Source organism: Quercus suber, unplaced genomic scaffold (genome assembly GCF_002906115.3).
Source record: "Quercus suber isolate HL8 unplaced genomic scaffold, Cork oak 2.0 scaffold_330, whole genome shotgun sequence".
Classification (NCBI taxonomy): domain Eukaryota; kingdom Viridiplantae; phylum Streptophyta; class Magnoliopsida; order Fagales; family Fagaceae; genus Quercus; species Quercus suber.
This window is the reverse complement of record NW_027069783.1, coordinates 271,523-343,611: the sequence shown is the minus strand read 5'-3', so window position 1 is coordinate 343,611 and position 72,089 is coordinate 271,523. Positions and strand designations below refer to the sequence as shown.

Below are 72,089 nucleotides of genomic sequence, written 5' to 3'. Positions count from 1 at the left end.
CTTGTAGCACCAAAGAGAAGGCTTTGTCAATTGAAGGACTTGGTTCCATCATTAGAATCTGAGTTCTGACTTGTGAGAAAGCTTCATTCAAGCCATTGAGGAATTGCATCAATGCATCTTGATGATTGAAGAGTGTGATTTTGTCATTCACTCCACAAATGCATCGGCCACATGAACAAGATGGTGAAGGCCTGAGATTGAGTAACTGATCCCATGATGCTTGAAGATTAGTGAAGTAGGTAGTCACAGTTGCATCTCCTTGCATAATTGTTGAGATCATCTTTTGAAGCTGGGAAATTCTTGGACCATTGGCTTGAGAAAAACGGTTTCTGAGTGAATTCCAAACCTCCATTGCAGTGTTTCTGTAGATCACACTTGCAGTGATATGAGGTGAAACGGAATTCAAAATCCATGAGGAAATCATGGAGTTGTTCTTCGACCAAGCAATTTTCTCCAGGGGCGTAATAGCCATAGAAATTGTGACAGAGCCATCAATGAAACAGAGCTTGCTCTTCGCATCTAGTGCCATAAGCATAGCCCTAGCCCAATTGGGATAATTGTCCTCAGTCAAGAGCTGAGTAACAAGAATCGCACCTGGTGACTCTCCATGGTGCAAAAAGAAAGGGCTTCTCGGATCCTCCATTGGAGAAAGCTCACGATGAGCATTAGATAGAGAAGCAGTGGAAGAAGGAGCTTGATCTTGATTCTGATTCGCCATTAATGGAAGCAAAAGAGCTCTGATACCATATAAGAAAACAGAGTGTAACAAACACAGTGAAACTAGAAAGAGAAAGAGAGAAAGAAAGAGAATCAAGAACTGAAGCTCTGTGAGAAAATATCTGAATTGATTGATTAAAAACAAAGTCATTACAGAAAGATTATATATATATATATATAGTCTAAAGAACAAAGAAAATAATCTAACCACCTCTAACCAATTCCAAGTTACACGGATCAACTTGCCACCATCTAATCATGACAACACTCAAATGATCATCACATTACACGTATCAATACAAATAAACTAACTACATTACAACAGAAAACTACAATATAAATTGATTACACTACTGCAGAAAGCTACAGGTCGTTTGGGCAAACCTCATCAATACATGTATACTCTGCCCCAATACTCTGCCTCTTTGCCTAATCTGAAACCTCATCTTGAAATGCTCTCATTTTCCTTCAAGCTTTGACAGACTATCTGGTCTCTACAGGTACCGAACAAAATCAAGAACTTGGTGTGGCGAGCTTGTAGGAACTCGTTGCCAACTAAAGAAAATATGGTGAGGCAAACTATCGTCAAAAATCCAACATGTGACCGTTGTAAACATGACCCCAAATCAGCACTCCATGCTCTCTAGAATTGCAGTGAACTGGATGTGGTGTGGGAAGAAGAACCATTTAAAATTGCTGAAGATGACATACCTTTGTGGACTTCAAGGAATTGCTCTCATGGCTTATCACAAAGGATCACATCTTGGAGCTGTTTGCAACATTGGTGTGGCTTATTTGGACCCAAAGGAATCAGGTGCGTGTGAGCCAACCAAGCTTATATGTCCATCAAATTCCGTCAGCAGCAAATGAACGTGTAGCTGAGTTTGCAGCCACCCAACTCGAGCCTTCCATCACTCGACCTGCTCTCTCTGGTTTTCGGGTTAAGTGGCGTCCTCCAAGTCCTGAACTGGTGAAGATAAATTGTGACGAAGCTGTCTTCAAGGAGCAGAAAAAATCAGGTTGTGGAGCAGTGATCCGAGACAGCAATGGTTTAGTCTTGGCTTCTATGTCTAAACTCTTGCCACAACACTACACACCTATGGAGATTGAAGCTTTGGCTGCCTCATCAGCTCTGGAGTTTGTAGCTGAGTTGGGTTTTAACCGAGCTATTTTGGAAACAAACTCACAGGTGTTGTCAAATGCTTTGAGAAATAAAAGCACTTATTTGTCTTCCTTTGGTTTATTAATTGAGGATATCAAATGTAATGGTTTATTAATTGAGGATATCAAATGTAATGCTAGTTTTTTTAATCAATTACTCTACTCTCATGTAAGGAGAGAGGGTAATATAGTAGCACATCACTTAGCGAGACATTCCATTAGTATTTCTGATTTTTCGGTGTGGTTGGAGACTGTTCTACCACCATTTATTTCTCTTGTACTAGCTGATATTGCTGGATTTCCCTAATAAAAGTTGACTGTATTCCTTCTAAAAAAAAACATAGCAGAAGATTGTGCAATAGTTAATTGTTTTTATAAATTAGTTATATAGCGAATTTATTAGAGAGGAAAATGTCTCTCTCTCTCTCACTCACACACACACATAATAAATATATATATATATATATGCAAGTTAATAATTCTACAACTCAAACCATTACTACCCAGTATGCAATATCTATATTTACTAAATACCAGTTTGAATTGCCTTATTCCTCATCACTAGAGAATCCTTTGAAGAATGTTGATTAGATAACAAATGAGGACTCATGCCATACTATAACACATGAATTGAAAATCTAGATATACATTCTGGTAATTCACTGATTTGATTACATTAATATTTATTATTAGCTCAATAAGTATTTACTTCTTGTTGTTCTTCTTTTCCTCCTCATCTTCCTCTACTAACTGTAATTGTGTTTCTTATCTAAAAAACCATTAAAGGTACAATCATACAGTTTAAAGGCTTGGTAGTTGAAGCCTCTTCAAGTGCACATGATGAAAAGAAACTTGAAGATGAGAATATGTGATTTCATGCTTAGTTTGCAATAACATGCAATCACATATTGAGAAGCTAGCTGTAGGTAAAATCACATGTTCAACCTGAAGCTGAAGATTCGACTCACATGTTCCCCTTAAGCAGGAATCCACCAAGAGAGCATCCAATTTTACACAAATGATGGCCTGTTTAGAACACCATGATTTTTTGTGCTATGAGGAGTTCTGAGAAATCAGAACTAAGATTTTTCCAATGTGTACGAACTGCTTTTGATCCTACTTCCTGAAAAGTATGTCTTGTATGCTTGCTTTTTTTTCCCCCCCTTTTTTTTTTTTTTTTTTTTTGAAGTATGTGTGTTCATTTACCCAAGATTTTCCTTATAGTGAATAAGAATTGAAAATACATGTTACAGCAATACAACGAAATTTTGAACTTAAGAAGCAAAAATATATCCCCATATTTGGACAGCCCTGCTATCTTTGAGCATATTTTCTTCTGCAAACAACTCTATGATCCAGAAAATGGAGCTATCAAAAAGGTGGATAAGTTTCCTCTCGTTTATTCGAACTTGTTTATTAATTCCACAGGTTAATGTCTAGAAAGAGTTATAGCTACTAACAATTTTACAACAACGTGTTTACAAACTATGACAATGAATTGATTAGTGTCACATCAACAACATGATAAATAAATTAAAAAAAGAAATTACATTTTATTACTTTAAACTATGTACTAAGTTACACTTTGGACCTTAAACTATTCATACACAAACTTTGCACCCTAAACTATCATACTTTTCACTCTCGGTGTTACTTTTGCTATTATGTTTAACAGAATGTTACTGCACATGCATCTTGCTTAGGTGGAACAAATTTAAAAGACTAAAAACAACCTACTTCAAAATCAATTAAAACAAAACCCAATTTTTTTCAAATCCTTTTTAGTTGTTCTAAATATTTAGGCAAAAGAGTGCTTGTTTCCACTCATTAAACAAACAACTCTAGCAAGAAATTCATCCAGAGTAGAGTCAGGGTTACCTCTAGAAGATCTTGACAGCCTTTTATAGACTTCCACACAAGCATGGGCCTTTTCAAAGAAATCATCATAAAATTTCTTGTAGCTACTGGCAGGTCTAAGGCAATGATAATCAGCAATATTAGTAGAAAGCCATATCACTGGGGAACCATCTTCATAGCCAGAGATGTCCCATGATTCTAACCGTCTAATGCCCTCACATCTGATTACCTTTTCCTTTTCTTTGCCTGAACTTTCCTCAAGAGGCAATATAAGCCCCGAGATAAACATGTCATCAAATTCCAATATCTCAAGGGGCTGCAGCACACCATTTTCATCATGCAAAACAAAATCAGTTAGAAACTCTTCATTAACTAACTTATCCTTCTTTGTTTCAACAAGACAAGACTTCTTAGATATGCAAACAGATTGCTGTTTGAAATTTGTTGAAAGCAAAAGCAATTTTCAAATAAGGGATTTAGGGTTTATAAAAATCTAGATTTGGGGAAGAGGCTACATGCATGAGAGAGGGGGAGAGAGATGTGAAAAAGATTGGGCTTTTGTTTTAATTGGTTTTGAAGTAGGGTGTTTTAGTCTTTTAAGTTTGTTTCACCTAAGCAAGATGCATGTGCTTGTCATGTGCAGTAGTATTCTGTTAAACATAACAGCAAAAATAAAACTAGGGTGCAAAGTGTTATAAGTGTAATAGTTTAGGGTGCAAAGTGTGCACTCGAATAGTTTAATGTGAAAAGTGTAATCTGGTGCATAGTTTAGGGTGGTAAAGTGTAATTTCCCCAAATTAAAATAAATATTTACTTTTTATTTTTATTTTATTATTATTATTATTTTTTTTTTCAGTTTTAACATCGAATGAGGTTTTTCAATTTTCTCCTCTTCTTCATCTGACCCAACAAACTCAACAATCCGAACACTTTAATCTATGGAGACAACTTAACTTTCAACTAACGATACTCATACTAATTAAAAATGATAGGATTGACGTATGTATCAGTGATAGAAAGTTAAAAATTTGTCCAACTAAAGCCAACTAATCAATTATGTTATGTATACTAATTTTGGAATAAAATTGAAGTTTGAAAAGATAATCCAAAAGGAGAAAAAAAAGAAATGCAAGAAAAAGTTTTTGAATAATAATTACATGGATGTGTATAAATATACAAGCCTATGTACATCTAAATTCTAAATAGTGTTGCAAGGCTACTATATATGGTCCAATTGTATGGCATGAGATGCTTTCACATTTCACCCACTCCATCTTTCTTTTTATTTTGCATCGTTCAAAAACTTTGTTAAAGAAGATGGAAGAATGGAGATGAGGATAGATAAACAAGGAGAAAGGCACAAACTGGAGAGAAGAAAAAAAAGAAAGTGGGAGAAGAAGAGTAGTTTCTGTATAGTGAATTAGAAGGTTTACAGTGCAAAACACAATCATTTAGAAATAATGAAAAGATAGCATAACCACATGTTAGATCATTAACCATTTTAGGGATTTAAGGTTCAACTTCCTCGTTTGCATATTTATATTAATTAATGACTTGAAAGGGCCAAGGAGCTTTGGCTCAAATGGCACTTCCTCTCACAAGTTTGGGTAAATGGTGGGGCCATCAGTTCAAAACCCACCGAGGTGTGTGTGTTAACAATACAGAAAAAAAAAATAGATGACTTGAAATATTTATTGTTTAGATATACCTCAACTTCAAATGATTTTGGTAATTCATTGATCCGATCACATCAACACGCATCAACTTCAGAGGTATTTTCTTCTTCTTGTCTTCTTTGACTCTTGAATATTTTGCTCCTTCGTCTAGCCCTCCTCTTACTCCTCTGCATCTACTAACAATAATTGTGTTTCTCATCTCAAAAATCACTAAGGCTATCATAATACAATTTCAAGGTTTGCTAGTTGTAGCCTCTTCCAATGCATATTTTCAAATGAAACTTTTATAGGATATTTATAGGAAGATATATTTTCAAAAAAATTAGAATTCCATAAAAGCACCAAAAATCTAAATCCCGGAAAATCCGGCATAAATCTGAAATTTTTTGGAAGTAAAGATAATGGTAGTGTTTACTAGCCTAGTCACGCGCACCATGCATGTGTATTCATAGCCTTTTCTTTTTTCTTTTCTTTTTTTAATAAAACATATGACATTTTAAATTCGTAACTACAAATAGTTATAGCTAAAAATAAAATGTTTGTCCTAATTTATAGATTTAAATTTTTATTTTTATTTTTCAATTTTCAATTTTCAATTTACCTTACTGTCTTAATGGGTAACAACTTATTTTATGAACATTATTGAATATTATAATATATCATTTTTATATCATATACAATTATATTATTATTATATAGTGAGTCCACTTTTGAAATTCATACAAAGTTACTGGGATATAGTTTTCACAAACTTGTTTCGTTGTATGTGTGAATAAACATAAGTACATAGCGTTCAACGCTCCCCATAATATTTTTGCATTTTCTCATTATCTAAAGCTATGCTTTTTGCCATATACATACATAGTGCTTTTATAAATCTCAACTTCATTTTGTGCAGGACATCATATGAGTTCAATAAACTTTCAATTTATATATAAAAGATGTATATAATACAACCACACCATCTATATTTTGAATTCACTTAGACATTAGCAATTGGTGAATTTGTAGCTCTCTGTGATCTCAAAAAAAATTGATGTTGGTGGTTTGCAACATACCAAATAGTATTATGAAAATATTGGATCTCTAAGGCTTGGTTTTTCAAAAACAAAAGGAATGCTTGTTTGATATTTATGTCAGAGAAATTAGTTTTAAGCTTCAAATGAAGTGGACGTTTTTAATGCAATTTATATAGACAGTCTACAAATGTTCTTTTCAAATAAGAATCTGCATAATACATACATCCATATCATACACTTCGTATTTATAATTAATTACTTGGCAAGACTGTAGCTACATTCCTATAATGCAAAAAAAAAAAGAAAAAATGTGAAGAAGAAGCATTTTGCATTTGCATCACCAAAAATTTAGTATTTTATTTACATTAATACTTCAACAATCCACTTTACATCGCATTTTTTATTTTACACTACACCATATTACAATAATCTAAAAAAAGAAGAGAGAGAATGATGAAGTGAGTAAGAGGGGGTAATTTTGGACGCAGAAGTAGATGTGGTTTAAAATTTTTAATGGAAGAGAGGGTAATTTTGCCCTTTTTTGTGTTATTTGGAAATGAATATGACAGAGCTCCTACTATTGTTCTAAAAACAAATATGGTTGTTGTTCCAAACATAGGAGGATTGGGTTTGTTGAGGCATACGACACTATGGTAGTCTAAAATAAAAATAAAAAATTCAACCATTTGTGAAGCATAAGAATAGATCGGTTTGTCTTCTAGTGAAAATAATGGGACTAATTGAGAAATCAATGAAGGGAAAAAATAAAATCAATGGAGATGCAAAGTATCAATTCTTGTACCTTCAAACTGCAAGTTAGCTATTGTATAGACTATAGAGAAAACTCATTAAATTTTACCTGTACTGGTCAATTTTGGCCACAAAGAAAAAAAATAATAAAAAAGATATTTAGAAAATGTCCAACTAATCAAGATAAGCCCTTTTTTTAAAGAAAAAAAACTGAAAAAAAAAAAAAGAATTGAGATGAAAAATATTGAACCTCATACCTTTAAATAGCATGTTCACTACTCTACATCTGAGCTACATCCCCTTTAATATTTTGTAAATATCCAATTAATAAATATCCAATTTGGGCTACCGAAAAATAAAATAAAAAGTAGATAACTATAAAATATTTAGCAAATATTCAGTTAACAAAAATTAGACAATTTTTTATTATAAAAACTAAAATCAAAAGAAAAAAAATAAAGGGAAAAATTAATGTAGATGAATGGTGTCGGATCGTCGTATCATCGAGTAAGGTGTTTGCTGCTCTACTATTTAAGCTACATCCACTTCAGTGTTGGAACTTTAAAAGTAAAACTCTTAAGTAAGGTTTAAGTTCAAAACATTTGGTAGATAACTTCTTCTATGAAATTTTGAATTTATAACCTTTCAAAATCTATATCCCAATATTTTTTTATTCATTGTTAAAATAAAATATTAAGTGCATAGAGAAAACACTAAAATTTGTATATATAGATTATTCAATGTAGGCTACGAAAAAAATGGAAACGAAAATAACTAAAAAAAATTAAGGAATAGTTCCAATTATTAAATATCATGAATTATAACTTCCATCCTTACTTCACAAAGGAGTTTGAACTCACCCCTGCTTTACCTAGTGGGTCAAGGAGGACAAAGAGAAGTGTCCCTCCTATGTTACAGTCTTGTCCCACAATTTTTCAAAAAAATAAGAAAGGAAAGGATTGGACACGCATCCAAAAATTTTCCAGACGTATCCCACGTCTAATATGGATCCAGTACCCTACATGAAGTGTTTGTGCTTCTTAGATAGTGATCAAATAAAGGGATATAGGGATGATTTGCAGGCTACCAAAAGAGTAGAACAATTCACTTGCATTAATTCTAGTAAAAAAGAGCAAGCATCATACAAGGAATTCTAACCTCTTATACAACACACACACACACACACACACACACACACAAAAGCCTCAAAGAAAGAAAATTTTTCAAAAACTTAAATAAATTGGGACAAGATAATCCCTACAGAAAATCACATTCAATTACTTTTTTTTTCATCCTCAGTTAAATTGGAAACTCTGTCTCTCTTTAGTCTTCTCTTCAGATCCAAATCATATGTATTCGACCTGAACGAGCATACTTAATTAAACCCAATTACCACAAAAGATTCAATAGCACATTCGGGTTTAGCCCAAAAAAAAAAAAAAAAAAACAGTGAAAGAAATTTGGTTACAACAATAATAATTTTGTCATTAGACGTGGCAGAAAATCAAGACCTAAGAGACCTTGGTATGCTACTTGTCGTTTAATAAAAAATAAAAAATAGTCACGGATATGGTAATTTTTGCCATTTTTATATTTAATTTTATTAAACAAAAAGAAGTTCCAAGTGAGTCAATCCTCCTATTCTCCATTCTTTGTATTAATTAATCAATATTATATATATTAACATATGTATTATCTCTTTGTAGTCTATTTAAAGAGAGGTGCTAAATTCCACAACATTTTAAAATTTCACAACAAATCATATGTGGTAAGTTATTTTTAATTTTAATTTGAACGCTACATTAAATTATTTTTTATCAATAGTAGTACAACCAGAAACAACCACTTAAAATTTATTGTGAAAATATTGTGGTAGCATTTCTCAATTTTAATTTCTTATTCTTTATTTTTTTCCCTTATCTTTTTTTTTTTTTTTTTTTTTTCATCCACACTTTTCTTTTTCTTTTTTTCCTCTTTTTTTCTCTCCACACAGTATTCTTTCCCTTATCTCTATCTTACTTTTCTTTTTGCTTTTCTTCTCTACCACTTTGTCTACTCCAAAACATTCAAGAAGCTTTCTCTCTTTCTTTCTCTCTCTCAACACAAAGATCTAGCTAGATGACAAAGGCTAGAGGGACAACCTTTTAAATGCGTTTAGCATGCCTATCCTCATTTGTCCTCCTCCCACCACCGCTTGTCCTCTCCCACCGACGCTTAGAGGGTCAGCTTTGCTCTTTTTTTTTTTTTTTTTTTTTTTTTTCTAATTTGATTAGTTTTAAAATTGTGATTTGAGTTTGTATTTTGATTGAGACTGAATTTAGAGATGTTTGAGAGAAAAGATCTAGAATAGTTTTGCTGATACCATTGTGATTATTGAGAAAAATTCAATATTTTAATTGATAGTTGAATATCTTATTCAAATTAATTCTTTTGCTCATGAACAGTAGGTCATCAGACTTAGAGAGCTACTTTTTATTAGCGACCAATTTTTTTGCTAATAAACAGTGAATTAGAGAGACTGTTGGAGTACGTTTTTATGGGTTTGCTCTCCAAATTCTGGGTTTAGAGAGCCTGTTAGAGATGCTCTACTAAAAGAAGAATATATATTGGGAATATTCTACTACCAGACACGTGAAAAGCATGCATCATCTACGGTTGCTCCAGTAGATGTCCGCAATCCAACACAAAATAAATAAAAATCTTGTAGAGAGATTCACATGTTATTAGTAAAGGGATAATAAAAATTGAATTAGATTCTAATATAATATCTATATTATACTAAAATAAATTTATATAAATGCTTCGAGATCATATGTGAAACATTCATATTATTTGTTTTGAACTTATTAGATTATTGTGAATTGTTAAATTATTTCTAAAAGAATCGACAATATAAAGTGATGGGGATTTTTTTTTTTTTTTTTAAAAGAAAGGTTGACTGCTGATAGAATGTAGTGTGGTTGCCAACATATAAGGATGTTGATGGTAAAAATAAATGTAGTAATATAAGTTAATCTTTGTTATTTATTCTAAAGAATAATACTAGAGATACAAATTATTTTACAAAAAATTTTACAAACGGCTAATGTGGTGAGTGATTATTGGTAAGTAAAAAAGTGATATTAATATAAGCCTAGATGAAAACCAATAAGAGATTAGTTACATCAACATTTTGTAAAAATGTTATAAAATTGTTTATGACTGTAGCATTACTCTTAGTCCAAAATCCATCATTCATTAGCCACTATTACACATTTACCTAACTCAAACACAAATGGATTGTAATAAATTATTGATTATCCCAAAAGTCATACACAAATAGATTGTAATAAATTATTGATTTTCCAAAAAGTTTAAGCAATGAATTTAAACACTTTTAATTTTTAACATTTCAAATAGAAGGTCAAGCAGAGACAAATCGAATTCAAGACTTCTTGCTCTGGTTTTATGATAAATTACTAATTATCCTAAAAGTTTATGTTGGCATAAAATAATGAATTTCATCATTTATTTAATTTTTTGTATTTTAGAAAAATTATTTACTTAATCATTAATTCTAATATATTGAGTCCAATCACTCAGAGTCACAACCCTAGGTGTCTACATTATCAATTTTTTCCTTTTCTTCAAAAAACTTATCTTTAGCACCAATCTTCATAATCAAATTCGATTTTCTTAATAGATATTGAATAGGGTAATGGAAAATGGTATGCACAAATATTCTAAAATTTCAGCATCCTCCTTTTTTTTGTTTGTTAAGATCGAGACAATAAAGAAAATATTTTTGTTGTAAGCATCCAAACTTGTAACATTTATGAACTCCTATTAAGAATATGACTTAGGAAAAAAAAACTATTTAGAAAATGGAAGGCTAAGCCTGCTAAGTTGATCTTAAAAATCTTACTTATTTAGTAAATTTTTTTGAGACAAAATTTGTATACAAACTTCGTTGTAGCCTAAGAATATGACATCCACTAAAAGTTTTAACATTACTACATATATATATATATATATAATCTAACAGTTGGATCGAATTTTCTTTATATTCTTAACACACATGTCATGTTTTGTGCCAATCGGATTTATTTATCATTCGATTTATAAACTTATTTTTTACACATAATTTTAAACTACAAAATCTTAAAATTTAAACATTTGATTGATGAGATAGCTATTGAACTTTAATCTTCTAGAATTTTGCCAGGATGAAGAATATAAGAAGAAAATATAATCCAATGGTGGATTTGTTAAAATTCACATCCAATAAAACAATTTTGAGTGAAATTCTATTATTAGACTACAATCAAGTTTGTTTCTAAATTTTATCCATGCTTTTGAACTAGATTTTTTTCCTCTTCACGAATATAATTACTTCAGTATTACATTATTTCCCCTCTTTGTGTGTGTATATAAATACATACATACATACACACATACATACATACATATATATATATATCTGTATGTATATAAAGAGAGAGAGAGAGAGAGAGAGAGAGAGAGAGAGAGAGAGAACCCATTAGTATCCACTTTTCCATACTTCCAAAAGTAATCCTATTACTTGATTGAGACTTAAGAGTAATTTATCAATAAAAAAAATAAAAAACATCATGTAAATTCAAATTTCATTTCCACAAATGGATACATTTTATGTTTAACTATAATTATTTGCAATTATGAGTTATGACTTTAAAACGTTGTATTTAAAAAATATACAAATTTAAAAAAAAAAAAATTAAACTCACACACATAAGGACTAAGTATGGCCTCCTAACATATTTATAGCCTTGGGCTCCAACTACCAATAATAATATGACATTTGTTCTTGTCATATGTAATGCGTGCATATGCCAATTATATTTACTTCCAAAAAATTTCAGATTCTACACCGTATTTTTTGAGATTTAGTTTTTTTTTGTGCCTTTATAGAGTTTAGTTTCCTTAAAAACTATATCATCCTCCTATAAATCCAACAAAAGTCTCTTTTGATCATGTGCATTTGAAGGCTTCAATTACCAAAACTTGGAATTGTATGATTATAATCTCAATGATTTTTTAGATGAGAAACACTTATAGTTAGAACTAGCAGAAGAGGAGGACAAGGGGGGGTCAAAAGAAGTAGCAGAATCTTCAAGAGACATGGAAGAAAAAGAAAGAGAAAGTACTTATGTAGCTCATACATGTTGATCTAATCGGATCAATGAATTACCAGAATATTTTGAAGGTATTTTTAGAGATTTAACATCTTTTTTTTTTTTCCCCAATTTTAACAAAGACACACACACACTAGTGGGTTTTGAATAGGGTTGTCCATAGACCCACTCCACTTACAACTAATCCAACAATTCTGGTGGTTGACAACAGGTGTTCACCTTCAAAACAGGTGAATCGAGTGGTGGTTCTCCTCTACCAAAATCCAACTTACCTGATTCAACAAAAAAATAGTCAAATCTAGTGGAGATCGACCAACTTTGATCAAATCTTTGCTAGATCTAGCTAGATCTCCAATAGATCTAGCGAGATCTTACTAAATTTGGTGAGATCTTCGCAAAATCTAGCAAGATCTTATCATATTTGGCAAGATCTCCACTGAATCTTTGCTGTTTTAAGCACTTCTCTGCCTCTCTCCATCATTAGCCTGAATTGACTAAACCGCCCACAACCCATGAAGTTCCCGATCCACCAATCCTTATTGGTCAATAGCAGGTTAAGTTTTCCTCCACCCAATCTAATCAAGTCGAGTGCGGGTTGAACACAAACCTGACTTGATCCAACTCGTAGACACCTCTAATTTTGAACATATGGTCTCTCCATCAATCCACCCTTGTGAGAATAGGAAGTGCCATTTGGGGCAAGGCTCGACCTTTTAAATTCATCTATATAATTTTAAAAGATGGGAATTAAGTTGAGAGAAAGTGACCTTTAAAACCCTAACAAGATTCATAATCTACCATGTGCATATGCTATCTTTGCATTATTTTTAGTGATAGATTTTTATATTGTGGAACAAGGACATTTTGCACTAGAAACAGCATTTAACTCTTAAACCTTTTGATTTACACATATTTGTGTAAATTTTCATAAATAAAAATATGCCACTTATATGAGATAAGTATTAATTTGTGTTGATTGATAATATATTAGATATATGCATTTTCTCTCTTACAATAGTTAAATCTCTTGTAAAACTAGGTAATAGATATTGATTCTTTTTTTGATAGGTATACCATGGTCAAACTAGGAGAATGAGGCAGGTTCCCGGCCAAAATTCACTCATGCTGGTAGATTACTCTTTATTGAAGGAGATGAGGCCCCATGCTTGTTGAGGGGCATTCGCTTGTCTTTAGTAATTAACATTGTTAACATTAAAAGAAACTAAAGCCAAACCTCAAGTACAACAAAGCCATCACCATCGAGCTTTCCCTTTATTATCTTTAATTACCAAAATGGTTGAAGACAATTTGGTAATAGCTATCGGTGATGTTCGTTGCTAAAGGGCTAATATCTGATTTTGGCTGAGCCTTATGGGTTCAAATTGTGCATGTCTAAAGGAACCCAAAATAATGACAAGAGTTAGATATGAATTGACTTCTCACAAGGTATTACCTCCGCAATAGTGACACCAAAAATACAATCCTTTTTTTACCCCAAGGATTTTCTTTTGCATTTTGATGCCATATAATTGTCAACCATCCATGAAATTTCTAGTTAAACATGGGAGCGCAATCACATGAGCAAGAATGAATGATTCTCAAGAATGGGTTCAAGTCACATGAACAACAATGAATACACATTAAAGCACCAATTTCTCCCAAATGTGAACAACTTAAAGCAAAAGCATTATATCAGTAACTAAATTCGTAAACTAACAAAATGTGATGATCAAGTCAAGAGTTGGATATGTAGGGAATTCAACCCGAAATTCCCAACCTGTGAGAAACAAAAATAGAGAAAACACACGTCAAAGGAAAATAATCAAACGCACAAGACAGTATTTACGTGGTTTGGTAATTTGCCTACGTCCACAAAGTTGCAGGGATTTCACTATTATCAGGGAAAAAGATGAAGTGCAGCTACATTTTTCTCTTTCTCAAAAACAACAACAAGAAGACAAAATTCTAATCACCAAAAACAGTTTCTATATCCTATGCACAGGATTCACAATGGGCTACAAAATGAGCATGAGCGCTCTAGCTTGGGCTTGTCGGCCCAAGCCTCCGCTCCATGAACTAAGCCTCAAAAAATCTCCCATTAAAAACCACACAACATTATTTCGTTTCAGGTCGGGTCATCAACCAGATCGAACACAATAAGCTCCCCAAAGCCCAACAAGATAGCTAAAATCTCCTAGTGTTTTAAATTGAGATATTTAAGTTTCAAATCTCCCTCCATTATTGTAACTATCGAATTATCAAAAAAGAATTATGATGATCAAAGCATGATCTGTAATTTCAAACCTTTCTCTATTGCGCGTTGAGATTAACTTTTAGGTAAATTGGATCACAAATCCAAGGATCTTTAAACAGAAAAAATTAAAAAAAAAAAAAAAAAAAATTACTTGGCGAATGAATAAAACAAAACATTGAAATGATAACCTGCCATATGGTAGGGTAGGCCAACCTCAGCTATATAATAATCTTTTGATAAAAGCATTTCATGATTACGACTATATATTGCTGCAATGGATAAAAACACAAAAAAGGCAAGTGTACCCATGAATGATGTCTACGTACTTTTTTAGACCTAATGCATAAAACAATTGAGATTTTCCAAGTAAGAAAATGAAATATCCTAAGATGATAGTGAACAATTAATAGGATCATTCCTAATGAAGCCCTATTGAACCTATATGCTTTTCCCCCTTGCTTCTCCATTCCATTCTTTTCTGATTTGAAAGCAGCTTTTACCACTTTATCTTTTTGGTCTTTCATTTTTGTTCCTAAGAGTGTAAATTTTTTGTCTAACATTGTTGCCCATTGGGTGGCCTGTTGTAATTGGGATAGGTTTATCTCCATCTCCTCTCTTCCTTCTTGGGTGTTTATCTCTCAAGTTGGAGATGACTTGAGGCCCTCTCTTGCTTCTCTTTGATATATTATTTTTCATTTAAAAAAAAAAAAAGGATCATTCCTGATAGAAGATGAAGATGAACATGTTAGGCAGGGCAAAATTATGTTTAACAGAGATTTTTGTAGTGAAGAGATCTGTCAATTTCAAGACTGCCATTATCCCCCTAAGTTCCAAATTAATCTAAATTATACTCCATAGTGTTCTGGCATGTAATCAACAAAAGTCTTGTTTCCAATTGCAATGGTTTTTTAATTGAACTTTGATTACTATAAGGCAAAGGCTTCTTTGGCATTGCTTCAATGTAGGTTTAATGTAACCCCACAAGTTGATATAATCATATAACATTAGTAGTCTAAGTGAAAGCTTGTACATGCCCTGCTAAACTACCGGAGACATATAAGATACGTACATTGAACAAGGAATAAATGTAATTCTAGAAAGGTTTATTACTCTTCTTGATGGGGGGTTTATAACTCTTTGTGCATCTACAAATCATCTTTTGTCTACAAAATTTCTACAGTGCTAAGTAATCTACACTTGCTGTATTGGTGAGTTAAAGTGTTCAAATCCATATGGCTATATTACTTAACACTCGGAAAAACTTGGCTAGCCTAGTATCAAGCTTATTATTAAACTAAACATGTTCGAAATCCAAGTCTCACTAATCAAGGATGTTTTCTATCCATGTTGAGTTTCTCAAAGTGCAAAGCTCAACTTTGTGGGGGTGGAAAAAGGACTAGTCTTGAAATAGAGAACAAGATTCTTAGACACAAAAATAATGACAAAATCAAGAACAACCCTTTTGTTTATAAGCATTTCCAAAGATAGTGGATGCACTTTTTAGATCTAGACATATTGAATCCCAATTTTAGCACTCAACTCAAAGGTCAATACTAACACTCATCTGTGTAGGTACAAATTAGGCTTCATTAGACCTAACTGATTAGTGGGTTTTTTTTTTTTTTTTTTTTTTTTTGGGGGGGTNCAGCCCAACATGGCACTATGGGCTGAACCCAACGGGACCATTATTTTCCTTTAAACCAACATTTTGTTAAAGTTTTGTTTAGACTTTAAATTGATGATGCTTGGATTTGATAATAGGAATATTACCCTTTAGATAAGTAATTTAAATTGTTCATAAAAATGCCTAATAGTCATCTAATTGAGAATATTCAATTAACTTTGTCAATTCAATTTGCATACAGTTCAATTTATCCAATTTCACATAAAGGCAGGGATTGTTGTTCTTATTTGATAATATTTTTTAATTGTCCCTTTTTTTTCTTTTTTCTTTTAATAAAGTTTTGTTACAAAACTTGGTTGTAGCCTAACTCTGTCCTTCTTTTATTATAATAATAATTATTATTATTTATTTTTTTATGCAAAGAGTGTATCTTTTTATTGACAAAATGAAAATTGTTCTACATCAAAAGCTAATTCAGAAATAATAAAACTTTGTTGATATGCTGGATTAACTATGCACGAGTGATTAGTACTGTCACTATGCCATAAAAATGTACCTTATCTATTAAAAAGAAATACAAGAATAAATAAATATTGGCAAGAAATAAACACGTTGTTGCCTATATGACTAACGTGACACAAGGGGTCTGGCTACAACCAGGAGAGAGATTAGTAACTCCCGTGTCATGGCCAAATAAATAAATAAATAAATAAAAACTGAGATACATGTGTAGCCATGTCGCATGCATGTCCCATGTCCAAAATATGTCGGACACATGCAGCAATCAAAATGTTGTGTCCGTGCTTTCCATTAAGAACCCACAAGAAAAGTATGCTCTTTGTCGAATCCTTAGTGGTTTATTATTAATTTGAAGTTTATTAGTACAAATGAATAAATTCCGACTAATAAATGTCATAAACATCAAATTGCAAGTAATCTAATAATCAAAGTGCAAGTAATCTAATAATCTAAACTATTTATTCCATAATTTAGCATCCCAAAAAAAAAAAAAAAAAAAAAACTATTTATTCCATAATCAGAATACATACTTATCAGAAAAGACAAGAAAAGAATTTAGTATATAAATAACATTTTAAAACTCATTAAAAAATTCACCTTTTAACTTCTCTTCTATAACCTTCGCTCAGGTATAGAGCCCGAACTTGGAATTTGAGAGGCAACTTTGTTGTTAGCTGCGTGCGGTGGCTTTAGCCTAAACCTCTACTGTTTAGCTACTTAGGATTTTTTATTTTATTATTTTGAGTTGTTTTCGATGTGTATTGCTGGGTAAGGAAAAAATATTTTGTTTAAAATTTTTTAAAATGTCAAGTTGTTTCTTTTGGGTAAAATTAGTTGATTGGACTTAATTTTTTTTTTTTTTTTTGTTGATATTAATAACTTTTATAGATAGGCTAATTTTTCTGGGCTTATATATTTTGTTTTAAATTTAGAGTTATAAATTATTTATAGCCTTTAAAAGGAGGAAAGTGCTAGAATTGCAAACATTTTTATAAATTGTTAATGTGGTTAGTAGTTATTGTTATGTAAAAAAGTGATGTAAGTGGGTTCAGATGAAAACCAATAAAAATTTGTTGTCTCTACATTTTGTAAAAATATTATAGAAAATAATTAAAGATATTGTTAAGAGGAGTAAATGTAATTTTATAAAACAAAATTGCTAAAATTATTATCTATATATATAGTAATAATTTTTTTAAACAAATTTTGGGTGGGAGGCCATTGCCCCCTATTGTCCAAGGGTGGCTCTGTACAGCCCCTGCCTTCACTGTAATTGATTCATTCACTCAATTTAGGAAGACAAATACAAACCAATATTAAAGCATGAGAGAATTGTCTGACAAACAAATTTGGAGAGTATAAAATATAAGAAATAGCAATGGAAGAAAGCAAACAACTCTAGAGGAAGCAGGTGTTTAGGCCCAATTCAAACCGTAACATCATAATGCCCAATGCAGAGAATAACATCAAATGATCTTTACTTTTTGGGGAAATTATATTAAACCCAGTAAACATTATAATTTAACAACCTTCCACAGTTCCAATTCAAGACAATGACATCTAACTATAATATAGAAAAACATGATAACATCTTACCAGAAAAGAGGATGATAAAATTTGATGGATTGAATTAGTTAGAGCTGACTTCTGAACTTCAGGAATTCCAACTTTCTTTGTTAAGATTAACAAGCGTGGGTTAATGAAATTTTTCTTTTGTTTCATGGGATCAAATTTCAATTGCTAACTTGATTCCAAACCCATAATCATTATGTTATAATCAATGAAGCAAGGCTAGACGTGTTTTTCACCATGACATTGCCATGTACCTAGTGTGAGACGAAGTGGGAGTCTTGCTCTGCTTTGGAAAAATGATGCGGTGGTTAATACCTAGACCTACTCTCTTAACCACATTGACGTTGTTGTTTCTTTGCCGTTGCAGGCTCTCTGGCGGTTGACAGGGGTGTATGGCCATCTTGAGGAAAGGTTAAAAAGTGTTGAAGCATCCAGTGAACTAGGTGATGATGAAGTCTCGGGTAGCAGAAACAGAACATGTCAAGAATTACATGGAGATGAAAACGACATTGTTTTGATAAAAAGGAAAAGAACTAGATTGAAGAAACAGAGCCGTTAGATTAAATGTACAGCTGTCAATTTTTAGGTTTGCCTTTATGTAAAGTTAATAGGTGTTGATGTGTGTTTTGTAAGCTTTGCTAGTTTGTTAGTTTTTCTTCCCTCTGTCTCTGCTACGTGTATATAAAGCAGAGTAGAACTTGTAAATCATTTGACGAGTTTCTAGATATTTCTCAAATCAATAAAATTCCCATTTCTATTTAGAAAACTCTTTTTTTACATGGTATCAGAGCTTCCAAGGCTCATCAATGGCGTCCAACTTTGCTGCAGATTCTGAAACTCCACCAACAGATCCTTTGTAAATACCCACACCCTTAATTATCGATTTAAAAAAAAAAAAAAAAGTAATGCTAAAGGTACTGGTACAAATTTTTCTACACATGCAATATTTATTAATTATTTTGCAAAAAGCCCCAAATCAAAATGAGTATTGTTAACATATGATATGCAGCATTTGTTTATCAAAATGAGTATTGCTAACATATGATATGCAACATTTGTTTATTATGTCGTTGACACTGCTTGTGCAGAAGTGCTTGACACTACTTGTGGATTAGTACTTGCGGCAAAGATGAATGCTTGTGGCAGCTTGGGGACTTTGAATAGAGGGAGAGGCGATCTGACCATGAGGGAGAGAGGGAGAGGTGAACTGAGCAAAGAAGAAGAAGAAGCAATAGGAGCGGCAATAGAGAGAGAAGAAAGAGGTTGTGGCTTTGGGATGAGAGAGGGGTGAGAGATTAGATTTGAAAGGGTATGTGAGTGTTTACTATTTTACTGTGTTTTTAGATGTGATAGGAGAGAGTGGGATATTGAATGAAAATAATAATAATAAAAATGAATAAAAATGATTATCTGATTATATATCAATTGGAAAAGTTCCAAAAAAAGTCAAATTAGAATTCTAAATTAGAGTTAAATTTTGTGACATGTGTTTAGATTCATGTGAGTATCACACTATAATTATCCTTCTAGGTGTTCAATTCAAATATGAAATTGGAGTCCAATTTTGCTCTATCTGTCTAAATTTAAATGGGATCACGTTATAATTATCCTTGTGTTGAAGCATCCAGTGAACTAGGTGATGATGAAGTCTCGGGTAGCAGAAACAGAACATGTCAAGAATTACAGGGAGATGAAAACGACACTGTTTTGATAAAAAGGAAAAGAACTAGATTGAAGAAACAGAGCCGTTAGATTAAATGTACAGCTGTCAATTTTTAGGTTTGCCTTTATGTAAAGTTAATAGGTGTTGATGTGTGTTTTGTAAGCTTTGCTAGTTTGTTAGTTTTTCTTCCCTCTCTCTCTGCTACGTGTATATAAAGCAAAGTAGAACTTGTAAATCATTTTGATGAGCTTCTAGATATTTCTCAAATCAATAAAATTCTCATTTCTATTTAGAAAACTCTCTTTTTACATGGTATCAAAGCTTCCAAGGCTCATCAATGGCGTCCAACTTTGCTGCAGATTCTGAAACTCCACCAACAGATCCTTTGCATTCCGCAAATCCTTCAATCGCTACAGATCACATATCAAATTCGATTCCTTCAATGGATGATCAAAATTCCAATCCTTCAAGCCCTTACTACCTTCCACCTTCTGACAATTCTGTGGTTCTTGTTTCACAACCACTCACTGGTCCTGAGAATTACCTGAGTTGGTCGAGAGCTGTGTTTCTCTCTTTAAGTGGTAGGAACAAATTTGGCTTTCTCAATGGCCAAATCTCCATGCCTGATCCATCTTCATCTCTGTACAATAGTTGGTACAGGTCAAACACCACGATTCTCTCTTGGCTGGTGAATTCCTTGAGCAAAGAGCTTCAATCTAGTGTGATGTACATTCACACTGCAAGGGATTTATGGATCGACATGCATGACAGGTTCTCTCAGCCAACAAATTCTAATAACTGAGCCTCTCCCTGGCATCAACAAAGTTTACTCCTTGATTTTGCAAGAAGAGAAACGTAGGCAGATTGGACAAGCAGATATGGTTCTTGAACCAACTGCTTTGTATGCTAATAATAGCTCAAATGCTAAGGGTTATCAAGGACAAACCTATCATGGTGGGAATCAGCAAGTGCATCAAGGTAGTAATCATGGAGCATATGGTGGAAAAGGAGGGAATTCAAAGAAAGAAAGGCCTATCTGTGCTTATTGTGGAGTTGTTGGCCATATTGCAGATAAATGTTACAAGCTACATGGTTATCCCCCAGGTTATAAGCCTAAAGGGAAATCTTCTGCCAATCAGGTTTCTAGTGCAGGAAATTTTGGAAATTTCTCTCCCAATCTTGGTAGTTTTGGGAATTTTGCTTCTCAGCCATTATCTGGTTTTCCTAATCAAGCTGAGATGATGAATTGTTCACCACAGATGATTGGTTACTCACCACAGCATTCTGGTACACAGCCACAATCTCAATTCAATGTGCCTCAATGTCCAATCACTCAATCTCAGTGTGAGCAATTGCTGTCCTTCCTTGCTTCTCAGTCTCTCAAGGAAGCTTCTAATCATCAAGTTGCTCCTACTCATCAAGCAGCTTCAGTACTATCACCACTTGCAAATGTTGCTGCCAATTCTAGTGCTTCTTTGCCACCTCATTTCATTAATAACTTCTCAGGTAATCCTTTTTGGTTACGACCAAATCTATCTCATTCTATATTTTCTGCCCAGTATGTAGATAGACAAGCATATAAACCCCAAGATTGGATCATAGACACTGGTGCCACTGATCATATGGTGCACTCAGTCTCTTGTTTAACCACCATTACCTCCACTGTAAACACCTATGTCTATCTACCTAATGGAGAAAGGGCTTTAGTAACACACATTGGCACAGTTCACATTTCAGAAACTTTGGTACTTTATGGAGTTTTATGTGTTCCTTCTTTTACTTTCAACCTCATTTCAGTTAGTCAGCTTACTAAAACTTTGTTTTGTTGTCTTGTTTTTCTTGGTTCTTTTTGCTTTATCCAGGACCTAGTTCATTGGAACATGATTGGACTGGGTAAAGCAACAAGAGGTTTATATCTGCTACAACACAATTCTTTCCCATCATCATCTGTGCTTGCTGTTAGCTCACCTGCTCCTTCTCATACTTCTGCTGCAAATTTTACTACTGTAACTTCTGACTTGTGGCATTTTCGTTTAGGACATCCTTCTCATGCCAAGTTGTCTTTGTTAAATAAAACTGTATCTGGTTTGACAGTAAATAAGTCACAATGTTGTGACATTTGTCATCTTGCTAAACAAAAGAGATTGTCTTTTCCTTCTAGTACTCATGTTTCAAATGCTATCTTTGATTTGATTCATTGTGATCTCTGGGGTCCTTTTTCTGTTTCTACTATTGATGGATATAAATTTTTCCTTACCATTGTGGATGATTATTCTAGGTGTACTTGGGTTTATTTACTTAAATCCAAGGCAGAAACACAAGCCTTAATTCAGCAGTTTTCAACCATGGTTGAAACTCAATTTGGTGCAAAAATCAAATGTCTTAGAAGTGACAATGGCACAGAATTTTTTATGAAAGATTTTTTCAAAACTAAAGGCATACTGCATCAATTAAGTTGTGTTGATACTCCTCAACAAAATGCCATTGTTGAAAGGAAGCATCAACACATTTTAAATGTTGCTAGAGCCTTAAGATTTCAATCTTCTGTTCCTTTAGAGCTGTGGGGTGACTGTGTTCTTACAGCAACCTATCTCATTAACAGATTACCTTCAAAACACTTGGGGAACAAAACTCCTTATGAGATGCTTTTCAAGCAACCTCCTTCATATAATCATCTTAAAACTTTTGGTTGCCTGTGCTATATTTCTACACTTGCTTATAATAGACATAAGTTTGCACCAAGGGCCAAAAGGTGTGTTTTTCTAGGTTATCCCACTGGTGTTAAGGGTTACAAGGTTTTAAACTTGGACACTAAAACCATTTATGTTTCCAGAGACATCATCTTTTATGAATCAATTTTTCCCTTTGCTGCTTTACCACATTCTGCTACTCCTTCCTCAGATGCCTTTCTTGATAGTTTTGTTGTCCCTCATTGTGTACCTGATAGTTTCCCAAGTTTTATTCCCTCACATTCTGTTCCTTTGCAAAATACCATTGACACTTCAATTGTTTCTGGGGATGTTTGTGATTCTGCAGCTGCTAATAATTCTGCAGATATTACAAACACTGCAGATCTTCATTCTGCAGAACAATTATCTGTTCTAGATTCTCCTCTTGCACATGATACTTCTATATTACCTTCTATTTCTGAAATTGATACTGCTCCTTTAGTTGTTGCTAGGACTTCTTCACCTTTAGGCATTAGGAAATCCACTAGACCACACAAACCACCCTCTTATCTTCAAGATTATTCTTGTAAAGCAATAGGTTCTAAGCCATTACCTGGTCAACCTTATGACATTTTTGCTTGCCTCACTTACTCTAACCTAAGCAAATCCTATAAGCAATTTGTCATGGCCATAGATTCCACTTCCCCAGACCCTACCTCTTTTCTTGAAGCAGTTCAATCTCCTGAATGGAGAGCTGCTATGGATAAAGAAATTGAGGCACTAGAGCTTACCAATACCTGGACTTTGACCACTCTACCACCTGGCAAAATTCCAATTGGGTGTAAGTGGGTTTATAGAACAAAGTATAAGTCAAATGGCACAATTGAAAGGCATAAAGCCAGGCTGGTAGCTAAGGGGTACACCCAGAGGGAAGGGCTAGATTATACTGATACTTTTTCCCCTGTAGCAAAATCAGTTTCTGTGAGAATGGTGTTGTCTTTGGCTGCTGTGAAAGGGTGGTTCCTCCATCAAATGGATGTGAACAATGCATTTTTGCATGGAGATTTGGATGAAGAAGTATATATGAGTCTCCCCCCTGGTTTTCACAGCAAAGGGGAGTGTGTTTCTGGTTCTGGCAGTACTCAAACACTGGTTTGCAAGCTTAACAAAAGTCTTTATGGACTTAAGCAAGCATCACGACAGTGGTTTGCTAAATTTTCTTATACAATTCTGAATTTTGGCTTTGTCTAATCAAAGGCAGATTACTCTCTCTTCACTCTCACTAAAGGCTCATCATTCACTGTTTTGCTAGTTTATGTGGATGACATTTTGCTCACAGGGAATGATCCTAAGTGTATTCATGAATTGAAGATTTTTCTTGATGCTAAGTTTGGTCTAAAGGACTTAGGTTCTCTAAAGTATTTCTTGGGGCTTGAGGTAGCAAGAAGTGATAAGGGAATCAGTCTAAACCAGAGAAAGTATGCTTTGGAAATTCTTCAAGATAGTGGTCATTTGGGATCTAGACCAGTTAAAACACCTATGGAGCAAAACTTGCATCTTTCAAAGGATCAAGGAAAGTTGCTGCCAAATGCAAACCAGTACAGGAGGTTAATAGGGAGATTGTTATATCTGACCTTAACTAGACCAGACATCACATACGCTGTACATAGATTGAGTCAATTTTTGGCTGAACCAAGAGAACCTCACATGCAAGCAGTCAACAGAATTCTTCAGTACATAAAAGGCACACCTGGTAGAGGTTTGTTTTTTGCTAGCAACTCAGATTTGCTGGTAAAAGCATTCTGTGATGCAGATTGGGCAGGTTGCCCTGATACAAGGAAATCTTTATCGGGTTATAGTGTCTTTCTAGGTGATTCTCTAANACATGCATGACAGGTTCTCTCAGCCAAATGCTCCAAGATTCTTTGAAGTTCAGAAAGACATTTCGAAGCTTTCACAAGGTCAGATCTCGGTGAGTTCTTATTTTACAAGATTCAAGATTTTGTAGGATGAACTTGTGAATTATCAAGCATTTCCTACCTGCACTTGCACTTGCACTTGTGGTCCTAAGAAGTCTCAGTTAGATGCACAAAAAAAGGATAAGGTTTTTCGTTTTCTCATGGGGCTTAATGATAGCTATGCTAATGTTAGAAGTCAAATCAATATATATAAAAGCAGAGACCATATGCGGGAATGCATGAGGTCTTGCCAAGTGGTCTCTAATTTTGCTTTGTGCATTTTTTTTTTCTTTTTACCTCTTTCATTAAGTATTTTTACTATTATCCAAAAGTTCATTTTAACTTATTTTACTGTTAGTTTATTAATGTCTCATTAATTTACTAAACTTACACCACACCTTCTCTATTCTTCACTCTTTTTAGTACACCCACCATTTTAGTATTTTGAAAAAAGCAAAAAATAATAATTAAGGACTAATAATAATAACTAACCAGATAAGGCCTTGAAGAAAGATAAAGAGACACAAAAATATTGTGGATTGTTATATAAAATGCACTGTTTCACTATACATTACCAAAATAAAAAAAATCTAAGACTGACAAAACATTTGAAAGAGAGAGAAAGAGGAATCTAAGGGGTCACACTTTTGTTATACAGGCCACCTACTACCATCAAGACACTGAAACCCCTACGGGTTTTTTTTTTTTTTTTTTTCTTTTCCTTTTTAAAATTAAGGGCTTAAATATGATTTAGGTTTACAAATATGAACATTAACATGAGCATGAACATGAGGTAGATTTCTATTCATTTTCTGAAGAAAAAAATATACTTACAAAAAAATTCCAAACTTATTAGTAAAGAAGAATCTCTTGGAGATCAAAAAAACAATGCACTGTCTCTAGATCTTCAGCAGAGGCAGAGTATAGAGCAATGGCTACCACAACATGTGAAATTGTTTGGGTTCTTCAGTTGCTAAGGGATTTGAGGGTTGATCATCCTAAGAGTGCTCAGTTATTCTGTGATAATCAAGCTGTACTGCATATTGCAGCTAACCCGGTTTTCCATGAGAGAACGAAGCATATTGAAGTTGATTGTCATCTGGTCAGAGATAAGATAACAGAAGGTGTGATAAAAACTTTCCATGTTACAAGTCAATTTCAAATTGCAGACATTTTCACAAAGGCATTGGGGTTTCCAGTTTTTTCAAGGTTGGTGAATTGCTTGGGGTTGTTTGACATTTATTCACCTAGTCTCAAGCCTATTGAAAGCCAAGTCTGTGAACTTACAGTTCAAGACTTGAAGGGGAGTGTTGAAGCATCCAGTGAACTAGGTGATGATGAAGTCTCGGGTAGCAGAAACAGAACATGTCAAGAATTACATGGAGATGAAAACGACACTGTTTTGATAAAAAGGAAAAGAACTAGATTGAAGAAACAGAGCCGTTAGATTAAATGTACAGCTGTCAATTTTTAGGTTTGCCTTTATGTAAAGTTAATAGGTGTTGATGTGTGTTTTGTAAGCTTTGCTAGTTTGTTAGTTTTTCTTCCCTCTGTCTCTGCTACGTGTATATAAAGCAGAGTAGAACTTGTAAATCATTTGACGAGTTTCTAGATATTTCTCAAATCAATAAAATTCCCATTTCTATTTAGAAAACTCTTTTTTTACAAAAAGCAAAACATGGAGATTGATGAGGCACCTTAGGGCTCAAGTTTCACTCCCCTGGCTATGCTTGGGTGATTTTAACAAAATTGTGTGCTCTGAGGAAAGAAATAGCCAAACCCTAAAACTATTACAGCCCATGCTGGAGTTTCAAAATACCCTCCTACAGTGTGGTCTAGTGGATTTGGGTTTTCAAGGGTACAAGTACACTGGAGGAATGATAGACACGGGGATGCTTTTGTGGAACAACAGCTTGATAGAGCTTGTGCTTTGGAGGAATGGCACGAGCTCTACCCTTAGACAAAGGTAATTCATGCGACAGCTGCCTATTCAAACCATGACCCCATTGTGTTGAATACTGAACCCATCCAAGTGCACCATCACCGTAAAAGAAACATGCATCATTTTGAAGAGAAGTGGGTAGCCCACCCCGAGTGTGAGGATCAGATACGGTCTTCTTGGATGCAAAACCAACCTCTTGGTAGTCCCATGTTCTACCTCTTCGAAAAAATCAAAAGGTGTCGGATGGACTTGGTAGCATGGAGCAAAAACCCATTTAGGAATACTCAAGACTGAATAAACTCAAAGCAAGGGGAGTTAGAGGAGCTGAGTTAGTAGGATATGGAGATAGTTTGGAAAGAATAAATGAAGTTAGGAGAGAACTCAATGAGCTACTGCCCCATGAGGAGGTTTTTTGGCAGCAACACTTTCGGTCCATCTGGCTCCCGGCGAGAGACAAGAACAAAAAGTTCTTCCACAAAGAGCAAGCCAACGACGTCGAAAGAATACCATTGAGGGGATACACAATATAAATGGGGAGTGGTGCATGGACATGGAAGGGATAGCAACTACTACAGAGGAATATTATAAAAGTTTGTTTACAGCGTCAAATAATCTTAGTATGGAGGGTGTGCTGAATACTGTTGACAGAGTAGTAATAGGGGGGATGGTAGAGAGCTTGGTACGACCATATATAGAGGAGGAAGTTCAGGTGGCCCTCTTCCAAGTTCATCCATCTAAATCACCCCGACCGAACAGTATGTCCCCTTTTTTCTTCCAAAAATATTAGCACATTGTGGGGCATGACGTCACTGCAGCGGTGTTGTCTGTGCTACACTCAAGGAGGTATTTACATAAGATGAACTATACCCATATAGTGTTTATTCCCAAAAAGAATAATCCACAGTATATTATGGAGTATCGACCTATTAGTTTAGGTAACATAGTGTCAAGAATTATTTCTAAGGTTCTTGCGAACCGTGTGAAAAAGAAGAATGCATTAAGTTGAATCTTCATTTGGGTATCTAGTTCATACTGCAAGCTGAATCTTTGTTTTGACTATAGGCATGTACATTGTGGCTTGGTTATATAGGAAAAGGTTTGGCTCTAAACATGTTTGGAGCCTTCGGTTCCAACCATAAATGGGAAGATAATATGTGTCTTATCATGTGCAATGCGTGACTCACTAATGTTATCTTTTTATTGGTGGTTAGAGCCCAAATTGCTCCAAACATGTTTTGGAGCCAAACTTTGTCCAATCAAGTCCAAAAACATGTTTTAGGGTAATGCCAATCAAGTCCACAACTTCTCAAAACTAACTAATTTGGTCCCAATCACAATTTAGCCCCTAAACACACGTTACAGACGTTACTAATTTTTTAACTCTTGAAAGCTCAAGCTGTAAAATTGAAGAGCTTCATGACACAGATGAAGCAACGACAATTCCAACAGTAAAACCAGTGTCGTCTAAGAAGAGTAAATAAAAAACGTGTGTAGTTTATGTTATGTAGCTTAGACTTGGTTTAGTGCTTATACGTGTGCACGTGTGAAGGTTAGTTACAAGATTGTTAGAGTGATTCTCAGTATAGGAGATATTTACTTGGATATATTTCTATGCTTTCTCAGTGTTATATACATTGTAGATAACCAACTCTATTGTAACCGTGCATTCATTTTTAATCAATCTCAGTATTCTTCAACACCAGAAATTCTCTCTTTCTCTCTGTTTTCTCTGCTTTTTCTCTGTTCTCTTACATGGCATTAGAGCTTGAATTCACAACAATGGCTTCCACAAATGCAACTTCTTCGTCTTCTACTTCAAATTCAACATCTGCAGTTTTACCTGTTAATACTTCATTGCTTTTGCTATCCAATATGTCTTCGATGATGATTGTCAAGCTCGATTATGGTAACTACATCGTTTGGAAGCATCAAATTGAGGTAATTCTTGAAACTTACTCGATGATTGATGTGATTGATGACTCTATTATAGCTCCGGATCGTTTTCTCAAAGATTCTTCTGGCAATTTCACTATTGAGATTAGCCCTAATTTCATTTCTTGGAAAAACCGTGAGCAAGCAATGTTTACTTTTATTAATTCAACTCTGTCTCCTTTAATTATTGCTCTTACTGTTGGGCAAAAGTCTGCCAAGGGAGTTTGGAAAGTATTAGAAAAGGGATTTGCTTCAATTTCAAGATCTCATGTGATGAGTCTTCGAAATGAATTGAATGCAATCAAGAAAGGTTCTGATTCAATTGACAATTATTTTCAAAAGATTAAGCAGACTCGTGATAAGCTAGCTGCTATTTCAGTGTTTCTTGATGATGAAGAGCTTCTTCATATAGCTCTTGATGGATTGCCATCTGAATATGACTCTTTCAGTTCCGCAATTAGGACTTGTAGTGATGTTCTATCTATTGAAGGACTTAACACTTTGCTCAATTCTGAAGAAAGAGTGATTAAGAAGAGGTCTAAAGCTTTTGCTGTTGATCCTAATTCAGTGGCCATGGCAATGAATTTTCAACCACAGCATCAGGGTTTTCCTCGAGGAAGAGGTGGTAGAAACAATAATCAGAGAGGCATAGGTGGTCGTGGATATAATCCAAATGGTGGTCACAATTCTAGTGGATATGGTAATTCAGGTTATAATCCTAATTCTGGTGGATATGGTAATTCAGGTTATAATCCGAATTCTGGAGGATATGGCAATTCAGGTTACAATCCTCATTCAGGTCCACAGTATAATCAATCTAAGTCTCAAGGAGGACAAGGTCAATCTAGTAGGCCAGTTTGTCAGATTTGTGGTAAAACTGGCCATATAGCAGTTGATTGCTATCATAGGGTGGACTTTGCATATCAGGGAAAACATGCTCCTGCCAAGTTAGCCTCAATGGTAGCTAACTCTTCACAAGTGCAGTCATGTAATGGTTGGCTCACTGATACTAGATGCTCAGATCATGTTACTCCAAATCTATCTCAGTTGTCATTGCATCAACAACCAGTTCAGGGTAATGAGACAGTTACTGTAGGCAATGGACAAGAGCTTCCTGTCACTTTTGTGGGTCATGGTGAGCTTCAAACCTCTACTCATAATTTTAGGCTTAATAATATACTTCGTGTTCCTAATCTTGCATCCAATCTCTTGTCTGTTCATAAGTTGTGTCTTCAAAATAATGCATTTTGTTATTTTGATGCTGAGAAGTTCTCAATTCAGGATTTGCCTTCGGGGAGGATCCTCTACAAAGGGTTGAGTAAGGATGGAGTCTATCCTATTCCCACTACTTCTACACTTTCATCCTCTGCTGTTTTCAACTCTAAGTCCAATGTGTCTGCTTTTACTTCTATCAAACCTGATCTGATCTTGCTTTGGCATCATAGACTTGGACATCCAAGTTCTAGAATTTTATATTCTGCCTTGCAAAATGTAATAAAGAATGTGTCTTTGTCTCAGATTGATACACTTTGCTCTTCCTGTACATATTGTATAAGTGCTAAAATGCACAAGTCATCTTTGAATAAAACTTCCATTGTGTCTAATTCTGTCTTGGATATTGTTCATAGTGATGTTTGGGGTCCTGCCCCTCTCACATCTGTTCTTGGCTTTAACTACTATGTAATTTTTGTTGATGATTGTACAAGATTTACATGGTTATTTCAGTTGAAACATAAGCATGAAGTTCTTTCTGTCTTCAAACATTTTAAAGCTCTTGTTGAAACTCAATATTCTACAAAAATTAAAGTCCTTAGGATAGATAATGGTATTGAGTACACTAACTCTGCTTTTCAAGCATTTTGTTCATCCAATGGCATTCTTCATCAGACCTCTTGTCCCCATACTCCACAGCAAAATGGTGTTTCTGAGAGAAAACATAGACATATAGTTGAAACTGGTTTTTCTCTCCTCTACAAATCCAATCTTCCCTATAACTACTAGTCTTATGCTTTTTCCACTGCTGTATATCTTATCAATAGGTTGCCTTCTTCTGTTTTGAACTTCAAGTCTCCTTGGCAGTCCCTTTCTTCCAAACCACCTCCTCTCCATGCTCTTAAGTCATTTGGTTGTGCTTGCTATCCATATCTGACCCTTTATAATAAAAATAAGCTTTAACCCAAGTCTAAAGAGTGCATCTTTCTTGGATATCCTCCATTATCCAAGGGTTATATCTACCTTGATCCTTCTTCAAATAGAATTTACATTGCTTGTTTTGTTTTGTTCAATGAATCTCTTTTCCCTTTTACTCATAATTCTACCTGCACTAATCCAAATCTTCCTTTCAAATTTGATTTTTCTCATTGGTTTTCTTCCTCATCTCCTTCCATTGCTGATCCTATTGATGTTCCCTCTCCCTGTACTTCTTCTTTTCCTTTGGATCTTACTGATTCTCTAATACCCTCTGCTCTAACTTCATCATTGCCTATAACTGTTGTTCCCTCTCCACCTAATCCACCACCTATACCTACTGCCTCTCTACCTGATTCCTCCGCACCTATACTTGATTCATCTTCTATTCCTTCTGCCTCTTCTTTGCCTGTCACTCATAATAATCATCCTATGGTTACAAGATCTAAACATGGTATATATAAGCCTAAAGCTTTGCAGGTTACTCATGACTACACTGTGACAGAACCACCATCTTTTGCCATTGCTATTAAACATCCTCAGTGGGTTGCAGCCATGGATTCTAAATTTAACTCTCTTCAGCAGCAAAAGACTTGGTCTTTGGTACCTAGGCCAGCTAATAAAAACATTGTTACTTGTAAATGGGTGTACAAATTGAAAAGGAATAGTGATGGGTCCATTGCTAGGTACAAGGCTAGGCTGGTTGCTCGAGGCTATCTTCAACAATTTGGGTTGGACTATGAGGAGACTTTTAAACCTGTTGGGAAACCTGCCACTGTTAGGTTGCTTTTGGCTTTGGCTGTGAATCAGAATTGGGAACTAAGGCAGCTTGATGTGAGCAATGCCTTCCTACATGGTTTTTTAAAGGAGGAGGTGTATATGGCTTAACCTCAAGGGTATGTTGATTCTAAGTTTCCTAAGCATATCTGCCTTCTCCATAAAGCTCTCTATGGTCTTAAGCAAGCCCCTAGGGCCTGGTTCGAACGGTTTACCTCTCACTTATTTCACATTGGATTCTCTGCTTCAGGTGCTGATGGTAATCTCTTCATTTACAAGCATGATTGTCATTTGGTCTTCCTTTTATTGTATGTTGATGACATTGTTCTTACTGGCAATGATTCAACTTTTACTGCTTCTCTCATTCATCGGTTGGGTTCTGAATTTGCTCTCAAGGATCTAGGGCCTCTTCATTACTTTCTTGGCCTTCAGATTGACTATACATCCACTGGGTTATTTGTACATCAGACAAAATATGCCTTAGATTTGTTGGAAAAGTTTGTTATGGTTGATTGCAAAACTTGCAAGACTCCTTGCTCCCCAAATCAGCATCTTCTCCATCATGACAGTTCCCTTCTTGCTGATCCTACTCCATATAGAAGTCTTGTTAGAGCCCTTCAGTACCTCACCTTCACACGACCTGACCTGTCCTTTGCAGTCCAGCAAGCTTGCCAATTTATGAGTCTTCCTACTCAGAATCATCTTCAAGCAGCTAAGCATATTTTGAGATACATTCAAGGGACTTTACACTATGGTCTTGCTTTTACCCCTGGCCCTATCTCTTTATCTGCTTATAGTGATGCAGATTGGGCAGGGGATCCTGTGGATCGTCGGTCCATTACTGGCATTGTTGTATTTTTTGGGAATTGTCCTATTACTTGGTCCGCCAAGAAACAAGCTATTTTATCGAGATCTTCCACTGAAGCTGAGTATAGAGCCTTGGCCTCTTCTGCTGCTGAACTTTGTTGGATTCGTATGCTTCTTCGAGATTTGGGTGTCTTTCTTCCTCGGCCTCCTTTATTGTGGTGTGATAACGTTAGTGCATTGGCTATTGCTTCAAATCCTGTGTTTCACTCTAGAACCAAGCACATCGAGGTTGATTACCATTTTGTGCGTGAAAGGGTTCTTAGACATGATCTTTTGGTGCAGTATATTTCTTCCCATGACCAGCTTGCTGACATTTTTACTAAGGGATTGCCTTCTCCACTGTTTCATTGGCTTACCTCCAAACTCATGTGGAAATTCCCTTTTCGTTTGAGGGGGGATGAAAGCTTAAGCTGTAAAATTGAAGAGCTTCATGACACAGATGAAGCAACGACAATTCCAACAATAAAACCAATGTCGTCTAAGAAGAGTAAATGAAAAACGTGTGTAGTTTATGTTATGTAACTTAGACTTGGTTTAGTGCTTATACGTGTGCACGTGTGAAGGTTAGTTACAAGATTGTTAGAGTGATTCTCAGGATAGGAGAGATTTACTTAGATATATTTCTATGCTTTCTCAGTGGTATATATACTGTAGATAACCAACTCAATTGTAACTGTGCATTCATTTTTAATCAATCTCAATATTCTTCAACACCAGAAATTCTCTCTTTCTCTCTGTTTTCTCTGCTTTTTCTCTGTGGTCTTACATCTCCCTTATCTCTCTTCTCCTCTCTGACCCAAACCTCTCTTCTCTCTTCTCACTCTAACCACTGATACATAATCAGCGAGACCAACAGCTACCGATCGGCGGTGAATCTTGGTTTCTTCACTACTGTATTTGAGGTTTGGCTTGGAGTAGGTTTGATTTGGTATTTTCTGTGTGGGTTGGATTTTTTTTTAAAAAAAAAAAAAAAAAAAGTCTTTTGAATTGGTGGTGGTGGTTTTCTGTTTGTGGGTCTCGTTGATGATGGATTTGGGTTTGAGAATAGCTGGGTTTTGTTGAATTTTCTGGTGTTTCTGGGGTGGGTTTGTGAACCTTGAGTTGCTTGAGTGTTGTATATTTTCTGTGTATGTGAACTGTGGTTTGTGGGTATGAATTCAAACCCGGTCTCTCCTTTGTTTGGATACTTCTCCGATTTTGGCAAGCGTTCTTCAAGGGACAATGACACTGATCTCATGGCATCGATAATGATAGATTTGGTTTCAACGGTGGTGGTGCGTGGGTTTAGTGGTTTGGGTGGCTGAAATTGGTTTTGTTTGGCCGTGGGTTTTTGAATTAGTTTGATTTGGGTAGTTGTGACCGTGGGTCTGCGGTGGTTGGGTTCCAACTTATGGTTTTAGTTTGTGGTGGTGGGCTTTGTAACGATGGTGGTGAGGCAGTGGTTGTGTCATGAATTGCGGTGTCTGTGGGTTATGGACCCTTGGTGTGTTGTGCTTTGGTGGTTGAGTGTCTCATCGTCTGAGTATTGGTAGTCATGATGGTTGTTTGAGAGGAAAAAGAGGTTTGAGATAGAGTGAGAGAGAGAGACGAGAGAGAAGAAAGAGTCACAGAATAACAACCTTACTAACACTGTTTAGGGTCTAAGTTGTGCTTGGGACCATATTGGTTAGTTTTGAGAAGTTGCGAACATGCTTGGCACTACCCCAAACCTAAGGGTAATTAGTGAAATTTACCCTAAAATATAATATGAATTTTTTTAGAGTAGAGCTACAAAGCCTACAATCACTCCCTTTGATTGACTATTAAGTTCTGTCCCTCCAAATGATGAACATACCACTACTTTAGGCTCTCTACTGTTTCTGTTGATACCTCACCCATATGCATAGCAACTATAATCTAGAAAAGAGTAGACTTTTTTTTTCTTTTTCTTTTTTTTTAAATTGTAGCTTACCGTGTCAATTGTTATATCAAGTTTGCAGTTTATTACAGAAGTTTATTATCATCCTTAAATTCTCCTTTTTCACTTTTCTATTATGGGGAAGACGAATTGTTAATGGTAACTCTGCTTATGGTTGGTAAAGGTTTCTTATTTCCTCATTTATGACAATGTTATTTCTTAGTAGTCGCCCTTTGCTTTGCTTAATTTTGCCTCTTCTTTTTAGTATTACTTTGAATGTGTGATCCGTGATAACGGTGTAGACTTTTTCTTTCGGGATACATGCCATTGTACCATGATATGTGCACTGCTGCTATGATCACTCAGTTTTGCATCTTCAAATATTCTGACTTCAACCTCTTTGGGGTGAACACATTTTTGTCTAGCAATGTTTCTTTGGAAAATGGCATATCAGATAGGATAAGAATCTGTTAGCTGTTAAGTTCATTATGTCATATACAAAGTAGTTCAATTCATTGGCATAAAGAATTTTTAACTTACATTTGCATTTGGGGTTGAAAGATATATCTTGGTAGCATGATGGAGATTGTCTTAAAATGATATATGAGGCAAGTATGATGAAAAGTCTAATTAAAGCTGGTATGTAATAAGAATTGAAATCAGATTGTGTATGATTCTGAGCTTTGCCTTGCAATATTGCAGCAGTAGATTCCTTTTTTTTCTTAAATTGTTGGTGAAAAGTTATCTTATAAAGCAATCGAGAAACAAAGTAAACCAAAAAGTGTTCAATATCTTCTTCTTGGATGTCAGAGTAGAGCAACATGAATTTTGGCTAGAAATTCAAATTTCTACAAAAACAACCTTGAACTACCATCAAACTTACATTGGTAGTCTTTTTTTCATACAGTATCAAGCATCCTACTAAACTAGAATTGACTAACTATAGATGCTTATTTTGCTGATTAACTTGACTACTAGCATCGGTGAAAGTGGAACAAAACTTCCCTATTTGTAGGAATTAGATGGAAGTAGTGCACAGGATCTCAAAGGAAAATAGTTCTTGAAGGTTAAATAGTCTACCCTTCTTTGTATTCAGAGGAGTTATTGAGTAAAGACAAAATCAAATGTTAACACCACAAAAATTTTCTTAGCACAATTACAACTAACAATAGTTGTCAAAGTTGAGCTGAGTTATCAAACAAAATAACTATAAAACTCTGTTATTATATGCAACAAACAATTATTGAAATCAATATTTTTCTTACCAATATGACTGTTTGAATGCTTTGTTATACATAAAAACTAAAAACTAAATGAATAAGTTAAAGGCAAACAGAAAATAAATTCCTCACTCATTAACATAAGCCTAAAAGTAGATAAGACTATTCATAAAAATATGTTTCCAAATGTGGCATTTATTTTAATCAAATTTGAGCCTCACTACAGGCTTGAAATTTTTCTTTTTCTGCTGCAAGAATGGCCCATGGTCAAATAACCTAGCAAACATGCATTTTTTTACTTGGAGAGAGAGATAGAGAAACTTAAAAGTTGAGGATTCGTTGGTACCAGTGTAAATATATATTCTAGATTGGGTCGAAATGAGATTTGAAGCTTAATATAGTTTCGTGTTACCGGTCCCTGTAAGTGTTTAATTTTAATTTAACCACAAGTCCACTTTTTGTAGGTTGAAAATTTGAAATAGAGTTAAATAGTTTTTTTTTTTTTTCTTTTTTGAGAGAGAATAAGGGTCTGTTTGGATATCACTTATTGCTGAAAACACTATAGCAAAATAATTTTTAAATATGTAAATAGTGCTGTGTGATCAAGTTTTAAAGAAAAATTTACATAAATTAATGACTTGCGAGTCCCGTGAACAATGCACGAGGCCCACAAAAACACCAGACGCACCATCAAAAGAATTTCAACAACATCCAAACGCTCACTAAAGCTATGGTTTCTATTAAAGAAGAGCAAAATTGACTTGAAATATAATATCAAAGTGTGTAGGAATATTATAACAAAATTTGAACATGTATGTTCTAATTAGGTATGAATACCATAGCTCGATACTTTTTATTTTTTTGGATATTTTGATAGTTACAATAGTTACAACAATGGAAGACTTGAATCATATACATTTCTATTGAAAATATTCTTTTTGCCAATAACATATCTCATGTCCAACAACTTATTGTGGGCCATTAATATTGTTATTTATTTATTTTTTATTTATAGAGTTTTAACCTATGACATCCGCTTCTGATAATTGTGCCCATTATCATCAGTCCAAGATGCCAATCAGTTCCTGAGCCATTAATATTGTTTGTTAATACAATAGCATTCTCCAATATCTGCATCTCCATTACTTGGCCTTGAATTTGAAAGTGTGAAACAATATATGAAAACTTGGAACCATCATATTTGAGAATAGGGCATCTTATCCCAGAGTATTTGCCTTTATTTAGATTCTTTCTATTTTGGAAAATTTTATCCAAACTGGATCCATTAAGTCATTGACGATCCTGTTTCACATTTAAGTAATATATAATCTATATTACAAGAATTAGATCAAAGAGTGTCCAATAAATTGATTAGAACCAAAATCCATCCAATCAAAAGAGGATTCTTTATTTGTCTTCCCCTGTGCTTTTTGCAGAAATAAAATTGCTGAGAGATATGTCACTAAATTGTTTCTATAAAACCAATCATTCATCTATAATGATGTTCACTCTTGTTTGGTTTTTGTACAGGACAGACCACAGATGATCATCTCTTACAGAATGGAGCAGTTCCCTTGATCCCTACTGAGAAAAAGAAAAATTCATATGTCATAAGAACTGAAAATTCTCTGATTTCAATTAAGAAGTGAGAAGATGCATACTCCTTTATGTCCTCATAATTGCCCAATGCTTGCATGAATTTAAGCCGAAGTGGACCTGTTTCCTGAAGATTCACATTCTTTGGCCCTGAAATGTAAGCCTGAACAACAAACTGTGGAGTCCTTTCCCTATTTACAACTATTGAATAAGAATGAGTTGCTAGTTGCTTAGGAAATATTATTGCAGACAACAAATCTCACACAGCTAAATGGAACTTTTTGTAGTCAGCAGGCTTACCTCCCTTCATATTCTGTTAACCAAACCAAATAGGCTGCACCAAAGTACATAGACACGAACGGCTTGGTTAGATCATCAGCTGAATCAACTCTATAAGCCCTGTAGCCCAATTCCCTATACACAACAAGAAGTTCAAGAAATGCAGACATTTGTTTAAAATATATATATCACAAACGGCTTTGTTTCTTGTGACAATCACAAGATTTTTTTTTTTTAAATTTATCCTTGACAGTCATTTGAAATGCAGGCATACTAGGTTCAAATTACATGGCCTAATTGCATTGATTAGTTAATATCAATCTAGTAAACACTCCGCTTGCATGGATGAACTTAGTCACTACAGATGCTAAACAAGGTAAAAATCAAGTTAATTCATATTGATAAGATGTCCCAACACCCCCAAAAGTGCCAAAGCAATCAAATTTCTTGTTAAGATTGGCCAAAAGGTGAAAGTAAATCAGATGCTAAGTATGTTTATGTCACATACATGTAAAGCCAGAAAGCTGTCGAATAGTCAATTCCCATTATTCCTGTACGTGGTCCAACTCCATTTACAAAACGCAGGCTAACGACTTCCGCAAGAGCACAAAGACACGTCTGTACAGAAAGTTAAGTCTCAGGAAAAAACGAATTACCAAAAAAAAAAAAAATGTAAAATAACCAGAAGAATGGAACGGAAGACATAAAAAGTTGGGATTAAAATTTAAAATATATATCCAGGAAACTGATACACCAAACCAAAATGCCAGATAGCTTAATTATATTCTTGGTTCCCTAGCTCCAGGGAATCTCCAAATTTTGTTTAAAGAAAGGAATATTAATATTAAAGTTCTCCACATCATAGAAACCCAGAAAAATCAATGACCTCAACTCGGCAACTGCTAGGTCGAGCCTGAAAGATCATAGATCCAACAGATGACTTTGCAACATGCAGCATTGGTTGGGGAAAACTAATACAGTATAAATTTACAGTTTTTTTTTCTTGCCCCACCGTACTGCCGATATAGAGTAACACTTCAAGATATACCATTGTCACGAAAAATCCTTCAAAAAATACTCCAGCAATATAGTAGAATGCAATTGAAAAATCACCACAGGATACAGTGAATGGGAAGATTGACGCTTGATTTATAAGAAATAAGGAAATATTATATGCTTGCACAATATACAAACAGAAAACTTGAAGTGAGAGCTTGAAAGGGAAAGTGCATTTTCAAATTTACAGTAAATGAAGAATTTCATGAAAAACATGAATACAAATTATTAAATTATCCAAAAAGAAATGAAAATGTTTATTTGGCATATTCTCTTAAACTCTATAGTTTATGGTATGCAACAAGCCAACAATTTGATGAACCTACATTGCGCAATGTCACACATGATAAGGGCTAGACATGACTGTAACATAACTATTCTCAAAAATAAAATAAATAAAAAACTGCCATGACCCGACATGCCAACAACAAAAATCCCTTTAAGGTGAGGGGGCATGAGCCTAACTTATAAGTTGCAATGTAGTGAAAAACTAAAGAGACTTGTTTGTAACAAGAACAAATTGAAACAATTTCACACACCACCCCACATCACAATTCACAAGGACTTGAAATGTCTCTAACAGGCTAGGCTAAAACTAAAAATAATTAAGAGAAAGAAAAAGATCATGGAAATAACTTAGACGCAGCATTCTAGAGTGTGTGCATGATGGTCTGCATATGCACATTTTATGCATATTACCAAAAAAAAAAAAAAAAAAATCCTATATTGGAGTTTTTGCCCCTACAATCTTGATTTGGAACACTCTCAAAAATATATTGTCAAGAACTCTCATGAATAAGAACACCACTACTACTGGTAAAACCAAAGTTTGTACATTATGTCATACATATTTTGAGTATGTTAGTTACGTTTCTGCATCTCGTGTATAAAAGTTCCCTCTGTATCCATAGTGAGGCACTGCGTCATTCCTCAAATTAGGATTTTATTTTCTTTTTCAGCTGGACACTCTCATCCATGTTAAATATGCAGCTGTTTCTAAACTTTTCTCAAAAAAAAAAAAAAAAAAAATGCTGCAGTATCTTACATGTATCTGAAACAGCCATTCTCTGAATATAGGGCAGAATAAGTGAAGACTGAAATATATATATATATATATATATCAAGGAGATTTTTCAATTAAGAAAAGCAAAAATATAAACAAATTATAGTAATGAAAAAAAAAAAAAGGTACTACAAGGATCGTGATTATAAAGTCACATAACACCATCTCCATTACAAGATCCACAGAATTTTTCTAGTAAGTGCATACTTACAGGTTTCATATGTTTTGTAAGTGTTTGGTCAAAATGATTTCTGCAACTGCCTGCAAGAAAATTTCAATATCACTGAGGGTGACATGTTACATTCATATAAGTTTTGATTATGGAATAGCAGTATAAGAATTACGGGTATAATTAAGATATTAAACTAGGCCATTGTCATTATCTACCATCTTCTCTTAAAATTAAAATTAAAATGCAATCAGTATAACTTCCCACGTTTTAGCAATACATAATAACTATATGAAGATCAAACGAACTTTATATTTTTAATAAATTCAATACTTTAATGCCCCACTCAGTTACGAACTTTATATATAAAGTCATTCACCAAATCCATCCCATCTATTTCATGAAAAGTAGAATATAAATTTGTTTACTTATAATTATTAAGCAATTTAGCAAACAAATTCTGAATGTGGTAGGTTAAGTATGAAGAAATTCTTAACAAATATGCATTATTGACCTAATAATTAACAAACTTTAGGAATGTTCACTCTAATGGATTCTTGCCTTCAGTTCCACCCGTGAAAGATAGGGTCTCTTCTTGTTATCATGGGAAAAGCGCACTTTTCCCCGTATCTCTCCCGATTTAGTCCACTCTTTCAGGACCTCAGGATGGCTCCACAATTCTTCCATGTCTTCTGGAGAAGCTTTGGTGTCCCAATATGAGTATACACCTGCTTCCTCATCAGAGACACAAAGGAGATTGTCCATTTTAGTAACAAAAATAAAAATGAAAGTATAAATGAAAGAAAAAAAAAATCCAAATATAGAGGAATCCTAGCAAGACTAGGAAGTTAATAACAAAATCTGTAGGATTTGAAGTTGAAAAAAAGTAAGGACAACTAAAGAAGCATTAATGATTAAACGTTAGAACACACTACATATTTTTAAAAGGGTGCATTGGTCATCCAGGTCATTTGCATTTGTTATGATTTCAGAGATAATTTTGTTTTTACAATGAAAAAATTCTAATCCGTATGAGCATAATTTGTACCAATGAAGTATTAGAATAATTTGATCTTTAGCAGTCATCTAGCATGATCTGCTTTGTAAATAGCATTTTTTAATTTATTTGCACCGCATCATTGATCAAAGAATAATAAATACGAACACTAGAACAAGTCAGCTAGCATCGTATTAATGCTTCTTGATTTACTTTACTCTAAAAATTATAGAAACTTCCTTTTTTATCTTTATATATTCCCATTAAAAGCAGTAAATTGGGAAGTTTATAAAATTACAATGGAAGTAAAAATGCTAACTTTATTGATATAGAAGTATAAGGTTTAAACAGTGATAGGTAGAATAGAAATTCAGTTAGAGTAGATCCATTACAAGTTATATTTTATTCTAAATAGATTCAAATGTTAAGAACTCTGCAAAATATTGATTACATTGTTACTAATGACAAGACAAGGAATGGCAGACAATGAGCTTTAGCGCAAACAGCAATTCCTCCCCAATAAAAATGGGGTACAACACAAGATCATGGTTTCTTGATCCATTTCATTTGTCTGTAAATTACCAACCATAAGAAAAAAGTGACAGAACTTTGCTTCACCATCTCCGTAGTTCTTCTAAAGTATGACCCATCTTAATATATGTAAGGTTGAATTTAATCAACCATCTAATTGGCTTTATTCCGTGACCAATTTGCTTGTAATTTAGCACTTAGTAACCCTGTATTTAGGTGGGAAAATTGTAAGGGTAGTGTGTGAGAAGATGTGAAGAAAAGCTCAAGAGTGTGCAAGAAAAACAGAGGTTCGCGGCTAGGGCTCGCGGGTGGATCGCGACTGTCAAGCCGCCAAAAGCTGGCACGTGAGAGGCACACTGGGAAATTGAAGGATCACGCCAGCTGTCACACTAAAGGACAAAAGTCCCAGGTTGGCCAGGCCGTTACGTTGCGACTTGAACTTGCGACTTGGACAAGCCGCGAGACCAAGTTGCCAATTTGCCTTGTTTGGCAAAAACTGACGTTTTGCATTCCCTTCTCACCCTACTATATATACACCCTTATACCCATCATATTGAGAGAGCTTCCAGAGAGAATTTTGTAAGAAAAAACCCTAGAGAAAAACAAGGTTGCCTCATCCCCAATCTTCATCTAAGAGACTTTACAAATTCCTCTTCAATGAATATGCATTTATTATACTTTCATAATACTCTATAATTACCTCTATATAAAATAGACCTCACTTATAGATAGTGCATTTAAGATTTTCATAAGTGAGATAGGCATGGGGGACATGTATGAGAGAATTTCTCAACCAAGAGTCGTCTATTCAATCATCATACCAGATATGTCAGCAAAAATACACACTTATACGGCAAAAAAGTGTCTTTATTAGAATATTTCTGCAGCACGGCATGTTCACCATCACACATGACAAACACTCTTGCCTCATCAGATCTCTAGACGTGGCCCCCAACCTAGTTGTTCTAGTGCGGGGCCTACTTGACAAAGCACAGGTGTGTGGGTCCAAGGGCGGCTCTGGCATCCCTAGCCACCCAATAGGAAGCCAAATCTGAAATCAGTGCTGACATGGTACCCACGAAGATGATCAGGAAGAATAATTCTAGCAACGCAATCAATTTCGCAATTTATTGACTTGTACAACTGTGAGCAGCGAATTTTTTTTTCGTTAAACACACGTTAGGAAGAATAGTTCAAACACATGTTTTTAGTTTCTAAACAACATTACATGTATTTTTACATACTTTTTCATCCACAGGTATTTTTAAAAAAACTGAAAATTGTTGTTTAAACACACATACTAACCAAGTCCCATAACTTTACAGAGACTACTCGTAATCGTATAAATTAACAAATTATAAAATTAGATGTATGATCGATCAGTCCTAATTAGGCTGTCATTTTCTCCACCAAAGAAAAAAAAATTTAGGCTGTCATTTAAAATTATTGAATCACATGGATATCAATCAACTTCTCTGGGTCTCATCATCTGGACTGGGCACACAAAAAACCAGCTCCAATTGCTGACCATAGAAGCCGGTGCCCATTTAGCCCACCAATGTATTTCAGCCTCTCCTTTCTCTATCTTGGACGGTGCTATATGAAAATAACCCGTCATAAGTTTATATACAGTTCAGAGAAAATCATGATCCTTGAACCTTGATCGTAGTCACCAGTTACACTTGTTATCGCTGTAGAGCTTTTTATCAGGTTGGGGCCACAACTCAGCCAACTTTTGTTTGGGCAACCAACTACATTCAAACCAACCCATTGAATGCGAATATCGTAAGTTGCAAATTTTCTCACCCTTTCTTTTCGCAAAATCTTCACTATTGTTGAGTATTGTTGAAGATAAATAAAGAAAGTAACGTCAATAATAGTAGATCTAAATAAGAATCAGTAACTTATAAAATCAACTCAATGAATTAGTCTAATAATTCAAAAAACTCGGGGTATTAGTTTCAAAACTCGTAGCAAATCATCTTGAAATCATTTCTAAAGGATTTTCCCTTATAATTTACTAGAAGACTACCCGAGAGAGTAATTAAGCTCAAAAAGAGCTTTGATCATCCATTTTTATAAAGAATAATTAAAGTAATAAATAGATAAATAAATCAGTAATTCTGAAAAATAGTACGGAAATAACCCACCATATGTCCCACATTTTCAAAGAGAATCATGGACCATGGTCACCAAGTTATATGTTATTGGAGAGTTTCTTATCAGGTAGGAGCCAGGGGACGCAACTAAGCCAACTTTATTTTTTGGTGCAAGTACATCCAAAACTATTTTCGAATTTGAATTAGATTATAAGTATATAGGGGTAGTGACTAGTGAGTTCTTACCAAATATTGTGACACTAAAGCCTATTGATTTGAGTTTAGATAATGACATGAAAACCATGCGTCCCGTTTTTCCTTTCTCTAGAAAATGAAAATTTTGGGTCAAATGCAAATGAGGAATGTAAACAGAGAAGTAGCTCAACAGAACCCGATTTTAGAATAATTTTTCTTGAAAAATGCTAAAGCCAAAATTTATTTTACAAACCATTTTTATAAATTGCTAATGTAGTAAGTAATAATTGGTAAGTAAAAAGTGGTATTAGTGCTAGGCCTCAATGAAAACTAGTAAAATTTTGTCACATTAATTGTTTGTAAAAATGTTATAAAATAGTTTGTAGCTGTATTATTATTTAATTTTCTTTTTTAGGATAATATTTTACAGTATAATTTATTTGATTGGAGGGGACAGAATAAAATAACAAGTAGGTATAATCTAATATTCAAATGAGGATTATCAAAGGTTACAAAATTCTGCCGCAAAGTAGCCCCTTTCTATGCAAGCGTGTGCCTATCCACATAGGGGTTAGCTTCCTGGAAACAGTTCCTAAATTTCACCCTTGAAATTTCCACCCTTGAAATTTCCAGAAGCTTGAAAGCCTTGAATGCGTGATTTCAAAACAATTAATTGGAAATTTTTTTGTTAATTAGTTAATTAGGTTGTGTTTATTTTGATGTAAAAATATCATGTGTTTAACTAAGTTCATGAAAAAATTTTGGAAAACATTTTCAAATATTTGACTTGTACAAAAGAAGAAGGAGATCTTAGCACTCCGAAATCAAACCAACCCCATAAAATCACTAAAAACATTAGCTCGAATCAAACCTCATTGATCAAACCAAAACTAAAAAATCACAAAATCGACTGAAATCAAACTCAATAAAATAGCTAAACCAATTATCCAAATTCATAGAGTCAATCTCCATCTCGATCATGTATGCGGTGGTTGAATGATCTACAATGCCTAAAAAACTTGCCATGATACCACCATGAGCCCCCTAGAGCCACTATAGGCTAGGTCAAGTGAGAGAGGTTAGATCTTGACTGGGCCAGAGAGAGAGAGAGAGAGAGATGAGTGTCTTATTCCAAACTAGAGGGAATATGAGTGTAATAACAAAATCTTAGGAGAGGGAGGTCCGAGCAATTTTCCCTCATAATAAATACTTACTAATAATTACCACAATGATCAATTTTCATATTTAAAGAGAGAGAGAGAAAGGGGATCCTATAAATACGTTCATCAAACTTTCTCATATATTACACAGGGTACCGACTAGTAACATATAACATAATATTCTTTTATCTTCTTCTTCTTATATATAATTTTAAACTTCTTCTAATGTTGCAACATAAATATTTGAAAGTTAATATTTTTCACATCTCCCTGCCCCACTATCAAACTATCTTTAAAAAAAATACCACCTTTTTAGAAAGTTACTCATTACTAAAAAAAATCTCACTAAATTGGATTTGATTTCTTCAAAAAATTTTTAATTTAATTAAGTAAGTTCTATTTTATAAATTAGTAAAGGACCTCCACGATGCATGGATAATGCTTTAAATTGTCATGTGAAAGATTATATAAAATGATTAAAATATGTTAAAGAAATAACATGAAGTAATGTCGGGAAACACATGAATAGGTTTTTATTGAATTAAAGTAATACAAAATTAAGGGGATAAATAAATTTTTTTAATCTCAAGAGAATAGAGAAATAGAGTATGTCATAGGAATTAGTTGAAGTAACGAAATCATCATGAAAAGTGAAGAGCAATTAAAGGATTAAAGAATAACATATGAATATTGTAATTTAAATAATGATAAAAGCATTTTAATCTATTCCATATTATTGATATTTATTATATGGTGTAACCGTGCCACATGATAGAACCTCATGGTCTCCCACGTGAGATTTTTGCTTTCTTATTTAAAAAACATAGCCATATATATATATATATATATATTAGTGCACACCTATAAATAATTAATATGTGCATTTAACTATGGACACATTCAATGAACTAATATTTTGACATATATGTAATATTTGTTGAGGTGGAAGCCTAAATTAAGAATGTGTCACTTGGCAGAACCTCATGCACTCCTACATGAGATCTTTGCTTTTTATATCCACTAGTGTGTAACCTCATATGTATGCACGAGTACAATTAAAACAATCACAATTACACAATTCAAATTATACATTTTTTTGAGAAGATGTTTAAATTATACATGTATGCGCTTACATTTTTTTTAAACCGTACATTTCTAAAGTATGTAATGGTTTCTCATTTTATATATATATATATATAATTTAGACTCTTCGGTTTTTGCATCAAATAATTCACTTACAACAAAAATTTAAAAAAAAAATTTTAAAAGACACATGGCAAAAAATTGGACTCCAATTGAAATCCAATATAGAATCTAATTGGATTTGGACATTTCAATTTTTACACTAAAATAATTCACTTGGTACAAAATTAGATGGGACATGTGACGTAAAATTGAGAATCCAATTGAAATTTAATTGAAACTTCTTTGAGTTTTGAATTTTAATATATATATATATATATATTGATTGATTGATTTTCTAGTTTGACTTTTGTTTTTTAATTCTTATTAACTTTTGTTGACTCTATAAAGTTGTCACCGTTTTATAAAACCTAAATTTTCCCACATTATCATTCAAATATATGTTTTTATTTTTTTAATAAAAAAAAATTTAATTTTTAGAGTTACAAATAATCATAAAATAATTCATAACCTTTTTGGATTAAGCAACCAAATACTAAATTCTCATTAAATTATAATTGATATTTTTTAATAAATAAAATTATCCTTTTTCCAAATTATCATAGTAATATATATATATATATATAGTTTTTATTCTTCTTTTTGGATAAAACAACCCATCACTATGAAAATTATCACATAGTTAGAGTTGATATTCTCTAAACAAATTCTAAATAAATTAGGAAAGTTCTATTAAAAAAAACGCTAATTTAATTATTGTTATTAATCTGAACAAAAATTTATAAAAGTTTTATTTATAGAAAAAAAAAATATTTATCAAGGAGTTTCAAAATGATTTGTTTCATTACTTATTTTAAGTAATTTTATNGAGCTCAACGAAAGGGGGAGATTTCAGCTAACAGATTTTTGTTTACTGTTTTTGTCTATCTTTAGTTTTTATCATAGTTCTGTATCCATCTTATATCTTTCAGCACTTTATGTTGTTGGTTTGTACCCATTGTTGCTTTTGTAAGCTTTGAGGGTTGTTTCTTGTACTTATGCACTTTTGTAGGCTTTTATGGTTTGTGCCATGTATTTGCAAAACTTTGCATATGCAGCCTTTGTGCTTTGTGCTTTGGTACTTGTTAATGCCTTGCATTATCTTAAGTACAACACTCTTGTGCCCGTGTAGGATTGTTCCTAGATGCATATATATTTGTATGCATTGGTTGAGTGTTGGACTTGCAAATGATACTCTTCAATTGAGTTTATCATTTTTGCATGTCCTGATGTTCATTCCTTGTGTGAATGAATATAGTAATCACTTTTGCTTAAGTGACTATTGTTGTTGATCTTGCCATGAATTATTGCTTCTATGCTTATGTTCATTTTTGCTTGATCATGCTTATTTTGCTCCATATGCATAATAAGTTTTCTGCATACAATGATATTGCTATGTTATTGTGTTTTAGGAGTTACTTATTCATATGTTCAAGAGCTTTACAGAATCTAGAGTTAGGTGTGAGTGAGTTTTCCAACTGTTCCCAACTCACGTTTAAGTCTAGAGTCTGTTGTAGAGTTTTGTCACGGAATAGCCAAAGGGGGAGATTGTAAGGTTGAATTTAATCAACCATCTAATTAGCTTTATTCCGTGACCAATTTGCTTGTAATTTAGCACTTAGTAACCCTGAATTTAGGTGGGAAAATTGTAAGGGTAGTGTGTGAGAAAATGTGAAGAAAAGCTCAAGAGTGTGCAAGAAAAACAGAGGTTCGCGGCTAGGGCTCGCAGGTGGATCGTGACTGTCAAGCCGCCAAAAGCTGGCACATGAGAGGCACACTAGGAAGCTGAAGGGTCACGCCAGCCGTCACGCTACAGGACAAAAGTCCCAGGCTGGCCAGGCCGTTACATTGCGACTTGAACTCGCGACTTGGACAAGCCGCGAGATCAAGTCGCCAATTTGTCCTGTTTGGCAAAAACTGATGTTTTGCATTTCCTTCTCACCCTACTATATATACATCCTTATACCCCTCATATTGAGAGAGCTTCCAGAGAGAATTTTGTGAGAGAAAACCCTAGAGAAAAACAAGATTGCCTCATCCCCAATCTTCATCTAAGAGACTCTACAAATTCCTTTACTCTCTTCCTCTCCATTGTCATACCCTTGAGAGGTTATTTACCAAACCCTTATCTCACCACACCCACGGCTGTGAGAAGGTCCATTTGGTGCTTAGGAAAGCAATTTGAGAAGGAACCAATATACATTGGTTGATGCTATGGTCAAGTAGCGGAATCCGGGAAGCTAAAGAAGAAATAGGTTCAGCGTAACCTCGTTGGAGCAAGAAGCTTGGAGGGCTTAGGTACTTGAGTAAATTAGGCTTGGAGGGTCTTCTGTCATTCATGTATCCCAACTATATTCTTTAGTGGATTTTATCACCGCTTGGAGGGTGGCGGTGAGGTTTTATGCCGAGGACTTCGGTTTCCTCTTCAATAACACATCGTGTATTGTCCGTGTGTTTGCATCTCTCTTTCCTTTATCTTTGCCTTATATTTACTGCTGTGGATGTGTTTATATTTAGCTTAGATTGTTTTATCAATTCTGTTATAAGCTTGTTATCATATTTCGCACATTAATTGTTTGATATAAAGCTTGAATTGGTATTTTTGTAATTTGGGGGTCGAAACGTTCAAGGGTGTTTCATACCCATTTTGAACTTTCAATATATATATATATATATATAATACAAAAACAGAGTAAAATGTTAAGAACTTAATGATCATAAGATGATCAAATAAGCAATTTGAAAGTAAATTGCCTTAAATTCCTATTTTGATTTTCTTTGAGTGGAAGGAAAGTCTACTTCTTATAAAAGAAGTAATTTGGCATTGTATTCAAAGAATGGAGAGATGTCTGATACCACTCAAACAATGCACGTTGACAGTTTCAGCTCATAGATATAGATAACAATACAAAAGCCGTGCATGAAAAATAAAGTTACTGGATAAAGGACAACCTGTGGGCTGTGACTTGGGTGGAGGGGAAGAAGCATATGGAGGTGAAGCAGTAGCAGAACCAGGTGGAGGTGTAGGAGCATCAGAAGCAGAAGCAGAAACATCTCGACCATCTTCAAAAAAATTTCTGAAAAAATATATGATAAAAAAGTATTTAGTTTCAGATAATCTCAGAGTTTATTAAAGTGATATTACAAGATACTGATTTTTCATAAAAGTATTCTACTTTGCAGTAAAGCAGTTACATGTGTAGCAGTTATAAATATTCAGCATGACATTCCTTGAGCACCATGCCACATGCTAACTCACATTTTTTCCACAATAACAAGATATTAGTGTTATGAATAAATAAATGAAGGAAAAACAAAGCTTTTACCCACTCATTGAGAGAAAGGAAAGATAGGAAATGTTCAATCATATCCAGAAAATTTTCATTACTTGTTCATCAAACATACCACATACCCACATCCTGCTGAAGCACACAACATATTTCCACTGGTCCTCTTGTCGGTGATCTAAATATTTTTCAAAATGATATGCTTGTCATAAATACAAATCATCATAATGAAGAGCAAACAACCAGCTGGATGGAAGACTTTCTTTGACACAAAGGTACCGTTTCCAATATGGCAAAGTTGACTTATGAGTTGCCTTTTTCGTACCACCTTTATATGCCCTAATTATGAACTCTTCTGTTCTCTCTCTGCAGATATGATAGCATTAATATCTTATCACTCAAGAAACTCAATATGGTAATCAAATCAACTATTGCTATTAAATGTTGTTTGCACACAAACAGATATATTAGGAGCCACAAACATGAAAGGAAGATGGATATACCAGATCAATATTTGGTAACTTACTTTTGGTCATAATTTGATAGCCATTTCATGTAGGCAGTACCAAGATATACGCTTACAAAAGGCCAGTACAGAAGCTCTGGATTCCTTACCACTTCGTATGACCTGTAACCCAACTCACTGCAAGCAAGTTGCAGTTTCATCCAACCAAAATAATATTGAAAGTGCATAAACAAATATTGTCAACCTTTACACATTTGAAAGAGGATCAGGACATGCAGTTAGTACTTGAACAGCCACTTTGCATATTCTATTGAAATTTGCATGATCCCTATGGTAGGCTCCTTATTCTTTTTGTCAGACCGAGCAGCCAGAGGCTGTCTGTCGCTTTTTCAAGTTCAGCAATAGCACATATCATGTCCTGTAACAATGAAAGGATAGTCAAACATGAAAATTCAATCGAATTGCAACTTACTCAGTAATTTTGAAAAAAAAAATTGCTTCATTTGTCAATTCATGCAAAAGTTACACTCTACGTCAAAGCCATAGATGGAATCAAAAGCAAATTTTAAGTTTTTGAATTGCACTGCCTCCTTATGAATTACATAGTTTCTAAGCTTTTCCACTTCTCACTAATGACATTTAAGAGGATCCAAAATAAGCCTTGATAATAATGGTTAGAAATATGGCATCAAGTGAAAAGGAGCACAAACTTATGTACTCAAGATTCTTTCATTGTTCTCAACTATAGTATATATATCATAAAATTAGAGTCGTTACTAACATTACAATAGAAGTCAATGATTCAATTTGAATTATATGTTTCAGTAACAAAGGAAGTCAAAGAAAAGCTCCTTGGAAGACTAGATGGACATCATTGGGCCCAAGTGTGGTCAAGCTGATTGATGCTTTAACTGGAAGATACATTCTCACTTTCGTCACGTAATCAGCTCAAAGTTATGAACAAACTGTGTTAGCCACATATGACATGGGCATGCACAGGTGTTAGACATGCATATTGTAGGAAGGTACGAATACCTGACTCCAACTAACATAGAATCTTACCAGCTATACGTGTGTGTGCAAGCATGTGTCTATGCTTTGCTTTCAATAAACTTAGCCAAAAATTGCTTCCGAAAGGACCAGGAAGAGGCCCAAATGCACTTCTGTTGAATACATGTTCGCACTCTCATTTATATTTGCTTTATGTGAAAGATGCATTAGATTGGCTCCAACCTCAAATTTCGCAAAGTTCCAGTATTAGAATCCTTATTTTCATTCGAATTTGAGGATGAAAATGTGATCACCAATGTCTGGTAATGATGAGTATTTTATTAGTCATTTGAATCTTCTTTACGGGACTAAACCATCAAAATTATATTCTCCGTCAGCATTCAATAAAGATACCATAAATCATTCTCAAAAAAAAACCACATAGAAGACAAAGATTCATTGATTCTTCTTCACTAAGACAGCCATGACATAGATTACAAAAGGCAAAGGCTTTAGAAATAAAGTTGATTCACGTTGCTAATTCTGTCAACTTCAAACCTCCCAAAACAAAATTATGGATAATTATACACAAGTAGGTGACCAGTGATAATGGAACAAAAGGAATGCAGAGAACTTCGATCCACAAGCCAAGCCAGGAGACCAGTTAACTTAGAACTTTAAAAACAAAGTTTCATCATAATTCCTGGAAGTATGCTAGATTAGCACTGTTCGATCTTTGCCATGGTGATAGCAGAGGCATTTTAAGATGAGTAATTACCTAACATAAATTTGTTAAAGACAGCTATTTTTCCCCAATCGGATGTCAAGAACTTCGAAGTTGATATATTTATACATATGCTTAGTTAAGAGGGACAAAATAAGAATAGGTTACGGAAATGACCGTGAGAGAAGAAAAAGAGACTATACATGGACGTATAGCATAGACTTAGATATGTGACAAAAGTAAATTGTCATTGATATTGGCCAAAGGTGAATTAGAATTATAAAGCTAACAGAAATAAGAAAACAAATGAAAAATAAGAGACTGAAAGCAAGGGAAGGCCAATAGGACATAAACAAGTTCAGTAAAAGTTCACTTGTCACAACTTAAGTGATGACAAGATATCGAAAGAACATAAAAGAAGAATGTAATCCTTTTTTTTGATCATCTCAAACAAAAATCGATGAAAATATAGGTGCATTTGGTAGTTATTCATTTTCATAATGATGTAAATGGTGCCAAGAGCCTTGTAGTTTAACTAACACTTCCTAAAGTTTCCAATAGAGATATCCAAGTTTCAAATCCCCCCACCCCCCAACTATTAAACTGTCAAAAATATTATGATGCAAATGATAACAGATACCAACCAATCAACCATTCATCCTAAGGCCAAACACATATCACGAGTGAAAACCATTAAAGCACTTTAGCAACGCATCAACCAATCTTAAGGGCAGGAAATTAGAAACTGAAAAGAAGAGAGATCATTTGCAGAAATTAAATCCACACTATGAACAGTTTGCAGCCAATACTAAGCTTTTAGACAAAAAGTACCCCTGCTTAATCAGTTGACCATTATTTATGGCTTCATAATCTGTTTAGTTTCTATAATCCTGAAACTGTTCAAATGAGAATAGATGCCAATTTAAAGATCCAAACAATAATTTCAAACATTTAAATGCACATGCACGCACGCGCACACACACGCACATTCAGATATATATTCAAGTCCAACTGATGATTTAGCATTTAAACAGAAGTAACTCTTTGAGTAGGGTGACATTTTTGGAAAGAAGATGTACCAGATCTATCTGTGAATTGAAATGCCTGGAGGCAATAATCTCAGCCACAGCCTAGAAAAATATCATAACAAATTAAAATTATATAACAAATTTTAATGTTGCATCTAAACATATCACAATGAAGATCAGAAAAACCAAAATATAATTTTGAACCAAGTCAAATCCAAAAGTAAGAAAAATATAATTATAGAACATATGTTACTTTAAAAGATGACTAACTGTTACTATGATTTTCTCCATAAAAGAAAGAAATTTGGATAACCTTCATCCCGATCTATGTCAAAAAAGGTTGTCCGTCTGGATCACGAAATAGGTGAACTTTCTGGTCTCTAGACTCTCCAGCATCTAACTATTTTACAACATTTTTACAAACTATTGTTGTTAGAAACTTTTGATTGGTTTTCATCTAGGCCCACTACTAACATCACTTTTTCATTTATCAATAACTACTCATTATATTAGCAGTTTGTAAATTTTTTTGTAAAAAAGTTTGTGTCTCTAGCATTACTCTTAAAAGAAAAGTAATTCTACGGTTAGAAACTATTTTACAATATTTTTACAAAATAATAATGTGAATAACTTCTTATTAGTTTTCATCTAGATCCACCATCAATATCACATTTTTATTTGTCAATAACCACTTATCACATCAGCAATTTGTAAAAAAAAGTTTGTATCTCTAGCATTACTCCTAAAAAAAACCTATAGATGAGGAAAAATATAAAATAAAAGTGCTACATTGTAGGAGGCAAACAAATCATTCCTATTTCTCCCACCATTTTAATAATTATTCACTATATTAAGCTCCTTTAATTACTTCATAAATATTTTTATTCATATTTCCCAACAATTTTTCCCTTAGTAACCTAAAAGGCATTTTATGAAAAATGAATATTTATTAACATAAAAGGTATGATCTAAAAAAAAGGAAGATTTAAATAAAGTTTGATTTGATTTTTTTTTTTTTTAAACGTATAGGTGAAGAAAAAAAATAAAAGCGCCATATTGTGGGGAGACAAACAAATCATTCCTATTTCTTATTAGAAAGTGCAATGGGTATTTGTGTTTCGATCTGGCTTGATATCATGCTCTGATACTAAATAATATTTTAATATATTTTAGGTGAGCACAAACTGGCATTGACCCCAACTTAACATATATGTGGGGGAAAAAAACTTCACTCTCTTCCGCTGTACCCAATGGCCTCCAAAAGACATAAAAGAAACTCAAATAGTGGTTTAATTATGACTAAACATACAATAATTTCATAAATGATTCATGTAATCCATGCCTATTGGGTTGTCTTATTGGATTGTCTTATGAACATCTGATGGCTCTTGATCTCCTTCAACAACAAAAACATCATCAATCTTACTTTAGGTTTGTTCCAGAGGGTTTGGGAGAGGAAGGGGTGTTTTGGGATGTTTTTTGAGCTTGCTCGAACAGAGGAAGGGAGCGGGCATGTTAATCCAACATCCTGGACCACATAGTGAGAACCACTTCCAGCATATCTAGGAACTTTGGTACATTTTGTTCCACCTTGAGGAAATGTAAACCTCAAAAAAGGCACCTTGTATTCGAATTTATTACATTCGCATTTACTATACCGTTACTGAACAGTGTTTTCCAGCCAAAAAAATAAAAATAAACATAAAGGTGTATGTGCCTCCATTTACACTTTCAATGCCCATACAATTCTAATCCATATTAAACATAACAAAATAATGAAAGTTCCACTAATACTATCAAATTTGAGCAATATATATATATATATATAAACCGAAATTAATGGCCCATTAATGTAAGTGAGAAAATAGAAAGATGAAGGTAGAAAGATGATGTGATTATAGTCACACCAAATTATCCAAGTCATGCTATATAATAGAATAAAATTATATTCTTATATATTATACTTTATAATGCAATATAATAACATTTAACAATGAAAAAAAAAATTTGCATCAGCCCATAGTAGAATTCTAAAGAACACCAAATTTCATCAACATAAAGTAGAGGTATATAAAATAAAAAATCCATAAAAAATAAATAAAAAATAAAAAATAAAAAATAAAAATGAGAGAGAGTAATAAAATTTTAGGAAAATATGTGTAGAATGAGAGAATTGGAAATTTACAATAAGAGGATAGGGAGGATAAAGGAAGAGTTACATTAAGGTTAAGAGTAGTTGAGAAATGAAAAGATAAAAGGGAGGGGTAATGGTTTGAGAAAATGTAACAGTAAGCTAAAAAATCAATAAGAAGAAGAAGAGTCAAAAAATAAGAGAAAAATGGTTGGAAATAAGTGGGTGATGTGGTCGTTAATGTGACTCAACTGGAGTATAGCAACAATAAATACTACGTTTCAACTTTTTTTTTTTTTTTTGAGAAACAGGCCTTTGTATTATTAAAGAAGGCTAGATAAATCAGCCTCTAGTACAGAGAAAAGGTCTAGTGGTACCTCTTCCATCCAGACTGACATATGTGTTAAAAATTGTGATTTTCTTGCTAAAGAGTGTGCTAAGTTATTTCCCTTTCTACGTACAAGAGATATTTTAAAATCTGAAAAGTGATCACTGAGGAAAAATAAATCTTGCACTAGGTGACCGTACGGTGTGAAGTTGCTGCCCTCTATTTTTAAAGCTTTGTACAAAGTCTCTGAATCTCCTTCAAGAATGATCCGCTCAAACCCCTACTCCAAGGAAAACTCAAAGGCCTTTCTTGCTGCTAGGGTCTCGATGTCAACAACTGAAGGTGGCAGTGGGATTTGTTGCGCCATAGACGCCATAACAAGGCCATCACTATTGCGCACGACGATCCCGAGACCTGCTTTGTCCATGTCTGCGAATGTGGCTCTATCAAAGTTTAGTTTATACCAATGTTCAGGAGGTGGTGTCCAGGTAACTGGCTGATTACTCCTCGATGTGGTTGATGGTAAGGGGCTGGAGTGGGACTCAATCCGTTGCTCCCGAGAATGCTCCAACACCCTATTAAGTGGTATTGTAGGCTTGCCTAAGCGAAGATTATTCCTACGCTTCCACAAATTCCATAAAACCACCATGAGGAGCTCGGGTTCCTTCAGACCTGCAAAAACAGAAACAATAAAGTCAGTGAAGCACGTTTTTGCTTGAGAATGTCTTGGTTCCACGCCGGTGTCGTCATCCATAGGCTTTGCAGTTCCGAGCAGTGATAGAGGGCATGCAGAGTATCTTCTTCGTGTTGCTTACACATCTCACAAAGGCTGTCAGAGACAACTTTACGTCGAACAAGGTTTTTCTTTGTGGGGAGTGCATCCTTGCATGCTCGCCAAATCAGGTGTTTCACCTTATTAGGAACATCAAGACTCCAGAGATGCTTCCAGAGTTGTTTCAAGGGGTTTGAGTTTGATGAGCTTTGTTGACGGGCTAGGCTTGAGTCTTGCAAGAATTTATAACCCGACTTGACCGAATAGACTCCATCCGGATTAAAAGGCCAGATTAGTATGTCATCTTGTATGGATCGACACAGTGGGATCTTTTTGATAATGGATGCTTCAAAATCAAAGAAAACTCGATCAATTAAGTCTTCTCTCCATACCCGTGTTTCTTGGTCAATGAAGTCTCCCACTCTAGTTGTCTCATAGCCCTCACCCCCTTGTGAAATGACCTTCGGACATCCAAGCGTAGGCAGCCAATTATCACCCCACACTAACACCGAGTTACCTGACCCAATACGCCATAAGCCTCCCCGTTTTATCACATCTCTTCCCTTAATTATGCTCTTACAAGCATGGGATGCACTCGGTGAACATTTAGCTTCCAAAACTGTGGAGTTTGGAAAAAACTTGGCTTTGAAAACTCTATGAAGAAGGGATTGAGTATCATGTAGCAACCTCCAAGTGTGTTTTTCTAGAAGTGCATCATTGTACAAGGCGAGATCTTTAAACCCCATACCACCCTAATTTTTTGGTTTGCATAGGTCTTGCCACTTCACCTAATGAATTTTTCTACGATCACCCCTTTGGCCCCAAAAAAATCTGCAAATCAAGGATTCCATTTCATGACATAGAGTAATGGGAAGCTTAAAACAACCCATAGTATAGGTGGGTAAGGCTTGTGCGACGGCCTTAATCAAAACTTCACGACCCGCTTGAGGATGTTGTGGATTTTCATGACAACAATGGCACACATCTAGTTTCCTCTCTTTTTCTAAATAATTGTGGTGAAACAAAGCCATCATTTAGCTTCTTCTTTTTTTTCTTTGTTTTGTTTTTTGTGTGTGTGTGTGTTTTTTTTTTTTCCTCTTTCCAAGGTTTAATACGTAAAGAACCTTTACACGTTTACATTGTACTTGCAATATAAATCTACATTTTAGATAGACAAAAGTAGTAAATGTTGTACATTTTATCACTTACCCATTGCATCCCACGTCTTATCTCTTTCCTAAGGACTAAAAATACTTTCTTGTTATTATATTGTTTGGTACATTGGTTCAAACACTTTTGCAAAAAAAAAAAAAAAAAAAAAATCCAATGAGAAAATAGTAAGGAATGTTTTGAGGTCCTTGCCCAAAGTGTTTCGTCCTAATGTTGCTGCAATAGAGGAGAGCAATAATATTGATAAAATCAAAATTCAAGAGCTTCTGGGATCATTACAAACCTATGAGATGGGATTACCTTCACACAAGTCTGGAAAATCCATTGCCTTAAAATCGATTGAAGAGTTGAAAGTTTCAAATTCCAATGAGATTGACATTGAGAAGGAGGTGGCATATCTTGCAAAGAATTTCAATAAATTTCTGAAATTCAAGAAAAACTCAAGAAGGCAAGATGGAAAGCCATTTAGGAAGTCATTTGATTCAAGAAGAGAGTTTCGAAAGGACGATGGGAAAAGGGACTTCAAGTGGAAGAAATCTAGTGAAGGATCTTCAAACTCCACACCTACATGCTATGAGTGCTATGAGTGCAATGGAGTAGGTCATTTGAAAAGAGAATGCCCAAATTACCTAAGGGGAAAGGGAAACATTATGAATGCAACTCTTAGTGATTCAGAAAGCTTGTCAACTGAATTCCGATGATGAAGTGGACGAAGATGGAAATTACACTACTTTTATGGCCATCACTATATAAATGAAGTTGTTCCTGAAACAAACTTCTCCCATTATCAATTTTAAGATAATGAAGAAGAGTAAGGGAAAAAAGGAATTAGAAATTCTTCAGCAAAATTATAATGCTTTGGTCAAAATAAGTGGCAAGTACGCCAGGACAGCTGAAAATGCCACCATACGAATGAAAAAAAAGCTAAAGAAAATAAGAAAGCTACATTGGAAGAATTGGAAATCTATATGTGGCTACTATTGTCTACAAGAAATTAAGGACACCCAGACATAAGTCTCATCCATAGAGATTGCTGCTCAACACTTTAGTAATTTTTAGTTAAATTCATCAGAATTGGAATTTATCACACGAGTCCACTACTCTAAAATATGGGAGTAAATTCTCCAAAACTTGCTCCCGCTCCCCCCACTAAGTTAACATATCTCCCATGAGGAGAGGGACATAAAACAAGGAGGCCCACTCAAGATTCCTTATATAAAGACCAATCCTCGTCAAATTCAAGGTATGCCAGAAATTTACTAACTCTTGTATTTCGAGAGTTCATGAAGATCTTGAGAGAGTTTCTAACTTAACCATATCAGGTCCATGGCAGGCACCATACTAGTGCACTTCAATAGTATTTTTCCTCTCTTTTCAAGTCTAATATACTTAGCTTGATATATACATTCATAGAGATTTTAAAATCTAGCAATATAGTGATATATACTTCTTAATTATGTAAAAGCTAACAATATACTCTTTAAGTATAAACATTTTGATTTCGGTGTGGCAAGAATTTTTTAGCAAAACAAACAAGAATTAAGTACTACTAGGGTTGTTGGGACATAGTAAGTAAACAAATATATACTGTTTCATTTTAAATGCTTGCTTTACTTCTTCGACTTGATTATTAATGGAGTCATAAATTTAAAACTTGTTTTATGTGTTGATGTAATGGACATATGTATGCTCAATATGAAATGAAAGTTTTTTTTTTTCCCTATAAATCTGAAGTCTACCATTTCGGAGTTATGGTGAGACAGACTTATAAGATGTGTGAAAGCTATTAGTTCCTTACATAACAAAGTGGCACATCTTTTGGTATATATAGTGGTTTCACTCATTGTCGTGAAATGAGAAAACTCTATTTAATGAATATTATTTTTGATTTTCTCTCTCTTTTTTTTTTTTTTTTTTTTTTTGCAAAAGTGTTTGAACCAATGTACCAAACAATATAATAACAAGAAAGTATTTTTAGTCCTTAGGAAAGAGATAAGACGTGGGATGCAATGGGTAAGTGATAAAATGTACAACATTTACTACTTTTGTCTATCTAAAATGTAGATTTATATTGCAAGTACAATGTAAACGTGTAAAGGTTCTTTACGTATTAAACCTTGGAAAGAGGAAAAAAAAAAAACACACACACACACAAAAAACAAAACAAAGAAAAAAAAGAAGAAGCTAAATGATGGCTTTGTTTCACCACAATTATTTAGAAAAAGAGAGGAAACTAGATGTGTGCCATTGTTGTCATGAAAATCCACAACATCCTCAAGCGGGTCGTGAAGTTTTGATTAAGGCCGTCGCACAAGCCTTACCCACCTATACTATGGGTTGTTTTAAGCTTCCCATTACTCTATGTCATGAAATGGAATCCTTGATTTGCAGATTTTTTTGGGGCCAAAGGGGTGATCGTAGAAAAATTCATTAGGTGAAGTGGCAAGACCTATGCAAACCAAAAAATTAGGGTGGTATGGGGTTTAAAGATCTCGCCTTGTACAATGATGCACTTCTAGAAAAACACACTTGGAGGTTGCTACATGATACTCAATCCCTTCTTCATAGAGTTTTCAAAGCCAAGTTTTTTCCAAACTCCACAGTTTTGGAAGCTAAATGTTCACCGAGTGCATCCCATGCTTGTAAGAGCATAATTAAGGGAAGAGATGTGATAAAACGGGGAGGCTTATGGCGTATTGGGTCAGGTAACTCGGTGTTAGTGTGGGGTGATAATTGGCTGCCTACGCTTGGATGTCCGAAGGTCATTTCACAAGGGGGTGAGGGCTATGAGACAACTAGAGTGGGAGACTTCATTGACCAAGAAACACGGGTATGGAGAGAAGACTTAATTGATCGAGTTTTCTTTGATTTTGAAGCATCCATTATCAAAAAGATCCCACTGTGTCGATCCATACAAGATGACATACTAATCTGGCCTTTTAATCCGGATGGAGTCTATTCGGTCAAGTCGGGTTATAAATTCTTGCAAGACTCAAGCCTAGCCCGTCAACAAAGCTCATCAAACTCAAACCCCTTGAAACAACTCTGGAAGCATCTCTGGAGTCTTGATGTTCCTAATAAGGTGAAACACCTGATTTGGCGAGCATGCAAGGATGCACTCCCCACAAAGAAAAACCTTGTTCGACGTAAAGTTGTCTCTGACAGCCTTTGTGAGATGTGTAAGCAACACGAAGAAGATACTCTGCATGCCCTCTATCACTGCTCGGAACTGCAAAGCCTATGGATGACGACACCGGCGTGGAACCAAGACATTCTCAAGCAAAAACGTGCTTCACTGACTTTATTGTTTCTGTTTTTGCAGGTCTGAAGGAACCCGAGCTCCTCATGGTGGTTTTATGGAATTTGTGGAAGCGTAGGAATAATCTTCGCTTAGGCAAGCCTACAATACCACTTAATAGGGTGTTGGAGCATTCTCGGGAGCAACGGATTGAGTCCCACTCCAGCCCCTTACCATCAACCACATCGAGGAGTAATCAGCCAGTTACCTGGACACCACCTCCTGAACATTGGTATAAACTAAACTTTGATAGAGCCACATTCGCAGACATGGACAAAGCAGGTCTCGGGATCGTCGTGCGCAATAGTGATGGCCTTGTTATGGCGTCTATGGCGCAACAAATCCCACTGCCACCTTCAGTTGTTGACATCGAGACCCTAGCAGCAAGAAAGGCCTTTGAGTTTTCCTTGGAGTAGGGGTTTGAGCGGATCATTCTTGAAGGAGATTCAGAGACTTTGTACAAAGCTTTAAAAATAGAGGGCAGCAACTTCACACCGTACGGTCACCTAGTGCAAGATTTATTTTTCCTCAGTGATCACTTTTCAGATTTTAAAATATCTCTTGTACGTAGAAAGGGAAATAACTTAGCACACTCTTTAGCAAGAAAATCACAATTTTTAACACATATGTCAGTCTGGATGGAAGAGGTACCACTAGACCTTTTCTCTGTACTAGAGGCTGATTTATCTAGCCTTCTTTAATAATACAAAGGCCTGTTTCTCAAAAAAAAAAAAAAAGTTGAAACGTAGTATTTATTGTTGCTATACTCCAGTTGAGTCACATTAACGACCACATCACCCACTTATTTCCAACCATTTTTCTCTTATTTTTTGACTCTTCTTCTTCTTATTGATTTTTTAGCTTACTGTTACATTTTCTCAAACCATTACCCCTCCCTTTTATCTTTTCATTTCTCAACTACTCTTAACCTTAATGTAACTCTTCCTTTATCCTCCCTATCCTCTTATTGTAAATTTCCAATTCTCTCATTCTACACATATTTTCCTAAAATTTTATTACTCTCTCTCATTTTTATTTTTTATTTTTTATTTTTTATTTATTTTTTATGGATTTTTTATTTTATATACCTCTACTTTATGTTGATGAAATTTGGTGTTCTTTAGAATTCTACTATGGGCTGATGCAAATTTTTTTTTTCATTGTTAAATGTTATTATATTGCATTATAAAGTATAATATATAAGAATATAATTTTATTCTATTATATAGCATNATTTTTTTTTTGGGTCAATTCTAAGTAAAATTTTGAATGAATAATACTTCCAACCTATGTATAGCTATTTTAAATCCATTTAAAACTACTTCTAGCTCGTTTTATTTAGATCCCATTTGAAACATTTTATAATATATTTAAAGCTAATCCATATTTTTGTTTTACAATAACTTATTATTAGTTTAAATATAAGTTTCAATAAAAAAGTATACAATATTCTAAAAATTGGCTGTTCATAATTTCATATATTGTTTGAAAAATGCAAATATGAACTAAATTTATGCATCACAATAACAAATATTAAGTTAATAAATAACAAAATATTTAAAATAGAGAAGAATGATGAATTTGCATGTTCTACCAAATAATATTTTCAAATGGTTTTTTTAGAATGAACAAAATATAAGAACAATAATCATCAATAGTATGTAACTTATGTAGGAAATTTAATATTCATTCTATTTATGTTTCTTAAAAAACTATTAACATCATGAGTTGATTTTAGGGGTGGCTAGTATCATTCAACATTCAGGTACTCAAGCTCGACCCAATGGCATGGGATTTACCCTCCCTGCTGAAGGATCAATGTGAGATTGGGTTCTTCTCTCATACCCGAAACATGTGCGGGTATTTATCTCCCATACCGATTTTTACCCAACCCTGAACTAAGCTCGAAAGTTGAAACTAATTCGAAGACACTATTTACCCAACCTTGAACTAAGCTCGAAAGTTGAAACTAATTCGAAGACACTATCACCATTTCCTTTCGTCGTTATTATTGGTAATGCAAACAACATCGAAGCTACATATATCAACCTTGAGGCGACTCATGTTATCTTTAGCTCTCTGCCACTATAGAGCACAATGACAACATTGTTGCCATGTGCTGAAAGACTTGTAGTTTGTTGGGGTTTGTTATCTTGTCTAATCATTTTTACAATTCTTTGGGTTTGTGAGCTATGAAAGATTTTTGAAATTTATTGCAGTTTTTCTTTTACCTTACTCTCTAAAAAAGAAGTGAGACGTGATGTTGAGCTTGTTATTTTCACTGATATTGTAGCTATTAAAAGCTTTGTAGGCCCAGAACAATGTTTGAGAATTGATGAGCTTTAGTATAAAATTAAAATCTTCCACGAGATGGACAAGTTTTAAGTAAACAATTAGGGCTTTTTTCGTTAAAAAAAAATGGTCACCAATCACTCATCACTTATCACTTAAAATACCCCAACTCTCTACACCCCACCGTTTGGCACAATCACTCAACTTGTCATCACTCAAAATTTTTAACTGTTTGTGGGCCCCATACTTGTAACTTGGTGTAGCTTTTTATTTATTTATTTTTATTATTATTATTATTTTTTTTATGATAGGAGAATTTTTATTCTTACTTTAGTTCTCTTGTTTCTCTCAATTGTCTAGGAGTGTCGTGCCTATGAGTGGCATGCTCATTTTATCAGATTTAGATATATGGCTATTAATACCACCGCGCACCTTTGGTGCGGTGGTCACTCCACAAGAATAAGTGCTTGTGGGGTGTAGGGGGCAAGGGCTAGGGTTCAAGTCTCCAGGAGGAAACTTCACATACATATGTACTTAGATTAGGCTAAAGTAGAAATTATATCTTGTATTTAAAAAAAAAAAAGAAAAAAAAAAGAAAAAAAAAAGATATATGGCAATTAATGGTTTGTGGAGTGTTGTGATTTTTTACCCTCGAATTTTGGGTAAAAGTTGTAAAGATCAACATGGCTTGTTAGCCCAAATGCTGGACTGGTTTGTTGTCAAGGAGTTGGTTTTAATTGTTATCATTACATTGTAATGTGATTTGTACATCTACCATTCTGGTGTAGTGTGATGGCAGGGAAATTGGTTTTGATGTTTTTTGTTCATATAGTGATGAGTTTACACTATTGAGTTGTGTTTTCTTCATGACCATGTAACTGACATTGATCTATAAAGTTACTGTCACATTACAATTATAGGATTTGTTTGTGAAGAACTAATTGTGGATAAAGATGTTTCTAGAAGTAATTAGGTGGAAATAGATTTTTCTATAAAGATGTTTCTAGAAGCAATGAAGTATTTAAACTGTCTAAAATTCTAAATGGTTTTCACCTATAAAAAAATCTAAATGGTTTTCTGCTACCCTTCGATTTTTAGACTGGGGTTTTGTTATAACTTTCTCCAATGTTTTGCTTTGTTATCTTTGTACAGTTGCGTTTCTGGATTTGATACCTAGGGTTGCAAGAGAATCTCATTTAACTAGCATACTAGCAACTCCACTTCCTCCACTGCTTCAGTCCCTCCATTGATAATCTGGATTTTTATTGCTTGTTAGTTTTATGTTGGCATAAATCTGGTTTTACCTTGGTATTTCAGCTTGCTCTAATCAAGTTGAATCAGATTTTCAAATATATATTTTTAATGTTTATTTTTCAAGATATTTCTCATGTTTCAATCTTTAATGTTTTTAGCTTTTGTACTGAATGTCTCTTTTTTCTTTTCTTTTTTTGAGGAGAAAACCAAATGTTTCATTAAACAAGAAAAGGAGTACAACAGAAGCCAAAAACAAACACAGAGATCAACCTAGGTCTGATTGAATTGGATGAGCTACGAAGGGTGGAAAAACACCCTTCCAAGTTTGGTTGGCATGATTACATTTGGCAAACTGGGCAAGCTCATGAGCAACACTGTTGTAGTCCCTTTTCAAGTGATGAAAGGAGCAACTATTAAAGGAAGCCTTTGCAAGCTGAATTCCCTGTATCAGGTGTCCCATTTCACTACCACTGAGGTCTTGGGAGATGGCTTGAATGACTGAGAGAGCATCTGTTTTGAAGATGACATTGGAGAGTTCCATTTCCTGGGCCAAGAGAACCTTGTCCCATTGCAAAGAGTTCTGTCCATTCAGCAGGGTAGTGCGATGGCAGCATTTTACTGAGAGCTGCTACAACCCTTCCTTACTCATCTCGAATGACCACACCAACTCCTGAGTCTCTAGCACCCCTTGTGGATGTCACACCATCTACGTTTACCTTGAAAGAACCAGGAGGAGGCACCAACCAGCCCCTATGGATTGGCTGCTTGGGGGGAAAGTCCATCATGATGGCCTCTGGGAAATCCTCGACAAGGTTCTTTGCCATCTCCCAGAGTTGCAGGGGGGATAGGCCACGCTCATAATGTCTCATTTGTCATTTGCATTTGGAAATAGGAAATAGGTGCATTATAAGGTAGAAGTAATTGTTACCCTAGATTGGCTTGCTTTTTATGGGTTTTGTTTGATATTTTGAAGTAGTTCCCTTGAAATTAGGAAATATTTAAAGTGAGACCTTTGTGCTGGTAAAGATTAGTTTCTATCATGATTGGTTTTGAGGGGGTTATAAGGTTTTCATACAGGTTGTTTGAGTTTGGTACAAGCTTTTGAGTTGAATACCGAGTTCAAAGAATATCTACAGGGTTTAATGATTTCTTATAACATGTGAATAGGTTCGTGGAGATTTTGGAAAAGCAGACGAGTTTTGTGTAAGAGCAATTCTGGCTAACCCAAGTGATGGAAATGTCTTGTCTCTTTATGCTGATTTGATATGGCAAACAAAGAAGGATGCTGATCGAGTTTAGATTTATTTTGATCAAGTTGTTAAAACTGCCCCAGCCGAGGGGTAAGAACTAAGAAGGCCAGTTATGTATTTGGTTCTAGTACATCGGACTTTTGATGTGTTTGGTTATAGTATATTGGACTTTTGAAGTATTTGGTTGTACTACATTGGACTTTTGAAGTATGTGGTTGTAGTATGTAGTTTTTTTTTTTTTTTTTTAAATCTTATTTTGAGGGTCAAGAGTAGCAAGATAATATTGAAACTACAATTGAAAATAACAAAATAAATTTGAGAGAAATTAACGGATTCAAAGATCTCCCTAATATTTTATCATATGAACTTGAATTATATTTAACTCAAATAGAGTAGAAAGCCAACTTGCCTAATTGGAAAATACAACAATAGAGTTCTCAAATAACATGCAAAATAGATTGAACATGTGTGATTGAGCAAATAATTCAATTGACATGTTATAGGGGAGATTAAGCATTCAATATATTCTCAATTCATATCAAATCAAAGAGTTCAAGCATTCGATATATATAAAAATCATATTAAATCTTAAAAACTTGCTAACATGCAATGATTCCAAATAGCTTGTGAATCTCAAATTTGAAATTTCAATAATCTATGAAAAGCACATAGATAATCCTAAGAACACATGATAAAAATATTTGGTTTCACCTCTAACCCTAGCTAGTTATTTAGACACACATAGTTGTGCAAAAGAAATCCATAGAAACAATACTAAAAATATGAAAGAAATAAAAAAAAAATAATAAAAAAAAAAAAAGTTCTAGGGTTTTTCCTCCTCTATAACTTCAATCTTCTCTAAATGAAATGAGAAAATTCCTTAAATTTAAGGAAGTGAACTAAATTCAGTCTCCTCTATAACTTCCAGCCTACGTTTGGCCTCCAAAACCATTATTTATGACTTCGTGTGGTAAACTAAACAGTTTTAGATCTTTAAGTCTTCTTTCTTGGCAGAAAGATCAGGTTGATCGAACATTTGTGCATGAATTTATGCCAAAAATATTGAGACAATGTAGGATGATTCCGTATTAGGATTTTTCCATTTTTTGTTTGAATGGATTTCTTTCTTCCATTTTTACTCACAAGTTTTTTAATTATTTAATGGTTCAATAACCAAGCCTTTACAGATCTTGATCCTTGGATTCTTTTGGTTTTATTTCTGTTTGAGTAGCTGACTAGTTTTAATCTCCTACAAGAGAAAAATACACGTAATAAGTATATTTCAGAGAAATCTTTCAAACTCACATATTTATGTGTAGTTAAACATAATCTTGATGTGATATTACCTATCAAAACTAAGATGGTAGTGAAAACTTAAGCAATTAGCATAAGCTTTCTGACAAGAGAAGGAAAGGATTTCATGTGGGGCTTGGGAGTTTATGCTTCCTCAAAGTGGTTTTAAATTCTTAAACCAAGAATATGTATATGTTACAACTTAATTTTTTTTGTAGAGTCCTATGTATTTTCAATTTATCATTTTTTGTCATTTTCTTCATGTAATCTAGTTAGATGCATGTAAATTTGTATTCAAACAAGTGTAAGTTTTCCTTAAAATAGATATTCATCTATTTGAAGATATCCACAATCAATAAAGAAGAAAAAAAGTGAAAAAAAGGGTTACAACTCACATTGTTCAAAAATAGATGATGCTCCTCCAAAACAATTTGATCTTCGCTGGTAAAATCTTAAAAAAAGTTCATCAAAATCCGTTTCCCCTCCTATTTTAAAGTCCACTACAGATAGCTAACATGTGCTATTACAACGTAGATGTTGAGTAACTATTTTACCCAAAATATGTCGAGCTTATCACTTCAATTTGTTCCTTAAAAAAGCTAAAAACACACAACAATTTTTTTCTCTAATTAATGTAAACCTCACAAACCAACCCCTCTTATTCTCTCAATTCATAAAAAATATAAAAGTTAAGGAGACAAAGTTTAGCTACAAAATTGATTGTAGTCTTAAGCTACAAACTCACTTAATAAAATAAATATTACTATATATTTTGAAAATCTAACCGTTGAATTACATGTTATTTACGTTCTTAATGCACATGTCAATTTTTGTGTCAATCGGTTATCATTTACTATATAATCTATAATATTATATTTTATACATAATTTTAAATTACAAAAACTTGCAATTTAAAATTTTATTGATGACATAGCTATCGATTTTTAATTTTCTTGAAATTTTGCAAACATTGAGGATATAAGAAGAAGATGCAATCCAGTAATGGATTTGTCAAAATTCATCTCCAATAAAAAGATATTGAGTGAGTTTGTACCCTAAGGCTACAATCGATTTGGTAGCTAAACTTTGTCTAAGTTAAGGTGGTTTCTAGTCAAATACTTCGCTGTAGGAAAAAAAAGTCAATAATTTCCCATGGCTAAAGAAAAAAAATTACCAAAAAAAGTTCTATAATAGGCTTCTGAAATTTGCATAAATAACTTCTTTCACTGAATCCCAACAATAGAGAAAGCCTTCTTGTTATTAAAGCTAACAAAAACCATGGTTTTCAAGCACTACACCTTTTTCTCTCATGTCTTTTTAGCAACAGCCATCATCCTCTTCGCTAGCCACGCTCATGGCACTGGCCTATGCGACAATGCTAAAAATAAGCCCTACTGCAATGCAATTGTTCACAATCGGACTGACCCTAATGATGCCTTGGATTCATCCATTAAAAAATTGGTTTACGAGACCAAAGTGGCAAAGGTGTTGGCTCAAAAGCAAGGCAAGTCCCCGAAATTGATGACTGCATAACTGCCTTTGAGGATTCCATTGACAACCTCAAAGATGCCTTGGTAAGCCTCTCGAGCCATGACCTGGATGGCCTGAATAGCCACATCTCGGCCGCCCAGACCAACTACGGGACATGCGATGACGGGTTCTCGGATTCTGGCAAGACCAATCCCATTGCCAAAACTACTGCGTTCTTAGACGAAATGGCTAGCGTCAGTTTGTATCTATCAACTTTAATTACATGAAGAAGAGCTTGTGAGTTGTATGTGAGTGGTTAAAAGTGGTCTGAAGAAATTGTTATAAAGTTTTCAGCTTTTTTCCTTTTCTTTTCTCTTTGATAAATATTTATGGGCTTGCTCAAAGAAAAAAGGTGTTTATGGGGAGGCCATGTTTGTGATATTTGTGTCTTGTAGAGCACTTTCTTGTGCCATTGTGACGTATGAGAAAATATTTTATTATTAAATTTTTTTTTATTATTTATAAATATATTGACATTTATCCTTATAGAATAATACAACATTAGAATGGATTAGCTTTTCGATAGATTTTTTGCTACTCTTTTTGTCATGATTTCTTTCCATTACCTGTTTAATAATACAAGCACATATCTGTTACTAATAATTTTTTCTAAGGTAGACGGTAAGAAACCTAATGATACAGGTACAGTTGTAATTTATAACTATATATTTTGTTGGCTTTTATTTCGTGTCAAATTTGATTGTAGTTTTATTCAATATTTTGTACTCTGTATTTATTGTGGGATTTAATTGTAAGGGTTATGTGAGAGAGAGAGAGAGAATATGAAGACTCAAGCAAATTGAAGACTGAAGAGTTTTCGCGGGTGTCTCGCGACTAAGCATCCTGCGAAATGATGCATGTGTCCTACACATGACTGGAATGCGAAGAGTCAGGACAGGATGGAGACAGTTGTGTTTCGCAAGTAGCTCGCGGGTAAGGCCTTCCCGCGAGACGCTCGTGAAACATTCTGTTTTGCTAAATTGTCTAATCTGATACACACTTTCTGTATGATTATGGGTTAGAATAGCTTGTTTGTTTATCTGCTCGCATTTACTTTATTCAGCACTTAGTATTAAGTTAGAGTAAAATCAATTAAGCCATAACTTTAATTTAGGGGTCTAAATAGCTCTTGTGTTTTCACACATTTTAAAGCATTCAATACAAAATCCAATAAAACAGAATTTGAATATATCAAAAAAATATATATGTGAATTTAACAATTTATTTTTACTAATAAAATGAAAAAGTAAAAAATAACTAATGAGAGATAAAATGAGAATTGAAAATCCTATGATAAGAGTAACAGTGTGATTGAGAGTCTAAAATGATAGAGAGAGAGAGAGAGAGAGAGAGAGAGAGAGAGAGAGAGAGATGTAGAGAACAATGAATGATACTATTTATGAGTGTGAGTCAAGCCGTTGAGAAAAGTAGAGTTGCTGCTTTTGCATAGTTAGGAAGAGCAGAGTTGTTGGTGTAGTTAAGAAAAACTCATTGTCACAATATCTCTCTTAGTAGGAAAATGAAATTAGAGATTATTTTTATAGAATGGGTTGAATGACTTACGAATCTAAAATAATTGAGAACTTTTTTTTTTTTAATTTTTTTGTTGAATATTTTATTCATTTGATGTTATTTGGTCTAATCTTCTTATTATTTGGGTTATTTATTTATTTATGTTATTTTGACTAATTTTTTTTTTATTGTTCAAAATTAGTTGATGCTACATTTGAAAACTACAATAAATAGCTAACTTAGGTTAATAATCAGATTGATGTTGAGAAACTATTTGGCCTAAAATATGCTGAGCATGTCATGACTTTAAATTGTACCTTAAAAAAGCTTTAAAAGAAATATACAAAATTTTTGCTATAAGGGTAATGACTAGTGCATAGTGCAAACTAACTGTTACACCTAGCAGACAATGTGTAACAAACACTAATGTCTCTCTCTCTCTCTCTCTCTCAAAAAAAAAAAAAACAATACATAAACAGAATAACATGCCATTACCAGTATCAGCACACATGAAAATGAATACACAATTGAAAGAAACAAATCATCATTCCCAACTGCAAGAACTAGTAAAATGCATAACATTAATGAAACCATGATTTAATCCGAATCAAAGTCAACTCCATGGATCCTAGTGAACTTATCAGGGTCAGCCCAAATAATATTGGTCACACAAACAGGCAACTCCAATTCCTTCTGTAGCAAATCTCATAGCCTCAATATCAAAATTAACCAAACTCAGTGGACCCAAAATTCAAGATTGGCAGTCTAAAATACCAATTCCTCCAAATTCATCATATAATTTGCCATTCTACATAATGCCAAACACATGAGAAAGTTCCAATTTTTTTCAAAAACACAAACATTCACAAATTAATCCAATTCAAACACACCCCACAAGTGACTAGCTTGAGTTGATCTTCATACCTTAGTGATCACTACTAGATTGCGCTGATTGTGAGGTGATAAAACTCAACATTTGCATCATCATATTGTCATAATGTGTTCTTTATTAGTTTGAGTAATTGGATCCAACTATTACCGTGGTTATTCTCTAGAAAGTGTCATTACCATGGTGAGGTTGTGGTTTCAAAACCCATTGGTTCATGTATCACTTACCCATTTAAAAATAAATAAATAATAAAAAATAAAAATAAAAATAAGGAAAAAGAACATAAACTAAAGCCATTAAAATAGGACCTTTATAGCACCATCTCAAAATAGTAAATAGGAAGCTTACTACCCTCAATAAGCCCAGCTTTTCCCTCTTCGTCTATATACACCGTACCAACTACAAAGGAACAGCTTTCCAGGCATTACCGCTACTTAACACTGCAAGACCTCCCTCTCTAGTTAGCCACCAAATCCACCAATGATCTAGGTATACTGCCACAGACACAGGCATAGAGCAAAACAGAAAAGAGAGAAAACAATTCCTAGAGTTGTAGAGTGGACCCAAAATGGCACATAGCATCACTCCAACACATGGAACACCAACAAGTGATAAAATGATCTCTCTTGATCATACTTCCACTAGAAGGATATACAACAAAGCTTTAAAGAACATAAGAAGGATATGTTCAAGGGAACACCATATCACAAATATTTTTCCGAGGGAAAACATTGCTCTAACTTTGTTGAAGAACCTCATGAGATGACCAAACCACTAAATTGTGGCTTCTTATTGGTCTCAAGCTTTTATGTAGTCTTCATCACATCACATCTATTTCTATGAATTTCCATGGCTTGAAGGAGCACATGACTTGCAGGGCATGCAAGGGAAGGGAGGTGTCTATGATATTGATGCCTTGTAGGCACTTGTGTTTATGCAAGGACTGTGATGTGTTAATTAGTGCCTGTCCTATATACCAGTTGATGAAAATTGCTAGTGTCCAAGTGTACCTATCCCAAATTAGGAAATATATAACAATGAAAATGAAAAATCAATTACTCTACATCCCTAACAAGCCACCAATGCCATACACCGCCAAATAGGGTCAGCACCAATTGCTGCTGACCATTATAAAAATCAACTCTGCCCACCAAGGCACTCCTCTGCCATGGCCTTGAGGCATCATGTGGAGCAAGGTGCCTTCACATGTTGTTCCCTCATCCTGCTCATTGATCCAACTCGAGTAGGGAGACCAGGTCTGTCCCCCTTAAAGAGCCCTAAGGAGCAATACTAATCTGGCATAAGGAGCCCTCAATGTTTTGAGAAAACATGAGGGCTCCTCAAACATGAAAGCCCAAGCACCCTCATTCCTCATGCCATCATTACTCTTGCACTATACCAGTATGTTTCAATTTCTTCAAGGAGTTTCTTGCAATCCAAGCAGTATTGGTAGGCAAGAACTGGTCCTTCAATTCTTTCTTTAAGGTATCCCACGAGTCAGCCTTCCCTCTACCAGCATCTGCGTCATTTTCCACACGAGTTCTCTACCATAACTTTGCATCCCCTGAAAGATACATGCTAGTAATAGTCACCTTCTCTTGATCAAGCACCCTAGCAACCTTGAAGTACTACTCTATGTCCCAAACGAAATTCTCCAAATCCTTGGCACTCCTAGCACCATTAAAGGGCTTTGGTTTAAGCACCTTCACTTTTGTGTTAACTTCCTCCCTAGGAAGATCAAGCATTGCCCTCTTTAACAACGCAATTTCTATCTCAAGTTGGCTTTGGGTCTCTTTTGTTGCACTGCTCTAGGCATCCAATGCAGCAGCCAACAATGTTCATTCCTTGCCACAGAAGTTTCTACAGAAAGTACATCCAATCTGTCACACACAAAAAGTTGTTCTCCCTCTACCAGAACTTCAAGTATGGTCTCTAAGATAGACTTAGTCTCATCCAACACTACTCACACACATTACAAGAAACACTTAGAATAGATTATACAGGGACTCCCACACATACAGCACACACTATGTTTATAAGGAACCCAACCCCAACCTTTATTACTTAATTTCAAGTACAAAAGAAACCCTTTATAAGCCTGGAGAAATACACAAAATTCTCTCTAAGGCAAAAT

At 34.3% G+C, this 72,089-nt stretch overlaps 1 protein-coding gene, 1 long non-coding RNA gene and 1 pseudogene across 2 annotated transcripts; 1 reads left to right on the top strand and 2 right to left on the bottom strand.

Moving 5' to 3' along the window:
* Positions 1 to 36,831: 36,831 nt before the first annotated feature.
* Positions 36,832 to 37,947, bottom strand: LOC136071613 (uncharacterized). Its single transcript, XM_065783167.1, has 4 exons — positions 37,798 to 37,947; positions 37,311 to 37,424; positions 37,076 to 37,201; positions 36,832 to 36,998 (listed from the first exon to the last, which is right to left on the bottom strand). Exons 1-4 carry the CDS (start codon positions 37,833 to 37,835, stop codon positions 36,968 to 36,970), a joined length of 309 nt encoding a protein of 102 aa, XP_065639239.1. The 5' UTR covers positions 37,836 to 37,947; the 3' UTR covers positions 36,832 to 36,967.
* An 11,287-nt stretch (positions 37,948 to 49,234) lies between these two features.
* Positions 49,235 to 56,213, bottom strand: LOC136071611 (uncharacterized; annotated as a pseudogene).
* Positions 56,214 to 62,497: 6,284 nt separating this feature from the next.
* LOC112006028 (uncharacterized) lies at positions 62,498 to 64,910 on the top strand. Its single transcript, XR_002882287.2, has 2 exons — positions 62,498 to 64,392; positions 64,649 to 64,910. It is a non-coding gene; the product is annotated as an uncharacterized LOC112006028 (long non-coding RNA).
* The last annotated feature ends 7,179 nt before the right edge of the window (positions 64,911 to 72,089 follow it).

What these genes read in the sequence shown, in the direction of transcription:
- LOC136071613 (XM_065783167.1), bottom strand. Translation starts at nt 37,835, where the DNA reads ATGGGAATTGACTATTCGACAGCTTTCTGGCTTTACAT. An exon ending in TTAACAGAATATGAAGGGAG is followed by an intron (nt 37,202 to 37,310) that starts GTAAGCCTGCTG and finishes AGTTGTAAATAG; the next exon opens with GGAAAGGACTCCACAGTTTG. An exon ending in AATTATGAGGACATAAAGGA is followed by an intron (nt 36,999 to 37,075) that starts GTATGCATCTTC and finishes TCTTTTTCTCAG; the next exon opens with TAGGGATCAAGGGAACTGCT.